Source organism: Ambystoma mexicanum, chromosome 2p (assembly GCF_040938575.1).
Source record: "Ambystoma mexicanum isolate Mex_15411 chromosome 2p, UKY_AmexF1_1, whole genome shotgun sequence".
Lineage (NCBI taxonomy): Eukaryota > Metazoa > Chordata > Amphibia > Caudata > Ambystomatidae > Ambystoma > Ambystoma mexicanum.
In genome coordinates, this window is record NC_090923.1 from 136,703,160 (window position 1) to 136,775,248 (window position 72,089).

The following is a 72,089-nucleotide window of genomic DNA, read 5'->3' on the forward strand; positions in this document are numbered from 1 at the left end:
AAATTGATAATGGATATTACACTTGTGAATATGAGCAGTAGTCAGCAAAAGGTAACTTATGAATAGGAACAGAAGAATAATGTGGGAAAGAATGCTTTATATGGTTCAAGGAAATGCAAGGTGGAATAAAATGCAGTACAGAAATAACTTGTTATGATTTTAGCAAAAGGTAATATGATCACTTTTTCTTTTGACAATTCACTCCCCCCCTATGCAATACCAGAAATGGAAGGAGAACACACAGTCATCAAGAATCCCAACAAATCACACTTTATAATGCAATACACAGTTCCAGTTCTCCCAGCAAGCTTAGGGAAAACAGGGATGAGTTTTAAACACAAGTGAATTACTTTAATGTGGTTTGCAAGGAAGTGAAAATGTGCTAAAATTGCTTTTAATTCCCTCTAGAGGTTCAGGGTAGGTGATAGCTACTTTATATTAGTTCAGGCTCACTTTAACAATGATTAGCAGATTGCAAACGAATTTTAGCAAAGAGAAGCAAAAAGCTGCTGATTTCTACAGATGAAGAAATTGGGCCAAAACGCAAATCGCGGTAAATTTCGCGAGTGCGTGTCTCGCGATTACGGAAAAAGTGTAGGGAGTAGGAAATCGGTTCTAGGTTCGTGGATTCTAAGCTTTCAGATGAAAGTTAAATCTCGTTCCTAGCACAAACGGTTCCGGAGATACGGATGATTTAATAAAGGTAGATTTTCGGATTTAAAGTAAAACTCAAAAGGACAGGTGACAGCTTGCAGCTGCAGAATTGACAGGTGACAGTTGTGCAGCTTTAAAAATGACAGATGACACGCTTTCTAGGAGGGTGTTCTAATTAGGTTAAAATAGCTTGAATTAGATTATTTTAACTAAGAGATTGGGTTCTGCACAGTTCTGGCGGACACTCACTCCTAATTTTGAAATGAATGGGCCTCGTCACGGATCTGGTCAACTGGACTAGACTTCGGTTCTCTATGCTCGGCGGGTCAATCAGACACCAATTCTGCTCACAGCGGTCTGGGTCTCTCTGGATCTCTGGTCTGGTCTCTAGCAATTGTTCTTGGGAAAGAATTCAAACAGCTCGCCCGGCTGTGGAATAGTTTGCAAATGATTTTAAGGATGCTGAGGCCTGGTGAGAAGAGTTCTCAGTTTGTGGGTTTAGGCCCTTGCTTTAAGTTCTGAAGTAAAGTTCTGGTCTTTGGAGATTTATGGATGTGAAGTCTGGAGTCTCCCGGCAGAGCGTCCCGCAGAAAATGGCATTGAATGTCTCTACCTGTCCCAGCAGTCTTTTTTATGTGTTTTGCAAGTGGGTGTGTGCGTGGCATAACTGAGCCTGCCCCTCTCTACTTGTCAATGGCCCAATTCTCCCCTTTCCCATGATTGGGGGAAAGAAATGGAGCTTCAGAGTGATGCTGTAGATTTTATGGTCAGAGGAACCGCCTGTCAAGACTTGATGGTCGTGTAGGCGATGATACCTCTGTCCCCAAGTTCCACTCGAATAAACAGTCAATATACTGTCCGAGCAGCCCTTGAGGCCACAGGTGGTGAATGTCGTCACCCGGAACCAGGAATGCCGGAAGATGTTTCCCCTGACCACTGTAATGCAAACACGCGGGTTAGATAACAATTACACCCTGTGCACAATCCTAAATGTTTACCTATAAGGAGCTTACCCTGAGTGGTTGTCTGGAATGTGATGTAGGGTGTCTGTCTGAGGGGCCGGCAGGGTTGACGACAAGGTTGCAGCCTGGCAAAGCACTTGAAGGATGAAATCACAACCTGATACGGAACCTGGTACTGTGAGCCAAACTAGATGGCACGTGATGCACAGAGCTGAGTTCAAACCAAAGGATAATCCAATTGCAGTCCAGGAGAAAAGCCAAGGTCGGGTCCAGGGAGAGCGGTTCAAGACAAAGTACCAAACAAGGAAAATCCAAGAGGCAGTCCGTGGGAGTAGCCGAGGTCAAAACCAGGAAGAAGCAGGTCCAGGCGAGGTACAAGAGAGGAAGCGGTTCGGAATCCAACGGAAAAATCCAAGATCAGGGACAGCAGCGTCCGTAGTCCAACCAAGATCAGCTGTGAAGCGTGGATGGAAGTTCGCGCGTCACTTTTGAACGCTCGCTCCAATGATCACGTGACTCACACACGTGATTGGCGTACACGCGATTGGACGCGTGGAGGAAGAACGTCCAAGCGTCGGCAGCGGAGACGCGGAATGCTCATGGCGCGTCTCCACGGCAACCGCCAATGCAGGAATGGAGAGCGAGGCATAAACCAGCGTCGCAGAGTTCGGCCAGCCCCTTGTCGGCAAACCTGAAGGCGAGAATGTGCATTGGTGCGTGTGGTGTCTTGTTGTGTACTAAGATTCTGCCGTATAATGTTTGAATTACGGGATGCAATACGGGATGCAATAGGAGGGCTTGTGGATGTGGATGGGGGCGTGACACCTCCCCTTGTCAAATTGCACACAAATTTATTTCTGATCCAAATACATATTTATCTGTGTACCATTTTTCTCATATTATAGGTCCAGTTAACATATTTTCTGTAGCACCAAACCATCCGATCCCTGTCTTTGTACGATGTCGTGTCCACTGATGACAGAATTCTCCCCTTTTCATCCAGATAACGACCTCTAAACCTTTCCAGATTTTACACAAATGTGCACCAGGGATATGGGTTTCAGATGATAAAGTGTCAGATTTTTAACATGCAGACATTTGGAGTAAGACCCTATTTTCCGACAGCAACCCCCCAGAATACACCACAGGGTTCTAACGCCTCTTAAAACGTGCACAGAAAAATCACAAGAATAATGATATTACTTATATAATTTTGACCAGTCCGCACTATGAGTTATCTATCTTTTTAACTTATGCCCTGGTCAGAAAAAGGGTGTGGCTTCCCACATCACATGGTGGAAGAACTGGTTTATCCACTTCCCCCAAGCTCAGCTGCTAGCAGAGGCACTGCCCCTCCCAGTTTCCCCCAAGAGGAAGCCACTTTACGGCCCCCCCAATATAACATTTGCCTGAGCCAAAGAAGGCCCATTGTTCAGTTTCCTGCAGTCCCCAGCTGCCACTCCCCTTTCAATCAACAGGGCCATGGGACCTCCTTTTTGTGGGGCAGCAGAATGCAGCCAGGCCTGGGAACACAGCTGTTGATCCAGTTTCAACTCCTGTCGGGGGTAGTTGTCAGGCAAAATCCAGTTTCATTAAGCCAGGTTTCAGCTAAATGTCACTTTTTGTTCCCAGTTTTCTACATTCAAATCAAACTGACAATTTTTACACATGCAGCTAGAGTGCTGATTCTAAGTTCAAAACTATGACATTTCAACAGTTACAAACTATGTGACACTCAAAAGTAGGTCCCTCATTTAATTTAAACATTTCGATTTTAGTGGTTTTCAGTTCAGTTTAACTTAAGCTGCTGACCTCCACAGCTCAGCCAGTTTTGTTATGAACATTGTTTTGGGCTCTTTTTCTTTCCAGATTTTGTATGCACACAAAACTTCATTCTGCCAAATGTCTGCTGGTGTTCAGTGAGATTTTTTAATATCCTGCAATGTTTGACATAGGCATTTTTAGCTTGCATTCAGAGAAACCAAGGTGATTTCAAAGGGCGTTTTAAGCTAGCAGGCACTGCTGTTTTTCCTTTGGCACACATTCCACACATGGCACCCATGGCCCATCACGCTCACACTGGTGGGTGGAGGGTTAGGCGACCATTTTGGTGTGCGCACAAACTCTGCGGTTCTCCTGGATTCTGGCGCACATGTGGCCTTTTTGGCCATCTTGGATTTTCTAAGCCCACAGCACCAAATGTTGCAGCTTAATGACTCAAACGTGGGTCAATACACCTGACAATATCAAATGTGGTAGATAGGTCAAGCAGGAGGAGGATGACGAATTCTCTTTTGTCACGTATGGAGTCAAGCTGGATCTTAAGGTCAAGGAGGGTGGCCTTGGTGTGAAACCTGATTTGCGTGAGCCAAGCAGGTTGTGGGGCTCCAAGTTGGAGTTGGGTCTAGGCTGTGCAATCAATGATTTTAAGGAGAAAAGGTATAGTTGTGATGGGGCAGTAGTTAGTTGGGAGACTAGGGTTGAGGGAAGGTTTTTTGAGAAGGGGGGTGACCAAAGCTTCTTTGATGGTTTTGGGAATTGTGCTGGAGGCGAATGAGGCATTGATGAAATTGGTGATGATAGGTGCAAGGGGGTCTGCACACATCTTAATGAGATGGGCTGGGCAGATATTTCCTCTGCAGTTGGAGGGCTTTAGGCGCTGGATAGTGGATAGGACATCAGGAGGGGTGACAAGTGAAAAGTGGAAGGATTGTGCAGTGGGCGAGGTATGGTTCACAGGGTAGGGAGGAGGAGAATCCTTTGCCAGGAGAAGGGATTTTGTAAGGATGGTTTAATGTTATGGGTCATGTTAGCTAGGGTCTGTAGAGCACCAGGCTTTGTCTTTGGGGAAGCTGTCGATAGGCGGGGCTGGGGATTCAAACTCTTTGAGAATTTTGAGGAGGTCTCTGGTGTTAGAGTTGGCTTCATAAATCCAAGTGTTGTAGATGTTGGATTTGGTAGTAATACTTGCAGTGTTGTATGATTTGGCAGAGGAAAGGAATGCACCTTCATGTGTTTGGGTGGGGTTTGTTCTCCACAGGTGTTCTTTTGCTCTTTCCTGTCTGTGGAGGTTCTCTAGCTCCTCAGTAAACAAGTTGTGGTTGTTGGGTTTTTTCTGCAGAGTGGGTTTAAGGGGTACATTATGATTGAGTGGGTGCAGGAGTGTAGTGTTATAGGCATAAAGGATGGTTTCTGGGTGCTCACTCTTGGCCAGTAATGCAAGGGATGAACACAACTTAGCACAATGAAATGTAAAATACAGAAGCTTCATATAAAGAAAGGCTTGAATCGAAAATCCATCGCAGTAGGTTTTGGCACACTAGATAAAAATAAACGTGCACACATTTTTGTACGAACTGCCTGGCCATAGAGTAGGTGTCGATTAGCAGGAAGACAGCTGCAACCACACAAGAATGGATATTTTAGAATGACCTAGGGATTTCTGCTTGGAAATTGTTAAGTGTGGTGCCTTAGAAGCATCTGCCACCTGGCACTGTCAATCTAGATTGGCAGAAAAAGTTGCAACGGGTGACTGGGAACAGAGAATGCCCACAGGTGTGTGACAAAGTTAAACGGATTAGCAAGAAGAAAATTATAATGGCAACAGAGGCTACATGAAGTGAACTGATGATTGCACGCTATTGAAAGGAAAAATGATGCCAAGAAGAGATCTCTTGAGTGTCAGAGTGCTTAGAGAAATGAGTTAGTGCCTGATTAAAGGAGCCTTTTGTTATTTCTCTTGCAGCATAATGTGCCCATACATAAACCATGCATGTCAGATTTAGCATTGCACGTCTGTGACAGAGTTGAAACTGTACTAAAAATGTATTGTATACTATGTATGCGGTGGGTGTTTTGCACGGGAAGACTAAAGAAGAGGTTTGGCCTTGTGTTTGCAATGTCATGAACATTGTATATTGAAGGGGATGGTGTCACAGTGAAAGGCAGCCAATGGGATTGCGGGGATTAGATTTCCTTGGATAGGGCCAACCCATTTGTGTTTTGGGTAATCACTTGTAATGGAACATGAGGGTAATGTGGGAGTGTGTTAAGTGTTATGGAAATGTATATATACTGTATCTGATCTTTGGGTGAGGAGAGACTTAGGTTAGTTCAATCTCCAAGGACTTGTCTAGCCTCTCTTCCAGCGGCCATTGCAAAATAATCTTGGTTTAATGACAACATGTATTCACTTCTTTTTAAGAGGGTGGCTATTTTAGAGTGCAGAGATCTGAGGTCAGCCCTTACACACGTATCAGGGGCAGTTCTGTAACAGAATGGTTGTGTGTTCATTCTTGTTATTTCATATTTTTTCTGTCTCACTTTCTTCCTCAATAATTGAGAATTCATTTCAGTTTCCTTGTTATGTAAACACTTGCAGCCTTTTTTTAAATGGAGCTGCATTCTTTTCGGGAACACTTTTATTTCTTTGTGCTAGTGTTTTGTTCTATGTCCTAATAACTAGTTTGACAGACTCACTGAATGTTGTAGGGTCTTTTATTCTAGATGGTCATGGTGTGATGTACACCATCTGTCTAGCCGGCTTTTGTTAGGTTATCCGCGCTGCAGGTTGAGCCACTTACCATGCTTATCTGCATGGCTCAGTGTAGTTGTATAGCCATGACCTCTGCAAGTACGGTCTTTGTTGGGTGCCGTCATCTGCTGTCACAGCCTTACACTTGTTGTGTGCCTCGGAGCTGCAATCTGCACCACCGTTGACTCATCAGGTCCCTCCTCTGACTCGAAACACTCATCAAAGAGTGTCGTATTGGATCCTACAAGGTGAGTATTTGAATACAAGTTTATTAATAGAGAGACCCCACCTGCATGGAGTCAGCAAGCTTCCATTCCAGTACCTGTCACGTTAAGTACCATAACGTTCTATGCTGATTGTTCTGGAATCACACCCCCTACGTGGAGTATGCTTCCAGAACACTCAGATAAGATATAACAGATGTCCACCTGCATTAATTTGTACCACAGAACTTTGCCAAAACACACTGCTTCAATTCACATATCTTGAAAAATGATTTGCAGGTTTACTCCATCTTTACACCAACCAAGAGCACCAATCACATTTCAAAATGTGCCCAAGCATCACCAACATATTTTTCTAAACAAAGGTGAGATGTTTCTTTTGTATGCACACATGTTATCCTGCAAAGGAATAAGAGAGCACATTGCCTCCGAAGCATGATGAACAACATTGGCCACAACTCAACTGATCTTTGGTATTGTACTAAGGCTAGGGGTCTGGCAAAGAGACATGCTTAGTATAACATCTCATGTGTACTCAAGGGGATCCAGCAATTTCAAATAAGACAATCTCCCAGTAGTCCTAAGCCGCTGCTCAAGGCTCAGGTGGCATTTTCAGGGTAAAAAAAACATTTGCTTAGGCCATCTTGCACTACACTGATCAGCAAATGAGTGCCAAGGGCAATCTACATTGCCTGAAGTCCTGGCTGATACTGTGACTGCACGGTTTAACTGGCCACCCATCTGATCTTGTGCCCAAGCCATGCCAGTTGCACGCTTGTGCTGCCTTCCTGGCGACCCCTGCACCTGGGGACTGTCTTCTGTATCCCTACTGTCTCCAAACCAGCACTTATGTCTGCACTCACCCTGCACTTGCCACCAGCTGGCCGTTCTTTCTTTATTTTATGTTATTATTTTACTATCACATGTACTGCACCCCCCGCACTTTTCTTTTCCCCCTTCCCTTGCACTTGTGCGATCTGAATGACACCTGGGCTAGTAAGATTGTTGTCTATCTTCCCTCTGTTCCCCCTCCCTTGCCTTGTCGCGCCTTGAAACACTTGTGTATAGGCGCGTTATAAATGTCATATCATAACATATCATATCCCCAAATGCTTTGTGCAATTAAGGGCTCAAGACATTTAGCAAAAGGTATGCACTGGGGACACTGGGGTCTTGTACATTCACAGTCCCATTCCCATACAGTGGTAGAGCACTTTAAAAATATGCAAGCAGGACCCACCGTTAGACTTCATGACACTATTAATTTGCCTCTAATAAAGAGGTCACATTGTGAGGCGCATAACCAATGACAAAGCAGGGAGGGCAATAGGTAGGCTAACAAGAAGTGCAAACTTAATTTCTGTTAGTACCATGGTCTGCATGTAAACACTTTTAAAGATTATTTAGAAAACCCCCATGTTAAAAATAAATAAATAAAAGGGCTTGATTAGTTTAAGGTTGCAAGAAAGGTTGCATATTTAGCATATACACTGCAGCTGCAAATTAGTCGTGTGACATGAGCTATAGGATGCGTGTGCTGCTTTCATAAAATCCACTCGAGGCAGCTTAACGGGTCAATATCTTACTAAAAAGTTTCTGGTAGGAACCTCACGCTTTTAAAAAAAAGTTGACTTACCAAACCCAGACCCAAAAATATGTTTAGGTACATATATCAAACAAAGCGCTTCTCAATGGGATTGCGTGATTGTAAAACACTTTGGTAAATCAGGCCTACAGACGCAAAGTTTGATTGTGCAGCACTGGCTTTCTCCAGATATCCTCTAGATTTCATTGGCTGTATGGCCAACATGTTTCAGTACACATCCATGCATTAAATCACACAGGCATCCAGAATGCATGGGAAAAGGGCAAGGAACCCGTTGTAAATGAACTTTCTTTGCCTGCCTTCATTTCCTTTACACAAGGCCACTGTTAGGGAGAATTCTCATTTCTGTGCTTATTCCCTTCTACCTTAGAGACCCCCAGCACTTTTTCTGGACCTTAGGACTTTTAATATTTATCCTGGAGTGAGTGAGACCTTTTTCTCACTCTCCCATGTATATTTGGAATCTGTGGTTCTTTTGGTTTTGGAGTCTAACAAACTCCATAGGCATCACATTTTGTATTGTGACACACAGCACGTTCAGTGCAGTGTCACAGAGAAGTCTCTTATGGTTTAAATACCTTCTCTTGGGCAAACTACTGTTCCCATGAGTAGTAGAGTGAAATTGACTTAACTTACCTGTTTTTCCTATGCAGGTCCAGTACAGCCCATTTTATGTGGAAGTACTGGGAGGTTACTTAGTAGCCCCTTTTCCTACTTACTCCTGTAACATTTTGTATGTTACCCTCAATACATTTAATAGCTGGTGGAAGTGGTTTAACCTTCCTACCATAGTGTGTTTTTACCACAGGCTGAATACTCAGCTGCAGTATTGCACCCATGTATGCCCATTTTGTCAAAATTGCCCTGGTCTTCTTTTTATGACATTTTTTGCTTGTGAGGTCATTCTTGGATTTTACTCTGCATGCCAAGCCAGGTTTGGTCCCTTTATTCATTTTGTCTTTGGCGAGCTTCGGTGCTGAAACCCGCCTCTGGCTCCAGTGTGTCTGGCAGGGCAAGGAGCGAGGGAGGTGCCCACAACTCCCTGTGCTTAGTCTCCTTGGTTACCTGAATGCACCCAAAGGTGTTTGGCTGGTTGGCTGTCCTTGGAGGACAGCCACACTGCTGTGTGAGTGACAGCTAGGATACGCAAAGTTATAAGCCACCCAAAAAGTGCTCTTCCTATGGAAACACCAACTTAACCATAACTACATGGACGCAGTAATATATATATATATATATATATATATATATATATATATATATATATATATATACATATATTACATGGCCACGGTAGTGGCCATGTAGTTATGGTTAAGTTGCTGTTTCCATAGCCGTTGGGTGGCTTATAACTTTGCTCTCCCTGGACGGATCCTCACCAAACTTTGCAAAATAAGTAGTTGGGTCACTCTGAATTTTTTTGCAAAGTTTGGTGAGGATTCGTCCAGGGGGGAAAAGTTATAGGGGGGGTCCCAAAACGTTTTTTTTCCCATAGACTGAATGGGAAAAAAATTTGCGCACGGCTACAGCCCGAACCGCTGGACGGATTTACACCAAATTTGCGGCAGGAGCGGCGGCCTGGTTCCAAAAGCGTGCTTTTGTAAATTTGGTGTAAATCTGTCCAGTAGTTATTTTAAAAATGATCAAAATGTAAGGCAAAAAAATTAGTGATATCTGCGTTCGCTCCGCGGACGGACTTCCCTGTTCGCTCCGCGGACAGCACTCCGATTGGCCCATGGGCTTGCGTCATGTCCGCTGACATGCAACGTGTTTGATTGGATGGCGAGGGGCGTGGAGCGCGTCAGATTTTCTGTGGCGCCTGCCATCTTGTATTCGCAGTCGACCGCGTACAGCGCAGTGAAACGTGGATAAAAAATTGCATTTAGTGCCGTGTGTTGGTGTGTAAGAGTGTTTGGGGAGGGTTGGGGAGTATGAGATAGGTTCAATGCTTTGTTTTTTTATGTGCTAGACCTTTTTGTTGCGTTCGATTTGTCCGCGGAGAACACGGCTGTTCTGACATTTTGTAAATAAACTAAATGGTGGGGTGTTTAACGGAGTATGTGTCATTTTTGTTCGCAGGGAAGGTAAAAATGAGCTATGAACACTCGCGGTGTACTTAATTGTTCGTAAATACACAAACTGGGGGTGTCCTCAGGACGCTGTCCGTATTGTAATCTGTCTAGTTGAATGTGTTCTAGGAACACTCGCAGTGTCCCGAAATGGTTGCAATTACACAAAATGGGGGTGTTCTGAGAATGTTGTTTGTATTGTTCGTTGTCAGGGTGAAAGTGTTTTAAGAGCACTCCTTTTGTTCGCTAATAGTACAATTTCCTAGGGGCGTCAACCGACTTTTTGTCCACTAAAGAAACGATAAATTCAGCTGATGTGCGTCGACATTATGTGATAATCCTATGACTGGCGCTATTGACCTGGCTGACTTGCTTTTGCGACACTAAATCATATCTCCCGCCCCTAAGCCTGATATTATCAAAGCATTCATATTCCCCGCCTTTCTCCGTGACGTTACAGGGTGCGTAATGAAACGCGCCCAGTCGTCTCCAGTACTACGCAACTTTACACAGAACCCGGAAGACAACACACATTATGTCACAACACAGCGCGCCACAATTCGGAATATGAAACTGTGATTTGAAAGCAAAGAGCAAGATTGTAAATGTTGTAAAGTACATTTATTTGACATCAAATGTTTAGAGAATATTCAGCAATTTGCATTTGTCTTTGTTGTCGATCCGCAAAAGTTCATGTTGAGACACGCGATGTTCCTTTGCGGTACAGAGAGTGTTAGATCAGGTTACAACTCAGTGCGCCACAATTCGGAATATGAAACTGTGGTTTAAAAGTAAACAGCAGGATTGTACTGAAGTGGGAGAATGGAAAACCAGACTCCCGTCCTTCACCTCTCGCGCTTGGCCTAGAGGGTCGCGGCCCAGACACCCGCCACGAGAAGAGTTTGCCCATTTACCAGATGACCAAATACCCTGGTACAGAAACATACGGATGTGTCCATCTGCCTGCCCAACAGCCCGCACTGGCCATGCCGACACCTGCGGCACGGACCAACTAGACTGAAATCTACACATCGTTAGAGATGCCATGACGACCTAGATAACGGGAAGCACCGCTGAACTATTATACACGCTGAACATTTCCACACCAATCTACACGAAGAACATACTCAGTGCTCTGACGTAGGCGACAGGCTTATTCACGGACGTGCATCTTTATTATTTTTACATAGGCTTTCAGAATGCAGAAACGCAAGACGCACCATGAGCTCATTTATAACGCTTGCTCACGCTTCTCTTGAAACCCGTTACCATCATGAGAGATATAATGGAAACACGATACTGGCCATGAAACTGTATGCCACTATAACCTAAAGCATCCATGCACTAAATGGATTACTCGTGCACCAGGCCCAAGTAGGCCTCAAGCAAGAGTTCCCGTGGACATTAACAAAGCAAAAGTCAGGTTGCTGAGCCTGCAGAAAGAACCCAGTGGAGCAACCAGCCAAGGTCGTAATGTTGCAAACCCACAGTCAAGAAACAAATCTTCAAAGGCACGATGTTGCAACCTCGCACTCCACGTACCAATGTTAAAATCATATCTGCAAATTAAACCAGACATACAGTGGAAAAACAATATTAATTGTGCAGAATTATGCCTCAAACACGGTCCCTCCCCACGTGACCAAGCCGAACCTGACGAGATGCCAAAACCCAGGAGAGAAAAGGCGTCTGGGTACCTCGCTACGAGACGCAGGCCGACACACTTGAAAGGCTCAATGGACACCTGCTACAGTGGGAACGGTCAGTCTCCCACCTATGAATAAATCCTAACATTGCCTGCACGTACCCATATTGAAACACTGTTGCAACCACAGGTGCACCGTGTGCTGGGAACAACGGTGGTCCCAGGCTGGGGAGCTCACGGATGCACCAATCAGAACATGAGGTTCTTATCTCAGACGTCAGTAACGTTAGCCAATCCTCAGGGGTCTTCATGTAACAATTCTTATGTATCTAATTGTAGGGACAACCCAGATATACCACCTGACTACATCTTAACCACTAATATCATTCTCTATATGCGTACTATACTAACCCCACCACTCGAGCAACCAATCAAGAGTGGCGATAGGTTCTTTTGGTAACTTTTTGGAATGACGCAAGTAGCGCGTCATAATGTAGTAAAAAGGGCCTGCGAGCCCCACTATTGTGTGTGTGTCAGGACGAACGCGTACGCTCCTTGACCCATCCCTGCCGTTTGCATAATAAACGGCAGAAGTTGCCTTGCTCCTTGTGTGTGCCTCATACTCTGTCTCGATCCGAGATATACACGGGAGGAGTTGGGGCCTCCCTGCCCGGAGGTCTGCGGACGGCCCGGCCGACCCCGGCAGAATCCCCCCCGACAAGTTGGAGGCACTGCTGAGATCTGTTTAAGATCGACTTTTATTTTTTATTTTTCCAGGCACTCCCGTTGCGGGGAGGCCCGGCGGCGCGGCCCCCTCTGCCGTTGCCCCCTTCTGAGGACTACAGGACCATCGCGGAGCTGCGAGAGGACCGGACAGCGCAATCCGGATATTGGCCCTCGGGAGCCGGTTGAGAAGTATCCCGCCCGCGGTCGGCGAGTGTCCAGACGTGGTCCAGACGAGGGGAGGTGGCGAGCCGCTTGGAGGGGTGCACGCAGTCGAGCGGCCCTGCATCGAGGGAACTTGGTGAGCATGACACGCACAACAAGCAATGCGAAATTGTGAGGGAGGGGGCGGAAGTAAATAAGGGAGGAGGGAGGTATTGTAAAAAGGTGGGGTGAAGGTTTAATTGAGTGATGATAATGGAATGAATGGTAGTGAATTGAGTGCGAGAGAAGGCGGCTAACGTTACGCGAAAGAGGGGGGCAGGGCACGAGAACAACACGTGCAGACGCTCGCAACAAAAAGCTAACGTTACGCGAAAGAGGGGGGCGGGGCACGAAAACATCACGTGCAGCCGCTCGAAAGACACTGATTGGCCTAAATCGCGACTACGTGTGAGGGTGGGTGTGTGTGGTTTCCTACGATTTGACATTTATCATTCAATGAGTAGATGAGGTTCCCTATTGTTCGAGCAAGAAACTCGATAGGTAGATGAGGTTCCCTATTGTTCGAGCAAGAAACTCGATAGGTAGATGACGTTTCCCTGTGGGCGGTGGCTAGTTACGTAGTTGCCCAAAACGGAAGATAATTGGCTGGTTAAGCCCTCCTGTTGAGGGGCGTATCACACGCGAGGCGACGCAGCGTGCGCAGTCCGGTTATAGTATTGATGAGATTACCTTGTTCAAGGAGAGACAGGAAGACAGCTGTAGGGTTAGCGGGGTAGATTGCAAGTGTATTTTGAATTTAAAGAACATAACACGAATATACCAGTAGTTCGAAGAAATAGGTGACGTCACCAGTAGGGATTTAGTAAGATATCGTGAACACAAGAAGCTTTGGGTTTGACATTGGTGGGGAAGAGAAACATGATAAAGGAGCGGACACGGAGATAAACGATAAACGAGTGGATCAAAGAGGAGAAGGGGAAGGGGGCGTGGCTGCGCACGGAGAACGCCGGCCACGGCAAGTGTAAAGGTGGGAGGAGAACGGGGAAAAAGGACGACTGTGTAAGATCGTCGTAAGGGGTACGCAGCTGCAGGGGGCTGCGTGCGCTTCGGCCGCAGGGGGCCGTAGGGGAAGGAATATAATATAACATCATAAATATATTTGTTTTATAATTTTTTTTTTTTTTTTGTGATTATTATCATTGCATAATTTGTCAAAGGATTGTCGTAAGTCCCCACACTTGCGGGGCAAGGTAAGCAATAAAAGGTTGTATGTTGCAAACTGGTAGCAAGGGGAAGGGTAAGAAAGGGTGCGCTAGTATGTCATACGGGAGAGGGTTGGGAGGGTGGGGGAATACCCTCACTACCCCACTACAACATATATGCACCACACTGCCACCACATAGGGAGAAGTTAATTAAGTACAGCATAGAGTGGACCCAGGGGACGGACAACAAAATGTTGACACCATGGCCGCCTAATGGTAGCTTTGACCCATATGCCCAACATTCACTATTAAACCATCTGCACAATACATACAAGGGGAAGAAGTTGGCAAACCATGTGGAGGTGTTTAACTTATGGAGGATGTTCCAGGGGTCTAGACCAGGACCAAATGGAATGTTCACTATGGGGGAAACACCGGAAGAAAAGGAGATTAAGAAAGAAGGAACGGATGGGGAAAAGGAGAGTGAAGGAACAAAGAATATGGGGAATGAAAAACTGGGTGGAGGAAAGGTTGATAAATTAGCTGACATAAAACAGGAACCGAGCAATGAGATACCCTTAACACCGGGAGTGAAAACAGAGGGAGGAGGGTTGTACCCTTTAAGAGAATTAGGAGAAATAAAAGGACAGTTAAGGGCGGCTGAAGGATACTCAAACCCGGCATACAGCCCTCCACCATATGTGGCTCATGGAAAGATACCAATGGGGGACGGGAGGAGAGAAGAGCAGACTGTAGAGATAGGAAACGATGAGTGGGTAGCTGCACAGATATTGTTGAAATTACGAGGATCACTAACTGGAGAGGAAAGGGAGGCGGTAAAGAGAACAAACGAGGATAGTGAAAGAGAGAGTGAAATGAGGGGAGAGGAGCTGCTACGGCAGAAGGAAGAGATTTTGGAGGAAAGATTAGCTAAACTAAGGGATGAGCAGAATGAACTGATAAAACAACTTGAGGGGGAGGAAAGAGAGAGAGTGAGGAAAAGGAAAGAAGGTAAGGACGAATTGGAAAAATTAAGGGAGCAAAGTGAGGAGAGAAAGAGGGAAGCTGTAAGGGTAAAAGCAGCAGCAGAAAGGGTATCAAGAGTAGTGATGAGGGAGAAGAAGAAGGAAGAAGAAGAAAATGAAAAAGAAATGGAAATATGGAGGAGGAGGATAATATCAGAGACAGCTAAAAAATATGAAGAGGGGAAGGTAATAGAGAGTATAGTAGAAAGAGAAAGGGTGAAATGGGAAAGGAGGAGAGAGGATGAAAGGATATTGGAACAGATGAGCAACGAAGTAATGGAGGAATTAAAAAGGAAAAGAGAGGAAAATAGTAGGGAGATGGAGGAGAGGAGTGAAGGGGAGAGAGAAGAGAGTAAGAGGGAGAGTGAAAGATGGGGAGAAGTATATAAAAATAGAGAGGTAGCAACAACGTCAGCACTAAGGGGAACAGGTGGTAACAACGGAAAGGAAGAGGGAGACCTAATAGACTTAAAAACTGTAACAATAAAAGGAAAAAAGGCAGAGTGGGGGGCGCAATTTATGAATGATTTTTGTAGTGAGGATGGAAGGAAGAGTGAAAGGGAAAGCTTAGATAAGCTATACCTCACTAGAACAAACATAGATTCGCCATGGGTGAGTAGAAGATGGGAGGAGCTGGAGAGAAGTAAGGAGGAAGTGAAAAGAATGGGAGAAACACAAACTAACGAACACACGCCACCGACGCTCACCAACCAACACACGCCACCCACATCACCATCACGCTCTCTAACGCCACACCCCACATGTTCAACAACTGCACGCTCTCTGCACAGAATAAAGCTCGCACCCTTCATGGACGAAGTTACACCTTATGCATGTCGGCTTAGGGACCTCCCTAGTCGCAGGCAAGACAGGCAAACAGACGTGCCAATATTGAACACAGGAAAGGATGAAAAAAGGGGAAAGGAAGAAGAGGGAGGTAGGAGAAGAGGTAGTAAGGAAGGATTTGAAGTAGTAAAAGGAATGGGGGAAGAGGAGGGGTGTGAAGAGTTAACATCATGGAGCATAAAGGATGACACAAGACAGAATGTAATGCCACTGCTGGAGAGAGGAGGGGTTAGACCACAATATGTACCTTGGAAACATACGGATAAGGAAAACATAAAATGTAGGCTCCCATCATTAAGTGGAGGTGCGGGTAAATGGATATATGAAATGGAAAAACACACCGCAGGACAGAAACTAGCAGTGGGAGATGTTAAGGGCCTGTTAATATCAATATTAGGGGATAGAGCGGATGACATTTGGAAAAGAGCGGGATTCCATGGGGTAACAATAACAAACACATCGCATGATGGGGCACCATTTGCAAACTGCAGACATGCGCTATGGCAGGCACTAAGAGTGCAGTACCCAGACACATCAGACATAGGAGCCATTACTTCCCGTAAGATGGGTGAGAACGAGGATCCTGTTGATTATATCCAGGATATTCAAGAGAAGTGGCGCATGGAAACTAGAGAACAATGGGACAAAACACCAGCCATATTTTATCATATACTAGTACAAGGGCTCCCAGAAGGAGTTCAGAGACAATTAAAGAAAGTAGTGGGGATGGAAGCAAAACCATGGCCGGAAATACAACTGACTATAGTACATCACTGTAGAACATGGCAAGGAAAAATGAAACAAAAGGAAGAGGACAGGAAAACAGAAGAGGCCAAATTAGTACAGAAAAAACTTACTAAATATACCATGGAAGGGGCACTAATAACTGCGCCAACACCAATGGCCCAAAGCCCAACGCAAGTAGTGGCTGCACAAAATCCAGCTCAAATAGCGCCTCCACAAGAGGTAATAGAGCAAGTGCTGCCTCTGCAATCACACGCACAGAACATGGGAGGAGGGTACCCAATGCAAGGAGCTGGGTATTATAATTATAATAGAGGGAGAGGAGGGTTTATGAGGGGAAGAGGATACGGATATAATACCCAACAACAGGCTGGGGGACTCAGAAATAACTACCAGACAGGGCAACCAGTATACCAGGACAACACAGGGAACTTCCCATGGCAAAACAGGGAACCACCCGTGTGTTGGAGCTGCGGACTATTAGGACACATGTCACGTACATGCAGGGTCAGGCCAGGAACACCAGCATGGAACGAACAAGCACAACATAGGACATCACAAGAACAGCAGGGCATACAACCACAGCAGATGTCACCACAAGGGAGTGACCAACACTATTCCCTACCACAACAACAAATAAAACAATACCTGCCACAAGTAACTGGTGCAGCGTTAATACAACCACCACCACAACCTGAACGAACGCAATTGGGTGGGGTGACGGTGTTGGGGCACAACCCTTACACAGGGAATGGCCAGTCATTGTACCCCCAATAGGACAGCCCACAGACGGCCTTGGTGTGTCCCATCCTGTCAGTAACACCTAATAGTGCGGAGGAGCCACGCATAGAGGTAACGATAGGTGACAAAAAATTATCATTCCTTGTTGACACCGGGGCAACCCGGTCTTGCATAAGGGAAGGTAAGTTTAAGATGTCAGGCGAAGCCATGAACACACAAGGGTTTTCTGGGGCTAAAGGGTTGGTTCCATTTACTGATAACGTTCCGCTATCTATTGGAGATTACGATCTGTCAGTACCACTTTTGTATTATAGTGCCTCACCAGTAAACATACTGGGGAGGGACATAATGAACAGATTAAATATGACGATCTCCTTTACAGAGGATGGCATAATTTGCTCTACTCCAGGGATTAACATGCTTGCAGCACGACAGATTTTGCAAGCATACTGTGGACAGATAGCGATCAGGGCGGAGCCGGTAGACGGCGAGCTATTCCAGTACGGAACAGACATGGCATTTGCATGGATGCCAGGGATAGGAGGGAAAATATGGAGGAGACCAGCAGCCTATCTATTCCGACCAGAAACACCAGCTAATGAACTGGAAGGGAAGGTCCTTGCAGTGGACATTGAGAGCATTATTGCAACAGCTGATTATGTTGCTGTGCACGCCCAAGATAAAGAAGGGAGAGCATGGAGGGCGGTGATAGCACTAGCAGAAGGATGTAGGCTGACCCAGGTGTCAGATGAAGAGTTGTTTTCAGAAGAAAAGGAGGAAAATGAAATGGTGTTCATGATGAGTGTAGAAATGTGGCTAACAGTGGCTCACAAACAAGTGGCACAGAAAATTGCAATGGCACTTGAGGCACCCGCTGGCACACCAGTCCCATTTTTTAAAGAAGATATGTCAAAGGTGCCAAAATCATTATGGACTATTAGCCCTTATGATGTAGGATGCATTAAAAGCATAGGGGGTGTAAGGATAAAATTAAAAAAGGGTGCCATACTACCAAGAGTGAAACAATACCCATTGTCAAGAGAGGCAGATGAGGGCATATACGAAACCATAACAGCCCTTATAAACAATGGCATATTGGTCCCCTCAGAATCCCCATGCAACACAGCTGTGTACCCGGTGCGCAAGGCTAAAGGAGGGTCTTGGCGGTTCATACAGGACCTCAGACCGTTGAACAACATAGTAGAAGCAGAGTATCCAGTAACAGCAAACCCGGCCACAATTTTGTGTGGCATTCCAGCAGAAGCATCACGGTTTACAGTGATTGACCTTAAAAATGCTTTTTTCTCAATACCATTACACCCAGACTCACAAGACTTGACAAGCTTCACTTACCGAAATAGGAAGTGGAAACATACCAGATTACCACAGGGATATTGTGAATCACCTTCAATTTTCAATAGGGTAATACAGATGGATTTGGGTAACGTTGAGTTGGAAAGCACAGTGTTACAGTATGTGGATGACATAATAATTTGCAGTACAAATGAAGATAAATGTAGAGAGGACTCATTAAAAATGTTGACGATATTGGCTGAAAAGGGGTACAAGGTAGACATGGAAAAGATACAATACTGTCAGGAACAGGTACTTTACATTGGCCAACTGATATCACAATATGGAAGAAGGATTGCACCACAAAGAGCACAGGCAATATCAGGCACTCCCGTGCCACAGACTGTAAGAGAACTGCAGCAATTTCTGGGACTGTGCAACTACTGTAGAGCATGGGTATTTGATTACAGCTCTTACATAGGACCCCTGCTTGAGGGTTTGAAGGAAGCAAATAAAGGGGAGAAAAAGTTGGGATGGACTATGGAAATGAAGGAGGCATTTGATGAATTAAAAGAAGCAATATCAACTGCTCCAGTACTAGCATCCCCAGACTATGAGCGACGATTTTTTATATTTTCACATTGCGACTCAGCAGTAATGAAAGCAGTATTGGCCCAAAAGACTAGCATGGGCTATAAACCAGTAGCATTTTACAGCGGTCACTTAGATCCAATAATGTTAGGACAATTCTCTTGCGAACAAGGTCTTGCTGCAGCTGCATTTGCAGTAGAAAAAGCATCATCAATAACTATGGGGTGTCCAACTACACTATTTGTAGAACATGCACTATTTGCGATATTGAATAAACCTAAGTCCACACTGACGACACAGAGGGCAACAGGTTATGAGATTATTTTGTCCAAAGCTGAACTGGCAATTGTTAGATGTAGCACGGTTAACCCTGCAAGGTTCCTAGCAGAAGTAATTGAAGAGGGAGATTACGCCCACGACTGCACCCAAGTAACTGAGATGTACTCATGTACTAGGAAAGTTGAAGAAAACGCACTAGAGGGAGGTGAGCTTTTGTTTATTGATGGGTCATCAACTATTGATCAAGGAGACGGGATAAGGAGGACTGGGGCAGCAGTAGTACAAATGATGGAAGCGCCAGTGTGTGTGGCTATTAAGTGTGTACAATTACCACAGCATTACTCTGCTCAAGCGGCGGAACTGGTTGCACTCATATTGGCACTAAAGGAAAGTTTTGATAAAAAAGTTACTATATATTCCGACAGTGCATATGTTACATCCACTGTCCACTCAGGGCTATCAAAGTGGAGAAGAAGAGGGTTTAGGAGAGCTGACGGCACTCCAGTACAACATGCCCTCTTGTTGGCTGAACTAATTGAAGTAATAAACGATCCCCAAGAACTAGCCCTAGTAAAATGCACAGCACACACCAATGGAGAAGACTATATATCAAAAGGAAATGCAGCAGCAGACGCACATGCAAAATATGCTGCATATTTTGGTGAGATATGGAACCCCACAGACTCACAGAGAGGGAGAGGGAGGGGAATAGCGAGGGAGATGTTAATAAAAGAAGGGTACACCCATCTCCCAGCCACCCAGATTATGGAGTTACAAGCGGCTGCACCAATGGCCGAAAAAGAAGTATGGGTGAAAAGAGGATGCACAATGTCACCAACCGACGCACTATGGCGCCAGGGTGGCACTGGGAAAGTTGTAATACCATTGGCATTGTTAAATACCGCCTTGAACCAATTACATCACCCTGCCCATACAGGCAAAGAAATAATAGCAGCACGAATTAGAGAAGATTGGTTCTGTCCCGAGTTAACATCCCATGTGTCAAATTTTATCAGCAATTGCCTTACATGTCAACAGTTCACGGCCGGTCATACTTTAAAGGTGATAAGAGGTACCATACCCCGACCAGAAGGACCTTTTCGGCACCTCCACATTGACTATGTTGATATGATCAACATTTGTCAAGGCAATAGATACATGATAGTAGTAGTATGCCCATTTTCTAGGTGGATCGAAGCAGGGCCCTGTTCACACCCTGATGCGTTTAGAGCAGCCAAATTTATAGTAAGGGAGGTATTCCCCAGGTGGGGAGTGTGCGAGGTGTTAAGATCAGACAACGGACCCCATTTCGCAAATGAAATGTTCCAGCATATCACATCCCTACTGAACATTAAACACAAATTTGCATGTGCGTACCACCCACAGGCCAATGGTGTATGTGAACGCCTGAATGGCCTATTGAAGGAGGCAATTGCTAAAATACAGCAAACAACAAAGAAAAGTTGGTTGTATTGCCTTCCGTTAGCACTGTTCGAACTTAGAAACAGGCCAGGGTCCGACCACCACCTCACCCCACACGAGGTGGTTACTGGACGCCAAATGCGCCTTCCCCTAACACCAACGTCAAGGGCATTCACCGACCAAGAAAGTTCTGCGAATGTGTTAGGTGATGAAATGTATCAATATGTGTCTTCTTTGATTACTAGCGTTGTGTTTGTGTCTCAACAGCTCGAGCGCACACGGGGCGGGTCCACCAGCAACCAAGAAATAGACGAAAATACAGAATTGGGAAAGGAGAACTTGTGCCAACTTGCCAAAGGTGACCACGTACTACTTCGAAATTTTAATAGAAAGTGGAACCAGCAGAGGTTCACTGGCCCCCATTTAGTAGAGGACGTATCAACAAGAGCAGTAAAACTAAAGGATAAGCGTGCGTGGAACCACCTGCATGATGTAAAAATTTACAAACTGCAGACCCGCCCCAGCGCCAACGACAGGTCCATTGGAAAAACGCCAACAACATCCCCGGCAGCGGAAGAAAACACAACCACAGACAACGACCCAATTGTTCCCTCGGAGAGAATAACGGACGAAGAAGGGGGTGATCCCCACACTGCCCACCCCATGGTCACACGTTCAAAGAGTAAAACTGCTCCCGCCATCTGAGCAAACCCCCCCCCCATTGACTACTAAATACAATTGTAATAAAAACTAAGGACTTCGCTTGCACCAATACACATGTAAACACGTGAATGTTCTCTTTTTCTCTCGCACATACAGGAGCTGCGTAATATTGTATTGTTAAGAAAAGTTATCTAACAAATTCAGTGTGCAGGCGTAGATGGTGCTGCCAGACGATAGTTACCCAGAAGAATTGTCACACCAATTTGTATACGAAATAAAAAGGCCAACATACTTAAAAAAGAAAAGGGTACGTGTATACTACACGGCCTTCCTCCTGGCCATAGAAAATTACATGCCCCACCTCCGCCCATACTTGCCGGTCTTGAGAGACCGATCACTTAGAGTAGCGTGGGAGCAACTCTTCACCTGGGCACTGAATGACTATTTGATAGGGAGAGCTTAATGAAACAAAACTAACATTTAATAACAAGCACTTTTTGAGAATTTTTAGGCGGGCAACTTTAACGTCGCAAGAATACGCTGCCAGGACTGCAGCAAGGTAAGAGCAAAAATGTCGGTGAGGTTAGCATATGTAATAAAAATAATAGGGATTTTTATGATCACCGGAGTTTTGGCTGCCTCTGTATGGCAGTACAGCTATGCTATGAGTTTTTTTGCTGCACCCAAACCTAATGTACCCCACCTCCCTGCTGCAACAGGTGTTACGTCAGGTGGTAACAGTAACAATGAACAAAAGCGAAATAAAGTTAAACGCAGCACATACTCAGACAATAAAGGTATTGATAATTATGTACAAGATTCAGCACACGTCACAAACAACATATGGTACCAGCACATGACCCGCATTGGTAAGCAGACAACTGAGGATAGCTGTTACGTTTGCTCATTAATACCATACGCCATGAGCGCTTCACGAACATTTGTTGCCACAGAAATAGATGAAAAAACAGCACAGTGCATAATATATTTGGCCCTGTTCCAAACGAAAGGAAGATTCCAAGGAACAGTAGTGCACATGACATGGAAAACACGAGACTCATACCCATATGAAAACAACTTCCTCAAGACCTATCTGAGTTATCACAAGACCAGTTTACATGCTGAAGCATTCAGATACATAACAAGTGGCCCTGAAAAAGGAGAAACAAAGAAGGTAACACTGCAGTATCTACCATGTGATTGGTACGCCACGGAAGTTCCGGGTAAACAAGGATGCTGGGAGAGGCCATTACTGACGATAACAGGAAAGGTGTTCCTGGGTACCAGCTGGGAGATAGGAGTGGTTGGCAGCAACATGGTAACAAAAGAAACTATCTCAACCATCGAGACACACAATCATCGATGTTGGACGACATGGATCAAGTATGTACCAATGCTCACGTGGGTAGAAGAAGATGAAGACCCGATAACTATATTACCATTGACTGCGCCCAAAGTATGTTACCAGCATAAAGGAGAGGTGGACGTGGGATAACACCAATTGTGCAAGTGTGATGGAGTTACCTGAGGGGGGAGCGGGAACAGCAGTAATAATGGACCATTATTGGGCCTGCGGAGAAAAGGCATATCATACACTGCCTCCCCTGTGGAGTGGTGTGTGCACAATGGTACACGTCAATGTACCATCACTAGTGGTACCTAAGAAGCATGTCGATGTGGCGAAATTTCCGAAAATGGATGAAGGAGACAGGAGAAGAAAGAGATCTGCACCACTCCAGAAGGAGCAAGAAAACAGGACCAACAGCAATGATACTGTCCTAAACAGGAGAAAAAGACAAGGAGAGCCATTAACAGGAAATTATCTGTGGGGAAGGTCGGAAACGGAACTAACATCAATACCGCCAGAACACAGACTATTCAGCAGAGCAGCAATGTTCTTCTCCTCAATAATACATCCGGGACTGCAGGCATACGCAAACGCAAAATGGCTGCAAATAACCAGATGGGAACTAATGATGACCATAAATTCGACAGTAAATGGGTTTAACGCAATTAAAGAGGAGCTGCGAGCTGTAAGGATGGTAGCACTACAGAACAGATATGTATTGGACCTTCTCACAGCAATGGAAGGAGGAGTTTGTGCAAAGATAGGACAATCATGCTGCACGTTCATACCTGCCAACGATGCCGACAATGGTACACTAACAGAAGCAGTTTCACAATTGGCCCAGATGCACTCCAAAATGATGGACGAAAGTAACGGCGTAAACAAGGATAAAAGCTGGTTTTCACTATTATGGTCATGGATGCCATCTTGGCTGTCAGATGGACTGAAAATAATAGTGGGATGTGCTATTTTGGCTGGAGCTGCACTGATAATAATTAGATTTTGGAAAGCCCGGAAGGCGCGCTCAACTGATGAGTTGCTGGAAATGGTGGGAATGCACCCCTTGATGCCAGCGGATGACGGCCAGCACACAGGTGTGATAATACACGAAAGGGAGAAGTTGCGCACCCAAATCATCGCCAATCATCTAGACCCACCATCAGTGAAGATCGAGAACCCAAGGAACCCTAGGAGCTACATAGGAAGATGGGTGTACTGTACTCCTGGAGGAACATGCGAATACATGTATTGGTCATTTGAAGATCACGTAAACCATTATGGACATCTCGGAGGGATAACCAAGATATGGAGAGTAAGAGGAGATAACGAGAAGGATATGTTTGTGGTCGACAAGTCGACCAGAGGGGGGACTGAAGTGGGAGAATGGAAAACCAGACTCCCGTCCTTCACCTCTCGCGCTTGGCCTAGAGGGTCGCGGCCCAGACACCCGCCACGAGAAGAGTTTGCCCATTTACCAGATGACCAAATACCCTGGTACAGAAACATACGGATGTGTCCATCTGCCTGCCCAACAGCCCGCACTGGCCATGCCGACACCTGCGGCACGGACCAACTAGACTGAAATCTACACATCGTTAGAGATGCCATGACGACCTAGATAACGGGAAGCACCGCTGAACTATTATACACGCTGAACATTTCCACACCAATCTACACGAAGAACATACTCAGTGCTCTGACGTAGGCGACAGGCTTATTCACGGACGTGCATCTTTATTATTTTTACATAGGCTTTCAGAATGCAGAAACGCAAGACGCACCATGAGCTCATTTATAACGCTTGCTCACGCTTCTCTTGAAACCCGTTACCATCATGAGAGATATAATGGAAACACGATACTGGCCATGAAACTGTATGCCACTATAACCTAAAGCATCCATGCACTAAATGGATTACTCGTGCACCAGGCCCAAGTAGGCCTCAAGCAAGAGTTCCCGTGGACATTAACAAAGCAAAAGTCAGGTTGCTGAGCCTGCAGAAAGAACCCAGTGGAGCAACCAGCCAAGGTCGTAATGTTGCAAACCCACAGTCAAGAAACAAATCTTCAAAGGCACGATGTTGCAACCTCGCACTCCACGTACCAATGTTAAAATCATATCTGCAAATTAAACCAGACATACAGTGGAAAAACAATATTAATTGTGCAGAATTATGCCTCAAACACGGTCCCTCCCCACGTGACCAAGCCGAACCTGACGAGATGCCAAAACCCAGGAGAGAAAAGGCGTCTGGGTACCTCGCTACGAGACGCAGGCCGACACACTTGAAAGGCTCAATGGACACCTGCTACAGTGGGAACGGTCAGTCTCCCACCTATGAATAAATCCTAACATTGCCTGCACGTACCCATATTGAAACACTGTTGCAACCACAGGTGCACCGTGTGCTGGGAACAACGGTGGTCCCAGGCTGGGGAGCTCACGGATGCACCAATCAGAACATGAGGTTCTTATCTCAGACGTCAGTAACGTTAGCCAATCCTCAGGGGTCTTCATGTAACAATTCTTATGTATCTAATTGTAGGGACAACCCAGATATACCACCTGACTACATCTTAACCACTAATATCATTCTCTATATGCGTACTATACTAACCCCACCACTCGAGCAACCAATCAAGAGTGGCGATAGGTTCTTTTGGTAACTTTTTGGAATGACGCAAGTAGCGCGTCATAATGTAGTAAAAAGGGCCTGCGAGCCCCACTATTGTGTGTGTGTCAGGACGAACGCGTACGCTCCTTGACCCATCCCTGCCGTTTGCATAATAAACGGCAGAAGTTGCCTTGCTCCTTGTGTGTGCCTCATACTCTGTCTCGATCCGAGATATACACGGGAGGAGTTGGGGCCTCCCTGCCCGGAGGTCTGCGGACGGCCCGGCCGACCCCGGCAGAATCCCCCCCGACAGTACATTTGGTAAAGTACATTTATTTCACATGAAATGTTTAGTGAATATTCAGCGATTTGCTATTGTCTCTGCTGTCGATCAGCAAAAGTTTATTTGGGGCCACGCGTTGTTCCTTTGCGGTAGATAGGCTGTTGGTTTATGATAAAAGCAGTAAATGGTCTCTCTGATAATCGGAAGGTTGCTCCAACAACGAGCCATTAGACCACCGTATTGGTTGGTATGTTGTTTGTAGCCGCTAGTACTGCGTAAGGGCATATTGGTCCTTGGCGATTGTCCCATAAAATGGTGAGGGTCATGAAGTTGCATATTTGGACTTGCACCTGGCAGTTGAAGACCCCATCCGCTGGAGTCTGTAAATCGTGACATAGACAAAACGGGGCCACGTACCTGTTTTAAAAAACATAAATTAGTCTCACCAGCCGATCTTCATTAAAAATCATCATTTTATTTATTAGGGCGTGAAACTATTTGCTATCGAAGATAGTGAAACAGAGTATGTTAATAATAAAATAATAATATTTTCCCATTCATATAGCGCTAAGAACTGTGAGGTATGTAAGCGGTGCTTATTATTAACCACAGTGTGTGGTGTTCATTTATCGACCACGGAAGGATGAAAGGCTGAGTTTCGCCTTGCCGGGATTCGAACTTGCGTTAGCAAGCTGTGCACGGATGTCAAAGCGAGCGCTGTACTCGCTGTGCCACTTGACAGGCTACAGTGAAGTGGCACAGCGAGTAGAGCGCTTGATCGCCTATAGACCGGTTAAATTATTTATATTAACCCACTCTGTGTCGTCTGCCTTTTTCAGAGCCCTCTAAACGACAGGGGATCAATTCGGCGGTGATAGTGCGCAGTAGAAAACATTATGCCACTTTCAACGAACAAGTTCAACTTCAGCGGTCTTTAATGCTACGCTATTGTAATTATATTTGGTATAAAGTAATCTAAAGGGTTACTTACAGTACAATTGCAATTTCCATTGTCTACGAGTGGTGCAGTCCCAAAATACGACTCTGCGTGTGCCAACGATCTTTCGCATAGTGATATAATATGTAAAAGTGGTTTCGTTTCAGAAATGTCATCTTTATCTTCTCTTACGTTTTAGAAACACTCCTTCAAGAGAAGTCTTTCATCACAATCTCTGTCTGTCAAGGTCAAAACACAATACAACCTTATAGTCTGCTTCGTGAGCCTCTCCGGGGCCCAAGAAAAAAATGGAAGCAGCTGACCTTCACTGTGAACGAGCATAAATTCTTACTTTGCAACATTCTGTGTAAAGCCATCTGTAGAAGTTGGTTTTTGCACGCCATGTTTGTATATTGTTTGCGTGATATTAAAAAAAGTTTGTTGAAAGGACGTTATGGTTCTAAGTACAGCCGAAAGACCCCTGAAAATAGCACGTTATGGTAAGCTATGAAAAATAACTTGCGCCAACACCATGCACTGCTAAGACTAACACCCAGGACATCAAAGACATCGCAAATGTCATTGATGAAATCACTGATGACATCACATGTGTATGTACTTTTCATGGAATTTGTGTACTAGGGATTTTTATTATAATGTTCCGAAAAAAGTGTCAAGGATATTGCAATAAATATCATACCGTTATTAGTACTTTGAACGATGCATTTATATCAATAAATAGCATTGTATTATGGGATTCTATGTAGTATACTGAGCTACTAATGGAGAAAGATAGCATTGTGTGCAGAGTACAAGATAAAAGTATAATATTTGTAATGTTAATATGTAGAATAATGAAATGATAATTGTCCTGAAATGTTCGAAAATTCACAAAATGGGGGTGTTCTGAGGACGTTATTCGTATTGTGTGATTGCTTAGCTGTATGCAATGAGGGAATGGTACAGAGAGCAAAGTGGACGCCATCCGCGGACACCGCGGCTGTTCGTGGACAGGGTGTGCTACATCCGGGTTTTCCCAGGAAATCCAACATGGAAAGAAGACTGTACGGATCAGCCAATCAGATGTTGAGGTTGTGGATTTGTGTTGAAAGAGACTGTGTGTGGTGAAGATGGCAGAAGTGGAGAAAGTCAGGGTGTTGGTGCTCGGAGATATGTTTGTGCATGGTTTACAGCAGTACGCTGAATGCAGGCATGTTGCAAAGAACTTTGATGTGAAAGGAGTGGAGGTGGTGTGGAGCACTGTGCCTGATTGCAAAGTACAGGGAATTGTACAAGTTTGTGCGGATATGGCCACGATGAACAGTCCGCATGTGGTAGTTTTGCACTATGGTGCTTTCCATTTGGGCAACGTCAGTGCCCCTACTTTGTTGGCTGATTTGGAACGCTTGGTTCAAGCCGTAGTGAAGATCCTTCCAAATGCGAAAGTAATTTATTCTGGATTACTACCTAGGGCAATATGGGACAATAGTTCAGTTTTTTGTCTTCAGCAAAACATTGCTAGGTGTGTCATCAACCGAGGCATGTGTGCCTTCATGCTTAGAGCTGGTATGTTCTTCTGTAACAATGAGAATATTGATGCCAGTAATGCTGTTAATTTTAAAGAAGATGGCATTTGTTTATCTTTTACCGGAAATGCCTTTTTATTTTGGAATGTAAGGGTTGCTTTGGAGAAGGTTATGTGAAGATTTTAGGAGTAAAGTAAGAAAAAAAAACAAGAAAAAAATATAAAATAACAGGTGTCTGTCAAGCATCTGTAAAAAAAAAAAAAACGGCTCTTTTCAGAGCCAAATTCAAAGGGGTAATGGGGCACACTATTTAAATTTACATTCACCACGCTCAGATTTTCGATGTGTCCGCGGACATGGCGGTAGTCCGCGGACATGAAAATCACTACGCGGGGGTTAGTATGTTCTATGTTACATGTCAGGGATATTATGGTTAAATTGTGCTACTAAAAACCTATGAAATTCAGTGAAAAAACTTTGTTAAAGGGACGTTATGGTTCCAAGTAAAACCGAAAAACCCTTGAAATTCCCCAGTTATGGTAACATAAGCAATCATAACTCGCGCCACCGTGCACTGCTAACACTAACACCCAGGACATCAAAGATGACATCACAAATGTCATTGATGACATAACTGATGAAATCACATGGCTGGCTCTCCCTTTTTATCCTTTACTGACATATCGAAGCCACATAGTTTTCTACAGTAACAGTCAGGAAGTAAAAATTGAAAAGGTACTATATTTGTAGACTTGGGGTCCTGTCCCATCATATGAAACATGTACATAGCGGAAGATACAGGCTTGAAAGAGAGCAATCCTTTCTGTGCATGAAGATAATCATTATGGTTATCAGCACTTTGTCATAGTTTTATTTTTATTACTCTACCTTCCCTCTATATGCTCATATTTGTATACATTATACTCACTCTCCATAGAGTGAATGGGAAAAAAATGTTGCTCGCGTCTACAGCCCAAACCGCTGGACGGATTTCCACCAAATTTGGACCAGGAGCAGCGGCTTTGTCCCGAAAGCGTGCTTTTGCAAATTCGGTGAAAATTTGTCCAGTAGTTTTTTTTTAAAATGACCAAAAAGTAGGTCAAAAGAAATTTGTGATATCTGTGTTCGGTTTGCGGATACACTTCCCTGTTCGCTCCGCGGAAAGTGTCCTGATTGGCCAATCGTCTTGCGTGCTGTTCTCGGACATGCAAAGTGTTCACTGATTGGACGGCGTGGAGCGTGAAGCGCGTCAGATTTTTCGGTAGCGCCCGCCATATTGGATTCACGGACGTCCCCGGACAGCGCGGTGAAACTTTGTTCAAAATGTGTATTTTGTAGAGTGTGTTGGTGTGTAGGAGTGTTTGGGGAGGGTGGGAGTGTGTGAGATAGGATGAAAGTTGTGTTTTTTATGTGTTAGACCTTCTTTTTGTGTTCGATTTGTTTGCGGACATCACGGGTGTTCTGAAATTTTCTAAATAAACTGACTAGGGGGTGTTCTAAGGAGTCAATATGTGTCCGTTTTGTTCGCAAGCAAAGTGAAACTGTTCTAAGAACACTCGCGGTGTCCGGGGAGTGTTCGTAGGTGGTGTCCTGAGGACGCTGTCCGTATTGTTCTCTGTCAAGTTGAATGTGTACTAAGAACACGCGCGGTGTCCTGAAATGTTCGCAAATAAACAAAATGGGGGTGTTCTGAAGACGCTTCTAAGAACACTCGCGGTGTCCGGGGAGTGTTCGTAGGGGGTGTCCTGAGGACGCTGTCTGTATTGTTATTTGTCAAGTTGAATGTGTCCTAAGAACACTCGCGGTGTCCTGAAATGTTCGCAAATAAACAAGATGGGGGTGTTCTGAAGACGTTTCTGAGAACACTCCCAGTGTCCTGGAATGTTCGTAGGGGGTGTCCTGAGGACGCTGTCCGTATTGTTCTCTGTCAAGTTGAATGTGTCCTAAGAACACTCGCGGTGTCCTGAAATGTTCGCAAATAAACAAGATGGGGGTGTTCTGAAGACGTTTTTGAGAACACTCCCGGTGTCCTGAAATGTTCGTAGGGGGTGTCCTGAAAACGGTGTCCGTATTGTTCGCTGGCAAGTTCAAAGTGTTCTAAGAACACTCACATTGTTCGCGGACATTAAAAGTTTCCCATAGATCATAGTTGAAATGTTTGACTCTATGGATGTGATATGCTGCGGTGGTTGTTGCCAGGGCATAGAGTCTTGGGTGCATGGCCATTTGGCCATGCACCCAAGACTCTATGCCCTGGCAACAACCACCGCAGCATATCACATTCATATTTGTTTATAACTTTGGGTGAAAAACAAATGTATAAGGAACAAAGGTATTAGATACTATGGATGTGATGTGCTGCTATGGTTGTCCTTATTATTGTATACTTACTGTTTGGTCTAGTAATGGGAGTCTATGTTTTTCTTCTTCATTTCTGTGATAAAAGAAAATAGCATGTTAGTATTAGTATTTTGCAATAACTTATTACATTGTATAAGCAATATACTTTTATTTTTTTTCGACCCTCATATTTAGTAGAGTACAAATCAGAGTACTGTGCAATTTGCTCAGTTTCTGTATTTGTTGCTAAAATCATTGGGGCTGTGGGAGAAAAAAAAATCCATGTTGGATTTAAAAAAAAACCTTTTTCTGTTATGCTACAGTTTCTTTGTTTGTTTGTTTTCAGTGTTCACTTGTTGTTTCTGGCTAATGCTTTATACTTTGCTTCGTTGTATTTTTTTTGGAACAGTAACAGATTCTTCATTTGTTTTGATATTATAAAATTTTGGAGCAGTTAGATACCAATTGGCGTATTCTAACTGTCTATTTTTTTAATATATTTTAGTGGTTTTCATTTACCTATTTGGATATTGTTAAATTTTGGGACAGTTAGATACCAATTGGCGTATTCTAACTGTGTATTTTTTGGCCTAATTTAGTGGTATTCATTTATCTGATTAGTTGTTGTAGAATCTTTGAGCAGTTAGATAGCTTTTGGAGTATTCTAACAGTTTATATTTTTGTAACACAAATTTACTTAAATGTTTAAATACAGTTTATTTATCAAATTTTGGTTTTAAGAACATCAAATAAGCGTTTGTAAGATTTGCTGGTAATCTCTGCTTTAGAGTAATGGTACTATCATTACATTCAAACCATCCACATTTCTTTTTTATGTATGCAGTGTAGTGCCCTGAATTGGTTGTGGCTCCTGCGTGGTAGATTATACCTATTGTTGTGAAGGTTTTCTTACCAAGTGATATTTGACCATGTGTGAATCCAGTCAGCTTGCAGTTGTTTTTGGTACCATCTGCATTGTAACGTAGAAGCATTAGTATTACGTATTTACTATGTGTTTGTATTACTAACGTGGAGCGATTATCTGAATTGCAGGTAGAGCATAATCTACCATGGTTTGCATTTTGTACAAGTTGCTGAAATGGAATGGATTCACAATTTGGTATTGATATATATATGAAGCGTTCATTGGGGATTTCTTCTTGTGTCACATTGTTGCAGAGAGTGCATGTATGTTTCCACATGTATGAAATCTGAAAGATTTCATTTATAGGTATGTTTTTGTTTTCCAGTGCTTGTAGTAAGTACATTAGAAATTCTTGTGGATCTTCCTGTGAGTTTATAGTGAATTTCACATATCCAGCACAGTAGTCCAATTGTCGTCTTATTCCAAAAACACTATATGTGTTGTCAGGATTGTTTGCTGCATTTCTGTGAAGTACTAACATTTGCAAACACAATGGGTCTGTACTGTGTGAGTAAATGTTGTCAACAATTGGTGGTAATTGAAATAGAATATTCATTGCTACATTTGCATAGCAACTTACACCAACTATATTTGAGAATTTAAATGGTCCAGGTAGTTCTGTATCTAACTGCTTTTTTTTGAGTTTGTCTTCCTTCTTTAAAGAAGTACCTGGTTTACTTTCTCTAATTGATTCTTTTTTGTTTGTGGTACTTGATGAAGTATTAGTTTCTTTTACTCTCTTTGGAGGATTTGCAGTGACGTCCTGTTGCATTTCAGTTTGATTTAGTTTTCTTTTACAACGTTTTAATTTTTGTGGAACAGAATATGTGTTTAGATGGGGAGTGTATAGTGAGCGAAGTCTATTATATTCTAAAATGCAAGGAATATCAGCGTTTACTTTACGTGCATCAAAGTTGATTAGAAATAGACCGTCAAGTGTACGTAAGCGTGATAGTGCTACGTAGCTCATGCCTTCTTTAAAGACTGTGTTACCAATATCTATCATTGCTTTGTCTTGGGTAAGACCTTGTGATTTATGAATTGTGACTGCGTATGCAAGAGTTAGAGAAAATTGTTCTCTGTGTACATACATATCTTTGAAGAGAAGGAATCTAGCTGTTGAGCGTCCTATCCGTTTTACTTCTGAAATTTTGTCAAAGAGTATATTGACAAACTGAATTTTGTTATCACGTGGGTATGTTTGAAAGCCAACAACTGTACCCAGTGCTCCATTAACTAGTCCTTGGTCCACGTCAAGGTTACGTTTAAGCATTACTCTGCAATTTAAGGATAATTTTAACATCTTTTCTAAGCCTGCTGTGTTTGAGATTGATTTTTCTAAATTATTTAGTCTTGTTGTGGCTTGGTCACACATGGGTAGTGTCATACCATGTACATCTAGTTTGTCTGTGGCGCTAATTTCCATTATTGGTTGCATTTCTTTACTTAGCATGATTTCATTGAATTTGAAACAGCTTGCAAGAGTTGGCATTAAGGCCATACAATTGACATTTTTGTGGGCTAATTGTTCCATAACCTCTGTAGCACATGCATTACCACCATAAAGTGCATTAATGTGCCGGGTTTTCAATGTTGCTTCTGCTTCTTTAGAAAGTATACCAACTCTCAAACTTTTTAAAATCTTGGCATAAGTGAGATCTGCAGATTGCTGCATGTTTTCTGTTAATTCTCTGTATTGGAAATGTTGCCAAAGGTTGACATTTCCAATGCTGCCAACAGTTTTACGGCAGAGTTTGTGCCCTAATGTTTTAAAAATAGGTTCACCTTTTACTGGTGTTAATTGAAGCAGATCTCCAAAAACAATAATGTGTTTTCCTGAAAAGAGCTCTTCATAGTCTGTTTTGAGTACTTCTTGTAATCTGAGGTGAATCAAAGCTAACATCAGGTTGGAGACCATGCTCACTTCATCTATTAGTAGCATTTTCATTTGTTTCAATTCTCTGCGTAATTCCATTGCAGCTTCTCCAGAAACTTTGTAATAGTCTAATTTGTTCTGGTGTTCTACTGGTAACAGTAGTAATCGGTGTAATGTAACACCACCTATGTTGTAGGCAGCTAAACCTGTGGGGGCAGTGACAACAGCTGACAGTTTGTTGTTTGTCAATTGTTGAAGGAACTTACTAATGATTTTGATTAGGAATGTTTTGCCAGAACCAGCTTCACCACTGACGTACAGTAGTATAGGTTTATAATTATGGCAGGAACATTCTTTATTTTCATGTTTTACACCATGTGCAATTTGTTTTGTTACTTCTTGAAAAATGCTACTTTGCTCATTGTTTAGTTTTGATTGTAGTATAGTTAAGTCTTCCTTATCTTCATACTGACACATGGGGGGTAATTCATAGAATTCGGCGCACAAGTGGCGCACGCGGCTGGCGCACAGTGTGCGCGTGCGGTAGTCTGCGCCAGCCGCGTGCGCCGAAACACATTCAGGCGCACAGCGTATTCATGGATTCCAACATCCACAACCAGCCGTGGCGCAGAGTGGCGCAGCGACCCTGCAGCAGCGTCAGTTACGCCCCCAAGAACGCCCCTTGTGCAGGGAAAAGCCATCAAAATCCCCAATCCAGCGCAAAGGGCAGCAGCAAACGCAGAGCGGGGAGCGTGTATTTCAGGGGTGTGCGGGTGTCCCCACACGCGATAGGCCTGGGTACGTGTATTACAGGGGTGCGCGAGAAAATCTACACGCGATTGGGCTGGGTACGTGGATTTCAGGGGTGCGCGAGAAAATCTACACGCGATTGGCCTGGGTACGTGTATTACAGGGGTGCGCGAGAAAATCTACACGCGATTGGGCTGGGTACGTGGATTTCAGGGGTGCGCGAGAAAATCTACACGCGATTGGGCTGGGTACGTGGATTTCAGGGGTGCGCGAGAAATTCTACACGCGATTGGCCTGGGTACGTGGATTTCAGGGGTGCGCGAGAAAATCTACACGCGATTGGGCTGGGTACGTGGATTTCAGGGGTGCGCGAGAAATTCTACACGCGATTGGCCTGGGTACGTGGATTTCAGGGGTGCGCGAGAAAATCTACACGCGATTGGGCTGGGTACGTGGATTTCAGGGGTGCGCGAGAAATTCTACACGCGATTGGCCTGGGTACGTGGATTTCAGGGGTGCGCGAGAAAATCTACACGCGATTGGCCTGGGTACGTGGATTTCAGGGGTGCGCGAGAAAATCTACACGCGATTGGGCTGGGTACGTGGATTTCAGGGGTGCGCGAGAAAATCTACACGCGATTGGGCTGGGTACGTGGATTTCAGGGATGCGCGAGAAATTCTACACGCGATTGGGCTGGGTACGTGGATTTCAGGGGTGCGCGAGAAATTCTACACGCGATTGGCCTGGGTACGTGGATTTCAGGAGTGCGCGAGAAAATCTACACGCGATTGGGCTGGGTACGTGGATTTCAGGGGTGCGCGAGAAATTGTACACGCGATTGGCCTGGGTACGTGGATTTCAGGGGTGCGCGAGAAATTCTACACGCGATTGGCCTGGGTACATGGATTTCAGGGGTGCGCGAGAAAATCTACACGCGATTGGGCTGGGTACGTGGATTTCAGGGGTGCGCGAGAAAATCTACACGCGATTGGCCTGGGTACGTGGATTTCAGGGGTGCGCGAGAACATCTACACGCGATTGGGCTGGGTACGTGGATTTCAGGGGTGCGCGTGAAATCCTACACGCGATTGGGCCTGTGCGAGTGGGGCAGTGTATTACGTAGGTGTGCGGGAAGTTGAAGAGGTGAATTGCCAGTGTGGGTCCTCCCAGGTCTCCCCTCTACCCCCTCCACGACCTCTGCAGGCAGCCCACACCACAGGGGACTACCCTGCACCCCTGGTCATGTCCCGCAGGCAGCCCATCCACCATGGGCATGCCCCCCAGCCAAGCCACATGTTCCCTTGCACCCCCACCCCCCAGCACCGTGGGGCACCTGCCAGCAGGCCCCCAACCATGTCCCACTCATGTCCCCTTGCACCCCCACCCCTCCAGTCACCAGGGGCAGCCTCCACAAGGCCCCCACCCATGTCTCCCACCACCCCCACTCCCCCAGTCACCAGGGGCAGCCTCCACCAGGCCCCCACCCATGTCTCCCACCACCCCCACCCCCCAGTCACCAGGGGCAGCCTCCACCAGGCCCCCACCCATGTCTCCCACCACCCCCACTCCCCAGTCACCAGGGGCAGCCTCCACAAGGACCCCACCCATGTCTCCCACCACCCCCACCCCTCCAGTCACCAGGGGTAGCCTCCACCAGGCCCCCAACCATGTCTCACACCACCCCCACCCCTCCAGTCACCAGGGGCAGCCTCCACCAGGCCCCCAACCATGTCTCCCACCACCCCCACCCCCCAGCAGGCCCCCACTCATGTCCCCCTGCACCCCCACCCCCCAGCACTGTGGGGCACCTGCCAGCAGGCCCCCAACCATGTCCCACTCATGTCCCCTTGCACCCCCACCCCCCAGCACTGTGGGGCACCTGCCAGCAGGCCCCCAACCATGTCCCCTTGCACCCCCACCCCCCAGCAGGCCCCCACTCATGTCCCCCTGCACCCCCACCCCCCAGCAGGCCCCCACTCATGTCCCCCTGCACCCCCACCCCCCAGCACTGTGGGGCACCTGCCAGCAGGCCCCCAACCATGTCCCACTCATGTCCCCTTGCACCCCCACCCCCCAGCAGGCCCCCACTCATGTCCCCTTGCACTCCCACCCCCCAGCACTGTGGGGCACCTGCCAGCAGGCCCCCAACCATGTCCCCTTGCACCCCCACCCCCCAGCACTGTGGGGCACCTGCCAGCAGGCCCCCAACCATGTCTCCCACCACCCCCACCCCTCCAGTCACCAGGGGCAGCCTCCACAAGGCCCCCACCCATGTCTCCTACCACCCCCACCCCTCCAGTATACACACTGGATGACTGGAATGAGTGGCAGGCGAGGCGAGGAGGAATGACACATTAAACTAGGGAATGCACGAAAATTTACAACCTGCATGAACACATGCACAATCCAAACAAACTTGGACATCATTGTCATGGCCTTCTGTAGTCCAGGCTCAGGAGTGGTACGAACCAACCACCCCCTCTAGGGTTTTGGCGCCTGCAAGTTCGGGGCTTACACAGGCATCCGCAACCCCAGTGGGGAAAGAGGGTCAGGGAACGTTGCTTGGATAGGCACGGGAAGCAGGAACACCGGGTAGAGGGTACAGGTTTCATAATTGCATAGGATCACGGGTGAATAGGGAAAAAAACATACCAAATAGGACCACACATACATCCATGCATCAGTACACTCCCCAGCAAGCCTATGCAGGGCAGTTTGTAAGGAAAACAACAAGACACTTAGCTCTGGTTTTGAGTGCTGGCCTCCTGCCTGCGCACTCTCAGGGCCGGTTACAGGAGCACTCCAATGCTGCAAAGAGAGACACAGTCAACAACCTGTATGTGCCAATTACACGAAAACACAACACAAAACATGCCCCATAGCAACAAACTACTCTACAAACAGACAATCAGTGCTCGATGCTTCGTACCCATATATAACATCACCCCTGTGACGGGTCATACACAGTCAATGCAGTAAGTCAGGCGCTGGTGGGTGCGTGGCAAATGGAACACCAATGTGTCACAATTCACACAACATGCAATGTTCCCTGGGTAAGCAGACAGACCCATATGGCAAGCCATGACTACAGAGCAAGTTGCGTACCACCATGACCAAAACAAAGTTGGCAGTGCATTTATCATGAAGTACGTGGAATAGACATGCACTGCACCCAAGTATGTCCCTTGCTGTATGTCCCTGTGAGCTGCCCCTTTCCATGTCTCGGAAGGCTACATGGTTGATACAAGTGCCTCAATGAACCTTGGTGTACCGCAGGGTATGTGCCACTGCCCCTGCATGTGTCCCAGACAACCCTACTATCAACAGCCATCAGTCCACAAACACATCTGAGCTGCATTGTGTGCTTCAACACCAATATTCGTCTAAGCTCACCCTCAGTGCTGTGACTAAGCCTGCATGTGCAACTCGCCTGGTGCAAGCTTTGCTGTGTCGTGGCCCCCCTGTGATGCTCACCTTGCCTGGAGTTCCTTGGAACATGTCAGCAGTTCTAGGATGTGGGTCTGCAATCACTGTGGCTCTGCTCGTGCACACATGTGCATGTGGGCACCAACAAACGGGTCAGGAAATCCGTCGTCCAATGGGCCATGTCTGCTGGCAAAGGTGCTCTGGTGCCTCATCCCCCTGCAGAAAGTGCATGAAACAAATGATTAATGCATCAAAGTGATCTGTGTGTGTCTCATCAGGCATCTCATTACTTGACCATGTCAGAGAGTCACATCACAAATCACACCATCAGTCCGTCTTTGACTTCCAAAGTGTGGAACACTATCTACAGCATTTCTAGCCCTTTCTTATCGCTGTGTTTGGTGTCCCCCCTTTACCTTCCTTTCCTGTCCTCTCCTAGTGTGTCAGCCAGGGATGCCATCTAGATGATGTAATCAGCAAGTTGCTGGAGAAATAGCTGTGCTCTGAAGAATAGCCAGAAACACAATGAGAATAAGCTCTAGGGCGCAGTCTTTTATAGGGGTGCTTGTGCGCGGTTCGCGGACATGCGCGCCGTCCGCGGACAGATCGAACACAAAAAAAAGTTTAAAAAGTTTCAAAAGGTATGTAGAAACTCAAGATTACTATGTGGGACTTGTGCCATGGTGAGATTTTATTGAAAAATATTATGGATTAATTGAAAATGTACTTTTAATTTGTTCGGGGGCAGAACAGTGTCCTCATTCAGAACACGCGATCAGCGTGGGTGCAGTCATATGATCCGTTCGCGAACAAGTCCGCGAAGGAAGCGCATGTCCGCAGGACACCAAATGCACGGAGATTGGCTAGCGCATGCGCGTTGATGTTCTACGGACACTGTTTGGGTCCTGAACTAATTAAAATTGCGTCACACGTGAAACGAACATTTCAGGACACTGCGTGTTTTCTTAGAACAGTTTAAATTGTCTAGCGAACAGTAAGGACAGATATACTGTTCTTCAGGACACGTTCAATTTTGTTTATGTACGAACATTTCAGGACACCAATTGTGTTCTTAGAACATTTTCAAGTTGCTAGCGAACAGTACGGACAGGTATAGTGTTCTTTAAGACACCTCCATTTTCGTTTAATTACGAACAATTCAGGACACCGCGTGTGTTCTTAGAACAGTTTGAACTTGCTAGCGAACACTACGGACAGATATAGTGTTCTTTAGGACACTTTAATTTTTTTTTTTACGAACATTTCAGGACACCGCGTGTGTTCTTAGAATAGTTGCATCTTGCTAGCGAACAGTACGAACAGGTATAGTGTTCTTCAGGACACCTCCATTTTCGTTTATTTACGAACATTTTCGAACACCTGCACTGTCCGCGGACACCTACATTGTTTTTTAAGAAAAAAAAACGAAACTATTTACAACACAATATAAAAATTACACTTTATTTAACATATATTAATAATTTATGACAGAGAAGGTGAGGCAGAAACAGAATCAAAAACAGGAGAATTTGGGGTTTCAACATGATTGGTATTAGGTGAAGAAGGGATGGAAGTCTCATCAAAATGTTTTGGGTTATGGAGAGGGTTTGGGGATAATTGACAGGGATATGGTGAGGGGGGACAAGTACATGCGGGGCAATGGTATGACGTTTTTGTTTTAAAATGATCTTCAACAAAAGTTTTCAAATTATTAAAATTGGTCAACAATAAATCAATTTTTTCTTTTATGCTGTCAAGCTTGTTTTCCATAACAGCTTCTTCAGAGGTAGTTTCTATTTTGTTATTCTCTGTACAAAAAAAAATATATATATGTTAAATGTATACAAAATAATAATAATTAAATGGTTTATATTATAAAGTGTTTACCAATAGTTTCACTATCTTGTGACATTTATTCATGTGGGAAATGTATGTTCCTCTAGCCATTCCAGAGTACTAGACATTTCTGTGAGAGAAAAAAAAAGGATAATATTTTTTTTATTTAATACAGAAAGTTTATAAATATATGAATAAAATTAAGTACACTTACTATTTCAGGTAAGATATGTCCTATGTACTCAGTGGGTCTGCTCTTGTTCTCAGTTCTGTTGTGTTTGTGAGGTAATTATGTTGGAAGCCAATTTATTTTCTTGTGGTATATTCCATTTCAGAACATAGTGCATTTAAATGAATGGTTAGTGTGTTGTATATATGGGTTATATTTCTTATGTATTAGTACATTTAATGTGTTTGTGTGCTTTTTTTTTAATTTGTTAAATGTTCCTATTTTATGATATAACAATCAAACATACCCCCCAGAGTTTTTTAGGTAGTGGTACTGTTCTTCGAACATGTTCGCGAACAATAAATGAGTTTGCGGACATCAAGTACAGTAGAAGAGATTCAGTCAGTTCCATATGATATGTATATAAAGCAAAAGTCATTATTGTTAAGCTGCACTACTAAAAACCTACGAAATTCAATGAAAAAACTTTGTTAAAGGGACGTTATGGTTGAGTTGCGCTACTAAAAACCTATGAAATTCAGTGAAAACACTTTGTTAAAGGGACGTTATGGTTAAGTTGTGCTACTAAAAAAATTGATGACATCACTGATGTCATCTTTGATGTCCTGGGTGTTAGTCTTAGCAGTGCACGGTGGTGGCGCGAGTTATGGTTGCTTAGCTTACCATAACTGGCGAATTTCAAGGGTTTTTCGGTTTTACTTGGAACCATAACGTCCCTTTGATAACGTTTTTTCACTGAATTTCATAGGTTTTTAGTAGCGCAACTTAACCATAACGTCCCTTTAACAAAGTTTTTTCACTGAATATATATATATATGTGGGGTTTTGGGCAGGTTTGGGTTGGGTGGGGGATTGCGGGGGGTTCACAATTCGGTCAATTATGAAAAGGTCAATTGTGACACTTTAAATTCGGTCAATTGTTCATTCGAACAATTGTAAACAAACAATTTGGGTAATACCGCCCTTTCAGGCCCCATGAATAACACAAAAATAAAAACTTCTTTAGCATGCATCTTCAGCCCCATGGTGGCCAACACACTTGGACCGAGGCCTGATGTAAGAATTATTTGTTATTTTATTATGAAAGAACTATTCCTGCAGCACGTGCTGCTGATTGCCTGCCGAGTCGACAGTCAGAAACCGAGCACACTGCGTCAGCTGGCTGCACTATTGTTTAAGAGGGTCAGATAACATCTACGGCCAGGAGAAACAACATAAAGGGGCAGATTCTCAAAAGTGATGCAAGTTAAAATAAGCAGAGCGAGCACTTTTTAACAAATTCCACTACTAAAAGGAACGTGCAGGTCAACGTATTCACAAAGGTCATCTTCACATTTCTTGTGGTTGTGCAGCAGTGCAAACGATGTGTGGGCCAACCTCCCCCTTGCGTGTCATGAGCAGCCTCCAGACACTAATGTTTGAAGCTTACCAGGACACACGTGGATGCTGGGTGTCCATTTTCACAATGGCAGGTCATGTCCCAGTGAAATGCTAAAAATGTTAGAAAGAAAAACATTCCTATCTATCCCTTTTTGAGAAGTAGAAATGCAAGTTGGACAGCAGAGGTTCATAATGTTCCTGCTCCACTTAAAACATTCATGACCTGGCCAGGAAAGACCCTGCCATGCATTGTTCATCCACTGAACGTGTTCCAAATAGAAACAGGGAGATAGATATCTGTGCGTTCTGTGCATTTTAAAACATTTGCCGTTTCTGTGATGGGGATGTGCTTAACATTGAGAAGAAATATCCCTGCGTTGTACACATGTGCAAAGGAGGACAAACAGGGCATCTGCACGTGTGCATTCAGACGTGTGAATGGGGTGCATCTCATCAACTCTGCCAAAGAAAGTTCTGATGACTTTCCCAACAGTGTAGAGGAGCAGGATTTCTACCACCACCCACACCCACTGATGTGTTCAATTAATGGTGATGTCCATCGGCAAGAAATGTATTCGTGAATGCAAAACACTATTCTGGAAGCCACTGGTACTGAGGAGGAGTGTGGGGGCAAAAGGATGCCCATGCTACAAGAGCAGTGCGTGTGGGGATAGGAAACTACTCCTCCCTCTGTGTACAGTGTCTTTCAAACAGAGCTTGACAGGCGTGGATGTGCAAAATGTCAACGTGTGGCAGCCAAACAACCAACACCATCTTTGCAGCCAGATACTAGTAGATCACATATTAGCCTCCCCCTCCCACAAACCCCCCACGAAAATCCAAAAAGTGTAATTTATTCCTACAGGACAAAGATATAATTGCCTGCAACCCGTGCTTGAAAGAAAAGTGCAGGGATGAGTGAGTCAAAATTGGGCTACACATTTCTTTGCAGTCTCATAGGATGAAGCACAATTCTGTGAGTTATTCACAAGGCATGATTAGCATATCCTCAAAAACAAGCAACCAATCAGCATGTTTCCCAGATGATCATTGCTGGTGTGGCACTAGGTGGCACACCAACTCCCAGCACTGCATATCTCGTTCTTCAGACAATGCCACACCTAGAATCAGTGACTAAGGTGTCGGTGTTCAGAATAGCATGGAGTAGGTTTTCTCTGTTTCTGGTCAGTTTTTGCATTTGCTGCTGAACTTTCCGCACGTGTGGGCTCTTTTTCCACCTGTTGTGACTATGCCTGCATTGTGGGATGTCAATGTGGCCTGATGGCTGTTATCCTGTTCAATTCTATTTTATTTTGATGTTCCACTTCTGTTTCTGCATGTGTATATCGTATGCACGTAAGAATTCTTGCATGACATTGTGTGTGTTTCTACATGTTTTCTACATATTCTCTGTGTCTTGTGTGCAGCCCATGCCCGAAAACAATCAATTCTTGACCATGTGGTTTTGTGACTTCTGGCTCTGCTGCACATTGCTGAAATCTAGATCAATGCTGACATTTCTTAAAAGTAAATAACTCTAAAATCCCTGACCTGAATTTCAAATGTTGGTTACACTTACAAGCCAGTTGCTCATATGGTTCAGGCAAATCTGTCCTGTAAACATGATATGTCGGGTCTAGGAAACTACATGTAAACAAAAATCCCAAAACACTTCTTTAAAAACCATATTTTCCAATATGAAAGCGTTCATTTAATGTCATCAAATTTGGCATGCCTTTTAAGATGTGGTGCAACATTGTGTTTGTTGCCAAATTTGTTAACTATACATGGGATTGATTCGTTAAGCCAAAAAAAGGTCTAAGTGTTACATGTGCCAAAATAAATCCATGACTTCTGCTGGCATTACTTATACCAATTCGCTAACAGGGCTCACATGGGCAGCCAGCAGGCCTAATGAATGGAAGGATCTTCCTTCTCAGCAGTTACCCTGAGAATCTCCCTCAGTATAGGTTTTAGTGTAACTCATCTGAAATGGGTGTATGGGGGGAGCAGTATCATGCCTTTTGGTGGTATTTCAGGTCGTGGGGGCGTAGCCAGGATTGTCTAACAAGTGGGGCCTGAAGCTAATGTAGTTGGGCCATTCTCAGTGACATTAACATCTGTAAATGCCCACACTGCGCTGCTGACTGGGCAGTTACAGATTCTGGGTGGGCCTGGCCCGCTGAGTCTCTGCCTTGTCTACGCCTCATGGCATCCACACCCCCAATGTGTACAGTTCTGGGAACTCATTAAACCCTTCAGCAGCTGCTTGTGTCATAAGTTAAATCCTCAAAATCATGGTTTAAGCTTATTGTGCGAAATTTGAAAGTAGTAATTTGAGGAATTGAGCACAGGTCAAATCTACTATCCGCAGAGTGAAATAACTCATCAAACTGGCACACATTGGTCAAAAACTGGCCCCCTTCGACCATCAAAAATCTGGTCCACACCAGCATTTTGCATTTTTAGTTCGGGCATTACCCTATTGCCCTATAGGTCAGTCCGAGCCTGAATGTGTGTCGTTAGGGAATCAAGCCCATTATATATTCATAACTAGAGAGATCAGTGTGTGGTAACTAAAATGCAGTCTGTTGCTCTCCCTGAATATTGCTTAGTGGAAATGTTGCTTCATTTTACAATGGCACAATGGCACCCAAGTGCTTTGAGTCTCTTACCCTGGGCCTTATTACAAGATTGGAGTCAATGATAACAAAAAATGGTAGACACGGAATTGCTGCCAAATGACAAGCAACACAGAAATAGTTGTAATTTCTCCGGTGCTAATTGTCTTGGAGGAAATCTCAGGTTGAGTTTGGGCTGATCCCGTTCCAACTTCTGCACTCCTGCTCCCTCTGGCACACAAGCAAAATACATAGGACAGTAATCCTCCCTAAGGTGGCTATCCCATCCGCTGTCACTGTTCTTCTTTCCCACAGAGATAAGGAACCTCCCGCAGGCTTCAGATTGGGCTGTGCCTACCTGTGGCTACCCGTAGTTTGGCGGCTTTGTTTGTGGGATGGGCAAAGTGCACGAGTGGCCATACTTGCAGATTGCCTAAAGCTGTCGCTGGGCTGGTACAATTCCTCATGGCGCCTTCCATACTGTTGAAGTTTCCACTGCAAAAAACATTGGTCAGTGATGCTCGACAAGATTGCATCCTATTTACCTAATTGAGATTATCGACCTTGGAAATGAGTAACGACCTCTGGGTTTCAAATTAGACAGCATCAGACTGGGGCTGACCACAGATTGTCAGTTTTGTATGTGGGCTAAGCCTCGCAGATCTAAGTACCCTGGGCTTAGGGCGGAGCATCCTGGATGATTATCCTCACTTCCCATTTGCCAAGGACCAAAGGACAATCTCTGGCTGTCGCTTCCTTCAAAATTGCTTACAGTATAATGTGAGTACTCTTTCTGAAAAAGTTACAAGGGGCTTCCTGGTTCTGGCTCTAACTATGGTATGATATGATAGTTTATTTATATAGCGCCTACACACAATGTGTCTCAAAGGGCTTCAAGGCAAGGGAGGGAACACGGGAAAATACAATGACATTCTTACAGGTCATGAACAGTAAGGATGTGAAATTAACTATCCACCTCGGTTTGCGATATTTCAGATAGTGCAAGAGCTAAGACATAGGTAAGGAATTGAGGGGGAGAGTGGTAAGGAAATGGAGACAGACAGGCAACTACCGTGCTAGGCCCGACGTTAGCCGGAGAAAACAAAAGGTGAGGGAGAGGGGTGATTATTTTTGAAACAATTGGGATCTAACCCAGTGAATTGGACACTTTGGGATTTAACACATTTATTCTTTTTCCTTTTTCAGGTAGTATGTTAGCCAGGAATTGGAGTGCGCACCTCACCCTTCTTTTTTTACATGTAATTTGTGGAGATCCGGGCTCCAGAGGCTGCAGCACCGGGGACATTTTTCCCTACAGTGGAGATTCATAGTTATGGTTTTCCCACCTCCCCCAGCTAAGGGTAAGATTTGTGCTTCTGGAAGGGAGTCTTTCCTTGGTCACCTGAATTGAACAAATTATTTCACTACAGCTCCCATTTTCTTAGAGACTGCATTAGCAATTTAATTGGATTCACCTGACGTGAAAGGCAACACAGCCTCCCTGAAGAGTGTTGGGACACGAAAGTGCTAGGAGGAGGAGAACAGCAGTACAAATGCAGCATAAGGGATCCAACCCTGTGAATATTTGGAGGAGGACAACAGCAGTACCAATGCAGCATAAGGGATCTAACCCTGTGAATATTTTTGAAACATTTGGGATCTAAACCAGTGAATTGGACACTTTGGGATTTAACCCATTTATTCTTTTTCCTTTTACAGGTAGTATATTGGCCAGAAATTGGAGTGCGTGCCTCACCCCTCTTTTTATTTTACATACAATGACATTCTTACAGGCCATGAACAGTAAGGATGTGAAATGAACTATCCTACTCGGCCTGTTGATATTTCAGATAGTGCAAGAGCTAAGCCATAGATAAGGAAGGGAGGGGGAGAGTGGGAAGGAAATGGAGACAGACAGGTGACTACCGTACTAGGCCTGACGTTATTTCTGGTAGAGCCGGAGAAAACCAAAAGGTGATGGGGAGGGGTGCAGAAAGGGTGGGGAGGAACAAATCAAGCGACTATTGTACTCGGCATGACGACATTTCATATAGTGTTGGAGGGGGAACAAGTAAGGGAAGGGGGGAGGAGACAGACAGGGTTGCTATCATACTAGGTCCAGGGACAATTCTGATAGAGTAAGGGCATAGAATAAAGTAAAGGGAGGAGGGGAGGATATAGGAAAAGGGAGAAAGGGAGAGGAGGAGAGAACAGAGAGTAAGCAGTCAAAAAGAGTGGAGAAGCAAGAGAGGAAAGTGAATACAATTGTAGAAGTCAGTAGTAACACATAATGTTGCAAGCCTGGATACAAGATAAAGATCGGAACAGCATGATTCAGGGTCAATATAAGAAAGGGTGACCGTGAATCAATTAAGTCCATAAAAATCAAATCCAGCTTTGGCTCCAAGACGGTGATGGTGAACCCAGAATCTGTCAGGACAGACTCCTACAGAAGGAGGCTGGAGGGGGTGGGGGGGAAGGGTAGAAGAAACAAGTTGAACTGGGCATAACCCATATTGGAGACGAATTGTACAAATCACACTTCTTTGCATCGGCTTGGCATCTCGTCAAACTTGAGAGGCCTTTTGATCCACTACATTACTAGAACCTTGCTGCAGAGTTCTTTTTGGTGCAAAATACTATGGCTGAAATGTATTTCTGAGTGCCTCAGACAGGTGAATGCCCCAAATCTACAGTGTCCTACCCAATTGTTATCTGCTGCTGAGAGCAGAATGTACACAAGGGCCTTTTGCTCCCTAATCTCAACAAATCAAGAGTCAATTGGTCTTTCTCTTGAGTCAAACAGGAAACACTTGCCCCTTACGAAATTGGACACAATACAGACCAATGTGACACACAGCAACAAACATGTACGTTGATGGGAATTGACCAGGGCACCTTTTGTTGCTGAGAGGTAATTTGAGGAAATGGAAGGGCTACAAGCAGACTTCGGCTTGCCCGGGTTGCAGCGCGGAGAAAGAAGACCTTTTACATTTTGCGTTGTTTTGCACATCCTCTAATGATATCAGAAAACAAACCATTACTCCACTCCTGAGTGAAGTTTATTTCACCCAGTGCCGCCCTTATATTTTTGCTATGAGCTGTACCTATGGTGGTTGCCTGGTGTTCTTTAGAATACTTGAGGAAGGCATGGTATAGAAGAAAACGTATTGTGGGTGCATTAGCATAAAAGGTTTTATACTGAATGCATTTTTATTGTTTTTGTTTCAAGAAAGAGAAAACAAGAAGCAACAACCATCAGAAAAAACAGATCTGTGTGATTTATCGGCGGCTAAATTTTCTGTGACAGAAATTTAAAAGTTTTTTTTTTTTTCTTTGGGTCAGCTGCAGGGTGTCCCCCGCAACCCTCACTCACTATACTGTAAAGTATTGTGAGCGGGGTGTTGCGGGGGATTCCCCTGCTGCCCCGCAGCCTTTTTCTTTTCTTTTTTTTTTTAACGACTCCACCAAAACGTACATACCGCTAAAGGTTCGAACTTTTAGTAGTTGTAACGTGTGGTGGTATACTTTTTAGGTCTTTTGGTGTGGTCGGTAATTTTAACTCTGTAATTTTGTCCTATACCGAAAAAACAACCCACTAGGTCCCCCACTTACACCCCCGGCCCACCCCCCTCCCCACCTGGTACTGTGTGCTCCCTCATTTTTCAGGTTACAGGCCTTAGTCCATGTTTAGGAACCCTTTAGTCCCCATACCCACATTGCTCCTTGGTCACCCTCAAAGCGGTCCATTACCTCTTCTTTGCTTCCCCTCATACATGCAACTCCCTACTTTGATTTCCATCCCCGCTGGATTCACCTCCCCTCCCCCGTATCAGGAGACATGTATCTGACAATGAAGGGGTGCCACTCCATCTCTGCAGGCCCTGCCCTTCCATGGATTCCTTCAGTAATTCTTTCCATTACGTAGATGCTTTTGACCACATTGGTCCATTCTCTTTTACTCAGTAAATATTCGTTTTTCCATTTAGTGGTGATACATGCTCTAGCGGCCAGTAGTAAGGTTGCTGCCAATTATGGAAGCCTAGAGTATTCCCCCTCCTCCTCCTCCATCCCAAATAGAACCAAAAGAGGATTTTTATTTCTGGGTATCCCCTCCAGGTCTCTGATTCAACCAAGGACCTCGTCCCAGAAGACCTGTATCCTTGGGCAAGCCCAACACATGTGCCAGTAATCCGCCCTCCCTTCAAAGCCCCTCCAGCACTGAGGACTTATATCGGGGAACATCTTTGACAGTCTGATCGGGTCATACTGCCACCTATGGAGGAGCTTGATTGCATGTCTATACTGGCATGATAGCAATGACTTGGGAACACCCCCACAAAGCCTGTTCCAGAGGGTCTCATCGATTTCCACCCTCAGGTCCCTGCTCCATTGCCCTCTCAGGGTCTCTGTAGTCCCACCTCCCACTACCACCAAGACCCTATACATGTCCGAAATCAGCCCTTGCATCTTCGTGCCACTGTCAAGCAACTTTTCAAATGGGGTGAGCTCTCTTCTAGTCTTGTCCCTTACCTTTGTGTCTGTGAGTGCCCCTTTAAGCTGCAAGAACGAGAATGGGCAGGGGAAGCAGCCATCAGGTTACTTGGAACGCAGGCTCGGATTGGTAGATTCAGCCCGAGATCCATGAAACCTGATTGTTTGCCTCCCCGGGTCCGGTTGCTGATATGTTATTTCCTACCTATTGTCATGTAAGACTGTCAAACATATTCAGTTTGACATGGTAGAAGATCAGAATACTCATGTTTCCTTTGGTCAAGCATTAGTTGGCCACCTGGAGCTGTGTATTAAATAGGGAAAAAGAATAAGTCCCAGAATCCAAAGGGAAAAGACAAGACTGGATGGCTTTCTCACAAACAGCGACAGGAAACTTGAATGATACGCAAAGATACCTTCCTGGAATACTGGACTCCTGATCCCTCAACCACCCTAATGGTGGTCCCATCCACACACATCAATCACAAACATTAATTTCACCTTCTACTGCTGCAGTGTAGATTTTGTGCAGTATAAAGTATAATCCTTGCCTCCCTGTGATTTGTTCACAAAGGTGTCTACCAGGCAGACTGTCAAGGATATGCTCATTTATTTCTATGACCGTCTAGCTTGGGAGAATCACACGTGTAGCCTTTAGTTCCCATATTGATTACATAGAAATAAATGGAAGAAAAAACAAGGTAGCCAAGGCAATCCTCGCCATTGCCTGAAACATGTCATTAATACCTATACAAAAGGCACCATCCTAGGTCAGCAAAGTCAAAGAAATCTCGTTATGTTTGTTTTTCTCCTCGCCCTCAGTCTGACCCCCCTTCCAGTCACTTCCCTCCTGCTTTTCCGTGTACCAGCCCACGTTTTCTACTGCCTTCCCCATTGAACCTCTTTAGCTACACCTACACATACTGAACATCCCCTAATCCTTCTCCCCTCCTCACTCAATTTGAGAATTGCTACTCTCAATACCCGCCCTGCTAATAAGCATGATGTAATTATTCACAATCTGCTTTAAGACCACAAGCTCGACCTTTTGGCCTTGATAAATATCTGCTTCGCCGATAACTGCTTTACATTGGTTGACTCTCTTATACATATTGGGAGAAGAGCCAGACCTCCAACAAAATAAAACAAGCAGGTCTGGTGTGGCACTGACCTGCCGTTTCTCTCTCCACACAACTATGGTCTGCATGGCCACTACTTCATCTTTGTATCTCAAATCTGAAAAAGCTTAATTGACCATAATGCAATTAAGGAGCTTTAAAGTGCAGGATCATAATTATTTTGTGTGTTTCTATTCAGGATATAACATTTTTTGAAAATACTGCATTGCATCCATTGGAAATTCCTGCTGTGATTTCCATATATATGTGAGTAACAACATGTATGGTTGCTTGTGCACTTTTACAACAAGCAAAATATAATTCATTAAGTAAAAGAAAGAAAAATGAACACCATGTTAGAGTGTACAATCAAAGAAATGAGTACTTTAATACAAAAACATGTTGAAATTCACCCTCAAAATTCCAATATACTGTCTTGCAAATTCTCTTTGGGTTCCAATTGAGAACATTGAATCGTTTTCCATTAAACGTTTGTTAGTTTAATCATCACTGTGCCTCAATTACACCCATCACAATTGTATAACCAATGATTATTTTTTCTCTTGCTATTTTAGTGAATCCCTGAATCTTTTTCCGTAATGCATTTGTTCTTAAAAAAGCATCCATCTTCAGATTTGAACTAAGAATAATCTTGAATGTTATTGCTCCTATGTTTAATAGGACACTGAATCCAACATCTAAAACCATTATGTGATTTAATTAACAATTTGCAAGGCATTATTTTTTTATCATTTATACTAGTACTTTTATTATTATTATTATTATTATTATTATTATTATTATTATTATTATTATTATTATTATTATTATTATTATTATATTTATTTAGTTTTTAGTTTTTTTGTACTGTGCCGGTTCACCACCATAGTAGCCCAAAGTGCATAAACCTTGTCTGAGTGAAGGTGCAGGGACAGCAGGACACTTCTGCTTCGGATGCATTGAAAATGGTGTGAAACAATAAAAACAGTGCTCTTGAACGATATTAGGGCAAAAAGAACAATGACCAACATGACAAAAAAAATGTGTCTACAACCTCAAAAGTGATACTGTGCTGTCAATCAGCAAAAAAAGAAAATTCTTCTATTTGACCATATACCTTCCAGCACATTTTCAGAGTTAATCTAGATTAGGGGCCTACAAACTGCGGTTCTCCAGATGTTTTGAACTACGATCCCTCACAATTGATTATGCTGGCCAAGACTGTTGGAATTTGTAGTCCAAAACATCCAGAGAGCCTAAGGTTACAGACCCCTGTTCTAAATATATAATGAACTCAGACTGCCTGGTGTGCATTCCTTTCTCTATTGCCTCTCAAGCTCTTGCATACTCCCTCGCGTTCTTTTCTCTTGAAAAGACTGAAACCATCATTCTATCACCAGTCTTGGCCAGTTCAACTGCTACAACTGTTCAAGATCTCCTAAGAGATGCCTTCTTTTAGGGACATCATTAAGGGTGTGGGGTACATTTGCCACCCCCCACAGAAACCCCCTACTGCAAAAACACATTTCCCATTTCACGCAAAAGCAGCTGCATTTTCTTTCCCTGGTGCAGGAATGGCAAGCTTTTAACACTGCCACCACAAAGAATGGCTGAATGTGCTTCTGTTATCTGAAATCAAGCTGAAAATGACCTCTGCTCAGAATGGCATCACCTTTTACTGTTCTGTCCTGTTGAAATACTAAAACTGCACACATGACTCCCAAAAACGGCTTTGAAATGTGCTCTTGATTCATTTTGCACAAAGATTGTGCCCTTCAAGGAAACACCTCTTGGCATGATTCATTCCTGCTGAGTAGCAAGGGATGAGGCAAAAACATTCCCAGAGCAGCTGATGTACTGGGAAACCACTTGAAAGGCAAAGAATTCGAATTTCTACTGAAACACGGCTGGAATTTACTTTTGGAAACAGAATAACTCATACAAAATGCTTCAAAAGAAGCTCTCTCTCTCACTTGCTTTGTGTTCATTTCAAAGAACCAATTTTCCAAGCATATCCATGTGTACAGAAACTGACCAGAGCTTTAAAAGCTTTCAGAACCACTAGTGCCAAAGAAAATGTGTGCTACAGAAACCGCATTGGGTATCTCAAAATGAACTGAAATAAACAAGTATAAAACCTACTTTTGCAACAGCAAGAAAACTACAATTTTTTAAAAGCTAAATGTGAATTTATCCCAAGTCCTCACACAGAAACAGTATGTTATGTGTGGGGATGGGGTTTGGTTTAAATGTACAATATATTTATTTACAAAAAGACTGGCTTTTGTGAAAGAAAGAAAAAAAAGAAAAAATGCTTGAAAACTGTTTGAAAGCAGCAGAACCAGTTGCCTTGGCAGGCACTTCAAAGATATCCAGCCCCTTGGGAAAGGAAGCTCTTAGGAAATATGAAAGGACCAAGGTGTGGGAATTTGCGATCGCGCAAGACTGTCCAGCACTTTTGCAGCCAGAAAAAATGGATCAAGGGGAACTGGCCTTGTCACAAGGAAGTGTGAATTCCTTTGACACCTCTCCTCAGCTTCCATTGCCTGGGATGAAAGAGCGTCATTGTAACCCTGTTGTTCAGATGACCAAGGAAAGATAATTTGCTGGGGGGTTGGAAAGACTGCCCACTTTTGGGAACAAAGCCGGGCCATTTGATTTAAAAGACTTTTTATATTAAGACATTTATTTCGGTAATCTGAAAAAGCAGTAAGACACAATTCTGATGAGTTTTAATGTAATTGTTGCACAATTAAAATTAGACTATGTGGGTTATCCTTCCCCCCTAGCAGGTGGGGGGCATGAATGGAATTAAAGAGGCATTTCTGAGGAAAGCGTACATGACACAGATGCAAAAGTTGATTTAAATATGCCCGACCTTGATAGGCTTCTGTGTGTCCGTATGTAGAGTTTTAGGTGAAATATTGTCCATAGAAATGGCAAAAGATTGCCAGAAGGACAAAACAGCATTGCACAAACTTGGGATTTAGAACAGCATATTCCTTGTAAAATATGGGGTCTGCCTATCTAATTCTCAGGAGGCTAACAATTGTAAATATAAGCGTTTTGTTTTATAACTGATTTTGGCAAAAGTAACAGTGGTATAACAAAGAACATCATAAAAACACCCACACTAAAACTGATGTCACTTCCCTGGGTCCAATCTGCTTACAGAGAGGTGGCGAAATCCACAGCCTGATCCATTCTATCTTAGAGGTATGTCCTGGTTATTTCCACCCACATAGTCAAAATCCTCTGAAGTCATCCGGCTTATAAAAGGAGGAAGCATAGGGAAAGTCAGGACACATTCAAAAATCAACATCAAGAGATCCAAACATTCCACATTCACCTTGCAAGACTCCAGAGCCAGGCCAGAGGTAGCTGATCTTATCCAGGCAGAACATCCTAGCCAGGCAGAACCATTTATCCAGAATTAAACCCTACAAAATCCCAATACTTCAGGGAGAAAAGAGGAAAGGCTGCATACTCCGTTGGGAGCATCCTGTGACCAGACCTTTCTTTGCCCAGCTGATGCACCCACTGTCCACTTAGACCAGACACTGGTTGCCCCGCTATTTCATAAAAGGAGAGCCCCGCCCCTGCACAGTGACCCAATCCTTGTCCTGCTGTCCAGATACACAGTTCGCTGTCCAGACTACCCAATTCAAGTGCATTTTGTAAGTATCCCCAATATCTGTTACCTTGCAATTTGTCCAATCCTATAAGAAATCCTATAAGTACCCTAGTAATTTCTTAAATTGTCAGAATCCTGTGTGCATCCTGTCCTTAGAAGAATCTGTGTTAGTCTCCATGTGCTAGTGCAATTCTTTCTAAATCAGTCCGTTGTGTAAGTCTTTAGTATTATTTTAAATTAATGAATTAATTTCCCATAGAGATGAACACAGCATGAATAGGTTGACCTTGCAAATTAACCTCCTTGTGTACCGTTTCTTTCTTTAATAATCTAGCTATTTAAAATAGTTGCAGTAGAACCAATCATTTTGCTAACAAAAACCGAGTTGGCCCATGAAAGTGCTCCCCTTTTTGAAATCCAATTTTTCCTTTCCTTTTGAAGAATCCCACACTGTCAACCATAAAGAGTCACCCTTTCACTTTAGTATCATACCTGTTATGTGCCTCATCAGCAAAACTGATTTTTTATTCTGTCTGTTTAGCTAATTTCTGAAGTTGTTTGCTTGTTTTAAACCCATGAAAACTAAGAAGTTGCAATTGTGCCACGTGTGATTCTTGCTGAACTGTTTCCTTCCCAAAGTCGATTTTCTAACCTGTATGCATGTTGTTAGTGCCTTGCCTTGTAGCTTGTAAATTGTATTGCCTCTTTAGTACAGCCACACAAATTCATGTTTTATCCATTCAACTGCACATGTAAAATAACTATTCAGTAATTCTGAGTGCCATGTTGCTCAATTTGAAGGGTTTTCAATCTGATTTTGGCCTCCCATTCAGGGGTGGTAGGTCGGATTTTCAATCCGATTTTTGCCTAGAATACCTGACTCCCTGCTACTCTCCACACACACAGAGCTTTGGGAATGCATGGAAATGCCTAAAAGTTGTGCCATTTAAAAGTATTACCTAAACGTAATCTTGCTTTCATTCATTTTTGCATTGATGTTAGAAGGTTAAATTAAGGGTATCCTATAATTTTGCTGTGTAATTATCACCAGACTGGTGATTGCTGCCCTATATTGAATGTATTTGATTTTTATTCAAAATTAAAAATAAATAAATATTTCATTATTACACACCGGCCTGGTTCATGGTTCATTGCGACACGGGGTGTACGTCAAGGGTGGTGGGGTGAGACGGGTTGGCTGCCTTCTCAAAGCTGAATCTCAAATCAATAAAATTAAAAGCGTATTTATTGTATGCCACATCCCGGGCCAGTAGAAAGAGTCCTGGCCTGGAGTGTGCCGTATCTTTAAATATGTGACAAGGGGTTGTCAGGGGTCGCACCTGCAACCCCTCAGGTCTCCCTTTCTACCCCTGTGTTCTCCTTTGCCACACCTAAAAAACCTTTTTCTTTTTAAACTGTGGCTCTTTGTTTCTAGAGTGGTTGGTTTTGTGATTGCTATAGCTGGTAAGATAGCTCAGTGCGTTGAGCACTCACTTCTGCAATGTGTCTGTGATCTGGAGGCTGCAGGTTCAACTCTCGACAAGGTCAACTCAGGCTTTCTACCTGCTGAGATTGATAAATGAGTACCAACACAGGTTGGGTGATATTGTATGTATATTTGTTCTACATGAAGTGCCTAGGCATAAGTGCTATGTAATAGCACATAATTACCATTTGGCTTTGGACATCTGATTGCATTCACAGTAATTTGGTAATATGGGCCTATACGTGTTGATTTTAATGACATATATGGTGATCCATTCTCGTATACAATTTATATCACTTAATTTACAGTGATATTGTAACCATATTTTTAATAGTGTACTTAGAAACAATGCTATGTGATGCCACTTCCTGTTTTATCAAGGGGTGAAAGGTCATGTTCAATCGCTTCCTGTGATGTCATCAGAGGTCAATAGTCATGTGATGTCACTTCTGCTACCCCTGGCATTTCGGTGAAATGACGTCCCTGCCTTCTTTCCTTCTTCTTCGCTATCACCCAGAATCATATTGTTTCATTGGTCAGCAAAATTGGTTCCCCTTCTGAACAGGTTGATGCAAGCTGTGCAAAAACGAAGGATGATATCATCCCTCCTACATAGTTGAATGTTTTACATTACAAAGCTGGGTTGTACAGAATCCCGACAATTTGTGATCACTTTGAATGTGGAACCACCAGGACACTGCCAGGTAATGTTTGGTTTTAAGATTATGATAAACATATCTGTTGGAAACACGAGTGGAGTTTGTGCTATACTGGTTATTTTACGTTATAGCAAATGTTAACGTTGTTGTATGTGTTAGTGATGTGATTTTTCTGGCCAATTGTTTTCTTTTTCTCTTATTTTCTATTGTTACACAGATATCCTGACAAGGTGCCGTGATGCACAAAGTACGTGTCAGCTTCATCACTTGATTTGAGTACACTAGATTTGATGAAATACACATAAAAACAGGACTCTCAAATATGCAAGTGGAGAAAACTTGTATTGTACATTGCAGAAACATTTTTCAGACCTCGGGATTATCCCTCAGTGTGTAATGCTAGTGATAATCTCACATCTGTATTAGCACTCTGTGGGATACTTTGTACCACTCAGCAGAATCCCCATCTATTATAAAGCTGCACTTCTGCAGTCAACAGCAAAATGGCTGCGCTGGCTACTTGGAGCACCATTGCATCGTTTTGCAACGACAAAAGGATGACTGCTCCATCTTGCCAAACACCATTGGGCGAGTTGGAACAGGGGGCACACCGGGAAAGGTGCCAGTGTGTTCTTGGGTGCACCCAAAGAAGTAAATCAGAGAAGCACTGCTCTGCTGTTTGCAAAAAGTTCACATTGAAAAGCGAATATTTTACACTGAAAAGGATGCTGCCCTGATGCTATTTTCATCACATTGCTGTTATCCATATGGCCCTGCCATGTCCATCCATATCCAGATTGTGCTCTAGCAGAAGAGAGCTTTATCCCGGCATAACAAACTGTGTCAGCCAAATCTGAAAAATCAAAAGAGACTATACTTTCAGCTGCAGAAAACACTTGACATTTGAGTTACAAAATGTCAAAAAGATCAATGTGTCAAAAAAATCCTAGCTCTCTGGGTATATTTCAGTACATCTGTGTTTCAAGCAAATTGCTGTATAAAAGGAACTGACTATGGCTGCAAAACAATATTGGGAAGTCAGATGGGAGAAACAAATTTAAAAGGGAAATCCTAGCAGCTTTTACCATGTGTAAAAATGGGTTTTTGCAAACCAAAAGAAAATGCCTGTTTTAAAAGTACAATGTTGAATAAAAACGTATCCTTGCATAGCAATGTGATGGGGGTTTTGCTGGGGAACATGTGCGGGATGTTTTATTCAACAGGCTTGTTTTTGATTCAGAACAAAATAACAGAAAATAAAGGAATTACAATGTATTGGCTGGATTTGGCAAGCTCCACAACAAGTCTTTCTGCTGGCTGAACTGAGGCCTTCCCCCACAAAAAGAAGCCACCATAAACATCTTGGGCACAGGCATACTAATTGCCACCTTGAAAACTTTGAATGGACCAAGACCACTAAAACATCGCCTGCCCAGTAGACTTTTGGCTTTGCTCCGGGCTGAGACAATAGATCTGGAACACATACGTGCAACCTGGGAATTGACACCAATTATTCACTCAAACCAAGGAGTTTCAAAGAAAACTCCATGACAACCCTGATTAAGCTAACTTTTGGGGGTAGCCTGGAAAGACATGACCATATATGGAGGACGAAGACAGCCCCATTTGGCTCAAGATACCATTTGATGAATAAACATTTAATAGTTTTAATTCTGTAACCGGACAGCTCAGAAATGTAAAAGTTGTACAGTATAAATGTAATTTCCGTGGCTTTCAAATAAGATATCTTGGCTGTCAATAGCATGTATTTGACACAAACGCCAGAAAAATGTGAATCATGGGTAAAGGACATATGATGGAATGTTAACAATTAACAAAGATATGCTCTATGACAATATGTACACACACCAAAAGTTATAGAATTTTAAGTAATATATTTCTCACTAAAAAGTGTGAAAAACTGGTAGAAGGGCGAAACAAAGTCTGATAAACTGTAGAGTTGGACTGCCATGCTCAGCGTGAAATATGTAATCTGCCTAGATAATTTGTAAAGATGCAAACATTGTGTAAATGTGTGATTTATATGAAGAATGATTTTATTATTATTATTATTATTATTATTATTATTATTATTATTATTATTTATTATTGAATATAGCTGAATTTATATCAACTTTTTCCATTCTTTACATAGAAAAAAGAAATTCATAGACATAGTCAATAACAATGGAAAAATACAACTAATTTGCAATAGAAAATATCAGCCAGTTAAATACATGAATTGAGAAAAATTGGTAAAAAATTGATAAAATATTTCATGATATAATAAAATATCTACAGACAAGTTCATCATTGTTAAACAGATAGTGAAGCACCAAATTCATTCCATGTTCAAAGCCTTTAAAAAATTAGCAGTGGCAATTCTTATGCTCATATATTCAGTTGCAGCCAAGGCAGCCCATCTATTACTTGGGTCAATTTGTGCAAAATACGCAAAATGATTCACAAAATGGACACTTCTCGTGCTCATGAGAGCCGGGCAGTCCAATATTATATGTTGCAGAGTTTCAACAATAGCAGTGTTTTTACAAAATCTGCACCAGTTGAGATCTGGGGAAATTTGCTTCCTTCTGGTTTTAACCTGACGAGTGGGCCAGATGTTGAGTCGCAATCGTAAGGTAGCAGATATAATAGCTGCAGATGGAGCCAAACATAGGTAGGATGCAGATTATCTGTATCGTTTAGGGCCAAATATTGTGGAATCAAAGTCTTTGTAAGTCAAGCATTGGGTTCTAGTGTCAATCCAGTCCACCATATACACCTTCTTCTTTGCTTGTTCCGGATGGAACACGAGAAGATCAAGTGATATATCAACGTTCACCATGATCTTCAAAATACTTGTGGACCAATTTTTAGGAAAAGTTTCTGATGATTTGAGTAGATAACTAGAAATAGAGGATAGTGTGGAGTTGTCACATGTGGATAGCAAGCATTTATGAAATAAGGCACATAGTCGCCAATTGTGAAGGGCCAATAAGGATATTAAGCCTAGTTCATAGCGGAGCAACGCACCGGGGACACATTGGGGTAAATGAAAAATTGCTCGCCAGAACTTGGCTTCTAATAAATTTAGAAAACCTTTAGGAATGATTTGCGTTTCAAGACCATAAAGAATAGTTGCTACAACGTTCTGGTTCCAGTAAGTAATGGCAGCCTTGATCGAAAACTTACCATATTTTGAAACAATCAAGCGTGTTTGACAAATTGCCATAGTTAACTTCTGTTTGATTTTGTTCAGGTGCGATTCTAGTGCAGGACAGCCATCAAAAATGAGACCCAAATAAACATAATTTGGAACCATCTTTATGGGGATGCCCTCAATTTGCCAATTTAACAAATGCTTGTGTAAACCTTTAGGGACGAACGTGACAATCTGTGTTTTACCAGTGTTTACTATCAGTTCATTTTCTTTAAAGTAATGGCAAAGAGCTGACAGAAGGTTACGTAAGCCTCTAGGTGTTTTTGATACTAAGACAAGATCGTCAGCATACCACAAGGCACACATTTTCACGCCATTTAATTTGGGTGCATCAGTTGTGATTTTATCAAAGTCCAGCGCACATCATTAATGAAGAAATTAAACAAGGCTGACGCTAGAATGCACCCCTGTTTTAACCCTCTAGATGTGCAAATTGGAGAAGATAAGAGGCCCTCAGCATTTAGTCTTATGTAGACGTTAGTTTTTGAGTGGAGAGCGTAAATGATATCAACAAGAGTGGAGGGACATCCCGCCCAGATTAGTTTATCTATGAGTTTCGGTCTTGAAACTGAATCAAAGGCGGAATGAAGATCCACAAATGCAAAATATCTAGGTTGTCTCTTATTCTGTGCTTGTTGTCTTATGGCGTTTAAGGTAATTAAATTGACACTAGTGCCCAAGCCAGCCACAAAACCTGTTTGGGCTGGATCTCGTTGACTAGCCAATATTGACCAGTCATTAAAGTCTCTGAGCACCAATCTAGAGAATACTTTTCCTGGAGCATCCAGAATTGCTATTGGACGATAACTCTTAGCATTCATACGATCACCTTTTTTGTAAACCGGAATAATCACAGATGAACGCCATGACTCAGGAATGGTTTTAGTTTGCAAATTATAGTGAAAAGCATTATTCAAGATTAACGCCCATTCTTTTATATGCTGTTTGAACATCCAATTCGTAAGCCCGTCGAGGCCTGCCGCTCTTGACGAGGATGATGACTTAATGAAGTTCTGAATGATATGTTGTGTACAACGCAAGCTCCAACATTTCACAGAGCTGCTGTTGTAGTTATAATGACTCATTTTACAATCTTCATACAGTGAAGTAAAATGAGTGACCCACACAGATTCAGATACTCCATTGAGTTGCAAATGGACTTGGGGAGCTGTATTGCATTTGTTCAGTAGTTCCCACACTATTGCAGAGTTTTTATTATAACAGGCTGCAAGAAAATGTTCACCATCTATTTGATACAATGCAGCTTTTCTGGACCGGATCCAGCGGCGGTATTTTGCTTTAGCAATATTGACGGCTTTGATCTGGGCATTCATGGGTAGTTTTCGAAGATTTATAATTTCTTTTCTGTAAGCTTTTTTTCTCTCACAGAGAGCTAGATCAAACCCATGAACATGTCTCTTAGATGGATTTTTAGGAACAGGAAGTAGATTTGCAAAGGTACTCAAAACGTCTATATAAGAGTCGGCTCTGAGTAACTTTTTATTGATCAAGATGGCATCGTTCAGTGCTAAAAGTTTATCAGTTGACCATTTAAAGCGATTTCTGGCATTGTTGATTAATAAGGTCTGTTTGTACCAACGGGCAGGTTTAAGGTGATTTTCAATTTGGACCGACCAAAATAATGCTAGGAGATGGTGATCACTAGCTGTCTGTTTTACAACAACAAACTTATTAGTATTCATAAAGATACTATTGGACATAAAGATATAATCGATAGTCGATTTAGAAATGCCTCTCTCCCAGGTATTCATGGGAGGTATGTCACCTATGATCGCACCGTTTGCCATTTTTAGATCAAGATCTTCCATAAAGGATAACCACCTCGATCCCTCACGATTCTTAGAGCTTGTACTAGACTCAAAGCAAGACAAATTCAAATCACCCATTACTAAAATTCCAGCAATATTGCCCTGAGTAGAGATAAGTTCAAATAGAGTCGAGAGAGCCGTATAAAAGCTATCATTGATGATACCTAGTGGATTACGATAGAGGTTAATGAGAGCGTAAGTTTGCAAATTAAATGAAATCTTTACCAATTGCATGAATTTGTTTGGGGCCTGCCAAGGGGAGATTTTGAAACCTTTGCTTGCTTTTACAGCAACTATCAGACCAGCAGTAGGTCTCCCTTTATCACCTTGTTCTGCTGGGAGTAGAATAAGTTCATGATCATCCCATATAGGAGGGTTTACGAGCCACGTTTCTTGTAAGGCTACTATATCATATGTATTCAATTGCGTGTTTAAAGTCCATTGCAGGTGAGATGAACCACGCGTGTTCCAACTAGCGAGGGAAATTTCAGTTGGGTTGGTGCATATTCGTGGTTATGAGTGAGAATTAGTGGAAGACAAAGAATCAGGAAATGATTCTTGAGTGCAGAAGTTGCAAGAGCACAAGGGTTCAGAGGCCGTGCCTGCAGTGGATTCATTAAAGTCAACCTTCTTGATTTGCTGGCGTGCCGGATCTTGTGCTAATAGAAAGCCAAGATTGAATAAATCAATTCTGGCATTCCATAAGGTATTGCGTACAATTCCAGACTTTATCCATAGTCTAACAATGGAGAGGTTCTGATCACATAGAAACTCAATTTGATCTAAATCAGTAGAGGAAATGGCATCCAGTCCTTCTATATCCCCAAAAATGTTAAGAACACTAGCACGGCATAAATCATATTTTGGGAACGGCCCATCTCGACACTTCAGAATCAGACTGTGTAACAAATTACATTTTTTTGATAGTGCAACACTGGCATCATTTGTGCGAGGTTTAGTGCCACCATTGCGAGAATCTGAGTTCTTCCTGCTGTTTTGTTTAGGAGGAGCTTGATTGCGATGGAAATTAGGTGTTTTGGTACAAGTGTCTATTTGGGATTTTGGGAGTGAAATTTCATTTCCAGTGATATGTTGAATGTTAAGTGTTTGAGAAGGTTGAGTACTAACATTTACAGCTTCGGGCAATACCTCAGAGATTCTGTTGAATAGGTAAGTGTCAACTGCTGCTTTTAGTGAGCCTAATCGGTCATTAGCCCCTGTTGTGGAGATGGTAGATGTGGGTAGCTTACCAGCGCTAGAAGAGATTACGTCACAGTGTGCGGTCAGTGTTTGTGCAACTAGAGAAGGTTGCCTAATTTGCACATTGTCAGGTTTAGCTGTTAGCAAGTGTACCAGCTCATTCAAGGGGTCATAGTTAGATGAAATGTTAGACACCGTCTTGAAGGCAATTTGGAGTGGAGGAGAATCGCACAGCGACACTTGGTTTGCTGACATACCGGCCATATCATTGTTTGTAGTTTCATTACATATGTGTATTGAAGCCGCAGGGGAGTTGTCAGAAGTGTTTGTAGCACCCACAGGGGGATTCAATTGATGTTGTTTTTTCATGCCACCCGAGGGTTTATGTCTTTCAGTGGCCTTAGATGACACATTTTTTATTTTGCCAGTGCTTGCAGATGTGCGACCAGTTTTTTGTGAATTTTGTTTTGAGCAAGCAGGCAAATTGGGGTTGGCCACTAATTGAACAACAGTTTGCACCGGGGAGTCAACACTGATCCAAGACTCATTATGTTTTGAGATCAAGGCATCTTCTACACATTCAATCGGCCGAATGATCCTTGAAAAAGCTGGTAACACTGGATAGGTAGACGGGGGAACTTTATTTAGTGCTTCTAAATTTGAGAGACGTTGTGTAATGGTAGCTCCAGATTGTTCATGAGAGCTTTGAACGGAAGACCAATAAGATTCAAGGGTGGTTATTCTTTGCTCCAAATTCTCTAAAGAGAGGCTTTTAGCGTTTTTAGGCGGTTTGTCTCTCATCGATTTGCTTATAAGGTCTAATTGTGTGGTTTGACTAACTATTTTCTGATCTAAAGTTTCAAAAAGCTTGAATAGACTAGAAATAGTAGTATTGATAGCCCCCAGGGTAATTTCTAATAAGGCAGGGTTAGCTGAGGATGTGAAAGCTTGTTTTTTCTTATCAGTGATAGGACAGCGACGAGGAGTCGGTTAAATAAAGGACACCTCATCCTCCTGTCTTGTTGAGTCCATAGAGCATGGTTGTTCATAGTCAGTCAGAATTGAGACTCTTGAACTTTCTAGGTCTCTACACTCAGCAGGAATGAGACGGGGAGATGGTAAGGGCTTGTTTAAGCTAACTTGACCCACATCTTCAATAAGTACTGAGGCCACCGAGGTATTCGTAACAGACTTATCACGAACTAACTTACTGTTGTCTAGTAATAACTCTTCACTATCATGAGTGGATTCTTCTAAAACTGTAGCAAATATTGGAAAAGGTTTAATAGTTTTGTTGGGAGAGTGAGGTACAGTTAGTAGAGTTTGATCTGAAATGGTAATACTCAAAGGGGGAATAAGAGGGCATTTATTAGTGGTAGGGAGATTTGATGGACTCAAAACAGTTTGAGGAGCCTTGGGTGAGGACGAGTCAGTTGTTGTGTTCTCTGAAGATGCAAAATCGATCGGATCAGCTGTCGCTCTACCACATGGTGTTTTCTCATAAAATTTGCGAATATCATGTTGAATGGGGGTTCTAATAGGAGGTGTCAAAATGATATTTTTCTTGGAAGTACGAGTACGACTTGTAGGCTTATTCTGTAGTTTAGATATATTCAAATTCACAGGAGTTTGTGGGAGGCACTCGTGATCCGGTAGATTTTGCGTTGAGCATGGAGGAATATTCATAGGATCTCTAGTGATCTCCGATGGCATACCTGTTTTCAAGGAGAACATAAGTGGTTTACAAAACAATTACTAAGAGTAAGTGGAGGTTTCCGCTTTGTGTGTACAACAAAGACACTCTATTATTTAAGAGGACAGAATAAGAGGAGTAAGGTCAAGCAAGCGAAACCTTATTGCATGATGAATGACTAGGTGATGGCAGCGTAAGTAAACAGTACCTGTATCAGATTGAATAGTTCACTACCATCCACCTAACAGCCACACAACAGCCAGAGGGCTTGACTCCACCGGGCTTATCGCCGCAAGGGTGCCTGTAGGCGAGTAATATGCGGTTCCTGCCACGTGATGTGTAACGTGAGCGCTATCAAGCTCTGCCTCCTCCTGAAGGCGAGCGAGCGCGAACGTGAGCCCAGCAAGAGTCCCCACTGACTCGCAGTGCTGGCGGGTGTTGAAAGAGGCTGGTGAGCAAGGGTCAGTTGTTGACACACTCCTGGAAGGCTATGTCAATGCACCGCTCGGGCGCCTGTAGGCGAGTAATATGCGGTTCCTGCCACGTGATGTGTCACGTGAGCGCTATCAAGCTCCGCCTCCTCCTGAAGGCGAGCGAGCGAAAACGTGAGCCCAGCAAGAGTCCCCAGTGACTCGCAGTGCTGGCGGGTGTCGAAAGAGGCTGGTGAACAAGGGTCCGTTGTTGACACACTCCTGGAAGGCTATGTCAATGCACCGCTCGGGCGCCTGTAGGCGAGTAATATGCGGTTCCTGCCACGTGATGTGTCACGTGAGCGCTATCAAGCTCCGCCTCCTCCTGAAGGCGAGCGAGCGCGAACGTGAGCCCAGCAAGAATCCCCAGTGACTCGCAGTGCTGGCGGGTGTTGAAAGAGGCTAGTGAGCAAGGGTCCTGGAAAGAATGATTTTAGCTAAAGTAACTGTAGGATGATCCTATGCATAGTAAACTCACATCATAATGCTGATGTCAGGTTTGTAAAAGTCCAATCAATTGACAGGAAGGCGGTGTTGTTAAGAGGCGTGCTCAGCTAAGCCTGCTCAACCATATAATTCTCTGATGTCACCATGCTTTATATAAAGGTTGGCTGACAGATCTCTAGACACACTCTCTCCTGAATTTCCAGCACCTGCGTTCCTGATCTTCTACATCTATCTTGCCAGATTCCAGATTCCAATGCAAGGCAAAGCAATGCTGACTCTATCCCAGGCCTAGATTCAGATAATCCCACTAAAATCCCATTAACCAGGGGAAAAACTATCATACCCTTTTGGGGGGGGTGTCATGATACCAGTGACCAGAATTGCCCAGCTGTTCGCTACCTGGTGACCCGAGCTGTGCTGTGACCCGAACCCAGTTGACTGTTCCAAAATACCAAATTGAAGCGTGGACTGAGAGTATTTCCCATCCCAGAGACCACATAGCCTACCTCATCTTGACCCTTTTGTCTCTATTACCCTCTCTAAGCAATCCTATCCAGGCCTTTGTAATTTGACCTACTGTTGAAATTTTTGTGAATCATGTCTGTGATTTCCTAGTGTTTGCACCATTCTTTCATTCACCCCATTTTGTAACTCCTTAGCAATATTTTGAATAATTTAATTAATTTCCATGCTAAGAGAAACGCAGGATGGAGCAGGTTAATGTGGCCGACTTAACCTTTTTCATGGGCAGCGCTATCCAGCCTTTATAATCTAGCTTAAGTATAACTTGTCTTTCTTTCACAGCCGATTTTCTCTCTTTCACTGCTTCATTTTGCCAAAATAGAACCTCCTTTTATCTTGCAAATCTTATCCAAATCTTCAGCTACAACCCTCCTTTCACTTCTATATTGTCCCTGTGATGTGCATCTATCCCCCAGCCCAAAAACTGCATTCCAAATCTGAGTATTTCTCCTGTTTTTCATAAAAAACGTTTCTGTCTTTTAAAACAGCAATTGAGAAAAAAAATGCAACTTTCCAACGTGTGATTTGGCTGCATCGTGTTCTTACTTTCAACTTCTTTTTGAATTGTATGCCCTTTGTTGAGAACTTGCCTTGTGGTTGCTCGTGTTTATATATTCCTGCTATTGTGAGAAATCATATTTGCCACATAGATTTAACCACACATTATTTATTTTTATTTCAATTAACTAGTGTCATTTTATGCCATTGCAAAAGGCTTTAAAATCCAGTGTGCCTCTTATTTTGTGAGTGAGGGAAGGTCAGATTTTGATTCTGTTTGCTGCAGAATATTCCTGACTCCCTGCTGCTTCTGTCTGTCCATTCCCAATTTGATTCATAGGTGAATGGGAGGGCATTGCAAGCAAAAATCTTATCTCAGGTTCTACCTACCCAAAGAGAAACAGTGTTCCTATTCATTTGTGTTTTAAATATGTTCTGGTAAAAGGTTAACCAAGTGTATTTCTTCAATCTACATGGTAATTATCACCCCATTGGTGATTGCTGCCCAATATTAAACATTTTATGATTTTCTTTGAATTTTAAAAATAAAAAAATATTGCATTTTCACCAACCAGCCTGGTTCATGGTCCATTGTGACACAGAGTATTTGAAAAAGGGGGTGTGAGACGGGTTGTGTTTCATCTCAAATTGAATTCATAAAATATACAAAGAAAGCATTCCAATTGTGCACTACATCCTAGGCTAAGACCAAGGTGTGTCACCCGATTGAAATCCTTAACAACTTGATTCCTTGTATTGACTCCCTGACAGTGTGTGCATCACTCCTTGCACTATTCACAAGGTGTATTGGAACAAGATCCTCAGTAGCAGAGGGAAGGTGAACGAATTCCTCCCTTCTGGGACGCTGAGATACGTGGGTTCTAGGTAATTGGTGGTGTCTTCCTTCAGGAAGAGAATGAGTTGGGTGTCAGAGCTCTCATGGCAGCTGCAGCCTCGCTTTGGAGGGTTCTACCTGGACCCATGAGAGTGGAGGAAACTACTTACACTTGTGCATGTGGCTGAGCAGCTTCCTCTTCAGGGAAACCTTATGGTCTATAGTCCTATCCCGAGGATCTGTTGGTCTGTCAGTCTGTCATTCACCTCTACCACTCGTATGTGGGTCTTCTTCATTGCCCTACACACTTGTAGTGCCAGACATCAGTATGCAATCTGCATCCAAAGCTTCAGTACCATGAGGGTTCAGCCATGATCTCCAAAGCATTGGCAAATTTGTACAATTATAATGGTTAATTCTAGCACGTATTAATTGTGGTGCTCAGCGCTGTGAGGAATCTGGGCTGAACCACAATATGAAACAGTATGGTCTGCACTGCCGGGGACATCCAACATGTGATAGTTGTCTGCATTTGGACCAGCGATATGGATAGGGTTGCCTTTCAAAGGTGTCTCACTGTTCCCTTTAAAAGCGATCCTTCAGCTCAGAAGGAGGAAGTGGCTGGACCCTGTCAACAACCTATGGCTGGTCATATTCGCTTAATGCTTACTGTAAAACATGTGGTTTCTGGAGATCTTCGAAACCTCCACGGTGCAGTTTTAATTCTGTTACTATTCACTGAAAGGCACCTCATTGCAGTTATTACTTCCCCTATATGTGCAGACAGAGCTATTTTTCGTCGAGATAATTTGTCTATAGCAAGGCGTACACTGCATTGGCTTCCGGTAGAAACTAGAATTATGTTCCGAGTTTTTGTCATTACACAAAATTGTAGACAGGGTAATATGCCCAGGTATTTGTAATCTCTTCTTGCCGGGAAGAACACTCAGGTCCAATACCCAGGATTTTCTGATGATCCCAAGGTGTAGAATTGAGAAACCCTCGAAGGGAGCATATAATGCTACTGCTCCTAAGGCTTGGAATGACTTGCCGAAGCATCGAGTCCACGGACATCTTCAAAAAGAAGCTGAAGACTTTGCTGTTTAAATAGATCTTGTTTCTCTGGCTCTCTGATTCTCCCTATTCCCTAATATGATGGATAGTTCCTCACCACTTTTTCATGTTCTCTGTTGTAAGTCTGTCTGCCCCTAAAGCCTAAGGGTCCATGTAAGCGCATTATACGTTTTTTAAAGTAAAGTTTGTATTTCATGTATTTTTAAGTCAGTGCATTTCCTAGAGGACCTGAATGTCCCTTCAGCCACGTGATTTGCGTCACATCCTGGAAAGGGTTTCTGGCAGGAGTGGGTACAACACTTTGACCCTTAACAGTCATCACCTTGTCATGGGCCATGGGGACAGTATACTTTCGTTCTACTATGGGAACACTTTCCTGACATCATTTGTAGTGAAGACTGGGAAAGGGAGAGGAAGGCACAGTGAACACCTTACCCAAGTACACTTAACGGAGGCCTGTTATGACTATTCCTAGATCAAACATTTCACCTTGCAGTGATCCCTCTTCTTCCAGAGCACGCTAGGCGTGTCGGGGGTGGGGCAGTGGGCAGAACAATGTGGGAGTGCCTGTGAGGAAAAACGCTCAGAGCTGCACACACACTTTGCAGCTCTCTGTCTGCCAAAAGCACGTCTGCCCTTGTGCAAAGGGCGCCATTGGCATCATGTACCAGTAGGTCTTTATTTCCACTACCACCATTGAAACTTTGGTGGCTTGTGTGATTTACAACAGTTCGGATAGGCTCAAATTGATCGACTGATGGTTCAAGCTGGGGCACAGTTCCTACCATGCTACCTGTCACTTTTATAATGGTTCTTTTATAATATGATGCAGCATTTATCTAAGTAGGGGATAGTGATTCGAACCTGTGTTCCACTGCTTGCAAGACAAACGCATTGCCCCTTCAGCTATTCTTCCTCCCCCTTCCTCCTCCTTCCAGATGACAGCAGTTTGTGCATTTGAAATGGAAGATACTTACACAAATGCATCAAGCTACTACTGAATTCAATGTCCGCATTAGCTGGGCTGCCTAAACAAGCAATACAATCTAACATTTAGACGAGGGTGGCTGGGGAACACCGCACAGTGTCACATAAAGAATGATTGAACATCATATCATATTTGCCATTTTGTCTTTGATGGGCTGCGGTTTATGTGTTTTGTGAGGAAAATGTTTAGATGTTTGCAATTATGGATAATCACAAGAAGCAGTTAATGCCACAGAAGACAGAAAATGATTGCAGTTGAAACTCTCTGGAATATAAAAGTAGATAATGTGGCCTGAGATTATATGATTGACTCATGTTGTGTGAACATGATATGATATGACATTTATAACATGACTATACAAAGATGTTTCAAGGCGTGCTGAGGCAAGGGAGGGGAAACAGAGGGAGAACAAAGACAACAATCTTACTAGGGGAAAAGTGCCAGGGGAAGGAGAGGAAGGGCAAGTGCCGACACAGGATCAAAATAACAAGTAGCGCTGGCAGCAGGTGTCAAGTGCGAGGGTTAACATTGCAGACAGCAGATGTCTGATAAGTGCAGGTAAGGGGACTGTAGAGTTGCAGATACAGACCCAAGTTCAGGGGTTTCTAGGAGGCAGTGCAGATGTGCAACTGGGTGCCTGGGTACCTGGGCCTGAATTCAGATGGTAGCCAGGTGTCCAGTGCAGTATCAGAAAGGAGATCAGCAGGGGAGAGGAAGAGACAAGGCTTTGAGAAGTGACTGACCCTCAAGACGTTGGAGGTGGAGGAGGGAAAGCTTGAGAAGGATTTTAGGAGAGAGAGTTGGAGGTATTGCGGTCCCAGGCCCCAGAAGGGCTTGTGGACAATGTAGAGGGTTTTGAACTTGATCCTGACAGCCACTGGGAGCCAATGGAGAAATTTCAGGGCTGGAGAGATATGATTCCCTAGTCTTGAGGCCAAGGACAAGTCTTATTGTCCTATTCTGGGTGAGTTGTAGAGGGCGCAGAGTAGAGGCAGGTAGATTTAAAAAGAGGCTGTTAAAGTAGTCCAGCCTAGAGAGAACCAGCACTCAGGGAAGGTGAGGAAAGGAAGAACACCTCTGAGGAGGTGCAATTGGTAATTTAACTTCTTAGAGACATCAGAGATGTGAGGAGAGAAGGAGAGTGTAGAGTCGAAGATGACCCTGAGGTTATTAGCAGCACAGGTGGGAGCAGGAAGAGGGACAACGGAGGCCAGCAGAGAGTGACAGGAAAGGAACGTACAGGTGTGTCAATGAGGAGGATCTCAGTCTTAATGCATTAAGGCAGATATCATTGGTGGCACACAACTTCTGGATTTCAGACAAACAATCCGGGATGAGAGAGGGAGAAGGGGTGGTAGAGGGGAACTTGAAAGCGAGCTGAGTTTCATCCATATAGCACTGAAAGGTGGAGCAGGGAGCAGCAATGTGGTGGGCAAGAGGTGCCAGCTAATTGTCAAACAGCCTGGGAGAAAGGTTAGACCCCTGGGGAACACAACAAGTAGAGAGTGAGATAGAGGAGAGGAAGGACCCAAGTAGAACCTGAGAGGGTCGGTCAGAGAGGAAAGACGTCAGCCAGGCCAAAGCCTGATCAGGGATACCCAGTTGACCCACAAGGCATACAAATCAGAGGAACATACAGGGAAAATAAAGTAAGGAAGAAAGAAACAGCATCACCAGATAATATTAATAACATGAAAGTTTATCTTCATTTGTACAAATGAATTGTGTCTTTCAGGCCTGCTTATTGCCCCATATATGTGCACCATGAGCTGAGGCCAAACTCTAAGGAAAGTACTTAAAGACCATATGACAAGTTTAGATATATAGGACCTTTTAAATGTTAATATTTGGACTGGTAGTGAACAAAACCACTTGGCCTTGATGTCACCAATGACATTTGTGATTTCATCTTTGATGTCCTGGGTGTGAGTCTTAGCAGTGCATTGTGGTGGCGTGAGTTATGGTTGCTTAGCTTACCATAACTAGCAAAGTTCTGGGGTTTTTCGGTTTTTCGGTTTTACTTATAACCATAACATCTTTTTAACAACATGTTTTTCAGTGAATTCCTTAGGGTTTTATTAGTGCAATTTAAACATAATGTCCCTTTAACAAAGTTTTTCAGTGAAAAAAAAATATATATTCACTACAAAAAAAACTTTGTTGAGGGGACGTTATGGTTAAGTTGCCCTAACAAAAATCTGTACACTTCACTAAAAAACTTTCCACCTCCCCTTTATGCTTCAAATTAAAACCAAAAAACCCCTGAAATTCGCCAGTTATGGTAAACTAAGCCCCCAACCTTGCCACCACCCCTGTGCACTGCTAACACTAACACCCAGACCATGAAAGATGTCATCTCAAATGTCAATGCTGACATCAATGATGACATCACTTGTTTAGCCCCTTTCTTATCCTTCCCTGCCAACATATATATGTACAATCAGTAAAATAATTTCACTAAAGAAATGTTATACTTCAGAGTGCAACCAAACACCACTGCACATTCCCCTATTATAGTAAGCTAAGCAACCATAACTTGCACCACCTACGTGCATTGCTAAGACTAACACCCAGGACATCAAAGATGAGATCACAAATATCATTGATATACGACAATAATGGTAGACATTGCTCTGCATGTGCAAAATAGTGACCAGTATTTTAGAGGCATTCAACTTCTGTATTTTTTTTTTTGAACAGTCCAGGAAAAAAAAGACGAAAGAGGAACAAACAAGACAGAAAAAGACAGGACAAAGAGGATAGAGGAGAAAATTGACATATTGAACGGCAATTTTCAAAGTTTACGGGAGTTTGTGGAGACTGTGTGAGAGGAAAAGTTTGTTATCATTGCCCCACCTGCACCTGCCCTGCTTCGCCATTCCCTAGTGAACCTTCCCCAACAGGAAAATAGACGTTTTGACGAAATATACATCCCTTCTTCCCCTCACAAATCTTCTCCTCCTAACCAGCCCATGTTGAATCCTAATTCCCCCATATTTGTTTCAGTGTCTGCCTCCCCTGCTATTTATTTAGATTGATGTGTGGGTGTTTGAAATCATTTTGTACAGTAGTTGTAGAGAAAAAGTTTGTGTGTAGATTTTTTTTTAAAAAGACATAAAATGTTCGTAAACAGCGCGCCTGTTCAACCTATCCGCAAGGAATGGAATGTGGGTGCTGTGTAATGTCAGGTAAGACAGATGTGATGCGTGACTGCACCATCTATTGAAATTGTGCGTACATAAACAGAAAGGGGTATCCAAAGGATATACTACCTCGGCGTACCGCTTGGAAATGAGATAATACAGGAATGGGTGTAAATGAGGAAAATGGGAGTGTGTGATGGACAGTATAGCGGTTCAAATCGGGCGCAGCCAAAATGGTGCCATCCGTAGAACAGGCACAGTGGCCGGCAAGTTCGTAGGCAAACGAAATGGAGTTGTCCTAAGGACACAGGAACTGTCTGTACAGTGAACATAGCATGTGTGCACATGAGCAGTAGAAACGTAAGTATTGCGAACATCGTGCCTGTTCCTAACTGTCCGTCTCACTTGTGGCGCACTTTGAAGTAGTTTGAGAACCCGAACACTGTCCGTAGGACACTTGAGCGCATGCGCACTTTTCATTGTTTGCATTTGCTGTCCAGGAGACTTTCATTACTGGAGGGGATGTGTTGAGGATGTCATCATGTGACCGCACCTACGATGAGAGTGGGGACTAATTTCCGTGGGTGGTGTGCTTCCGCAACAATACAAATGACCTTGTAGACACAAGGCAAAGTATCGTAGAGTGTAAAAATGTAATTTCACACATCCCAAACAATACGCCATGTCAGGACTTGTTGTGTAAAATTCATGTACCGCTTTGTAGGGATGAAAACGGTCAGGAGGCACACCCCTGCACCACTACAAAAGGCCACAGCTCCGAGCCATCTTCATTGTCCTTCTAGCTATAACAGATTGAGGTGTGTTGCCTTTACTGCTGTAGTGACCAAAAGGAAACTAATCGTTATGGCTTCCATGGCTGCTGTTGGCCTCTGCACCACCCCCAAACGCGCCACCACCACCACCTCACTAAGGGCCTGCAGAGAAATATATGGGTGAGGATGTAGAGATGGAGGAAGAAGAGGTGGAAGAGAATGAAGTGGAGGAACTCCGCACTAGGAGCACTCGACGGGAGTCGTGCGTGTGGTGGTTGTTTTCCATTTATGGGAATGTACCAAATGCACATGCGAACCTGGTGAAGTGTAACTAGTGCAAGGTGGTGTTGAGTGGCGGGAGATTTGGAGCGTACAGTTTTGGTACGACAACCAAGCAACACCTCACTTCTTTCCACACTGCGAACATTCGCATGGTGGTGTCATGTGAAGAGCGTAGTTGTTTGAGTTCCTCCACAGCATCCTCGGTATCCAATCATCCCACCACAAGAGACACTCCTGTGGGGGGCGCCTTCCTCCAGCTGCCTCACAAGCCATTTGCAATG